The sequence below is a fragment of the Cavia porcellus genome, unplaced genomic scaffold (assembly GCF_034190915.1).
Source record: "Cavia porcellus strain 051 isolate PalLab524CR breed Dunkin Hartley unplaced genomic scaffold, mCavPor4.1 scaffold_9, whole genome shotgun sequence".
Classification (NCBI taxonomy): domain Eukaryota; kingdom Metazoa; phylum Chordata; class Mammalia; order Rodentia; family Caviidae; genus Cavia; species Cavia porcellus.
This window is the reverse complement of record NW_026947492.1, coordinates 37,748,574-37,820,662: the sequence shown is the minus strand read 5'-3', so window position 1 is coordinate 37,820,662 and position 72,089 is coordinate 37,748,574. Positions and strand designations below refer to the sequence as shown.

General features: G+C 36.7%; 1 protein-coding gene and 1 pseudogene across 1 annotated transcript; one reads left to right on the top strand and one right to left on the bottom strand.

Annotated features, from left to right (window-relative positions):
• Positions 1-34,266: 34,266 nt before the first annotated feature.
• Positions 34,267-34,357, bottom strand: LOC111757694 (U6 spliceosomal RNA; annotated as a pseudogene).
• Positions 34,358-54,243: 19,886 nt separating this feature from the next.
• Positions 54,244-57,389, top strand: LOC134477493 (uncharacterized; the record flags this gene model as incomplete). Its single annotated transcript, XM_063255603.1, is given in 4 exon segments — positions 54,244-54,867; positions 54,869-55,117; positions 55,119-56,620; positions 56,678-57,389. Coding segments are annotated over 4 exon segments (3,087 nt in total), but the record flags the coding sequence as incomplete, so codon positions are not given.
• Between the last annotated feature and the right edge of the window lie 14,700 nt (positions 57,390-72,089).

Here is a 72,089-nt window from a genome sequence, read left to right as displayed (position 1 = left end):
GAACCTGCTTAGCTCCTTTATCGAAGATAAGGTGGTTGAGTGTATTTATAGTTGTGTTTGTATCTTCTAATCTATTCCATTGATCCTCTGCTCTGTTTTGATTCCAGTACCGTGTTGATTTTACTACTGTTGCTTTGTAGTATAGCTTCAAGTCAGGGATTGTGATGCCTCCTGCCTTGCCTTTGTTGCTTAAAATTGCCTGTGATATTCTAGCTCTCTTCTGGTTCCAGATGAACCTTAGGAGTGATTTCTCTAGGTCTATAAGATTTATGGAATCTTGTTAATACAGTATTACTTTATGTGAGCCTAGTAACTAACATTTAGCTAATAATTGGACAAAACAATAATAACATTGGAAGTATAAAATACAATCACTAAAATTCTACAGGTAATGAATGGGCTAGCTGAGAGAACTGAGTGAGACAAGTTAATAGGAAATTGGCACAGTCGTCCCTGACACAAAGTCCCTGTTACATACCAATGTTTAAGCACGTTACTCATTAACTTATTTAATCATTATAACAGATCTGTATTATTTGCTTTTTGAAGCTAATACTATAAAATTAAAATAAAATAAATCTATATTCTGACTAAGTTATTCTGGATCCAGAGTCCACATGCTTAACCATAAGTCTGTATTTTCTGCTTTACATTTACAAGGCTATTATCAAAAAGTCAAAGGAATACAATAGGAGGAATTTTATTTTCACATAGCACAAATTCATGGAGTACTGGCAGTGTGTCAACTGCTGGTCTAGGCATTTGGAATACATGGGAGGGGGGATGTACTTCTTATGAAATATATAGTTTTAATCCAAATATAGTGAAATACAAAAAGACAAGAATTAAATAATTTTTCAATAAGAAATCAGATCTCTACCAAGGGTCTAATGTATTTAGAAAAAGCAAAGAGAATGATGGAGAAGCAAAATTCAAAATTATATGGACTGAAAATGTTCTAAAATTGAAGAAAAACTATAAAATGGTAATTTGCTAATAATAAAATCATGAAAATTTCAGGGTTTATTATCATTTTATACTTTTCTCACTAAAGTTCTTGTGAATATTTTAATAACAAATCAAAGCTAATTGACATCTATCACCTCTCCAATTTACTGTCTCCCTTACCAAGGTACCAATAATTTATTTCCTGTACCTATAACTCCAAGTCAGAACTCAGGGGCATAAATTAAAATTATTTGCCTTAAATATGATGTACTTTTCTTAAATATATTATGAAAAATTTACATATAGTGATTTGCATCAATTTTAATGGAGAAATATGAACTTGGAAAATGTTTAAAGCCATTTCAGTTGAAATAATTTCCTTCACAAAGAACTTCACTTTACAGGAAATTCAACCAATTTACTTACATGAAGAAAGCGAGAACACAAGTTTAAAAGAAAAGCAAAGGACACAACCTCTAAAGTGAAGTTATCTATAATGAACAAATAACTCTCAAAACTTAAGAATAACAAAGTGAACAATCGTATTGAGAAACAGACAAAAATCTGAACACATAACTCCCCACAGATATATACAATTGGTCCATAAACATGTTGTTCAATATCATTTGATCGTAGTGAATTGCAAATTATAACAATTAGTTCTAATACTTATGAAAATGGATAAAATCAAATACATTTTACTGCTATTTACTGGCGAGAAAGAAGAGCAACACAATGTCTCATTGCTTATGAAAATGTAATATGTCATAGTCACTTTGGAAAACAATGTGAAGGTTTTTAGAAACTAAAGACAGTCTTACCGTATGACACTAAAATTGTACTACATAGTATTTACTCAAATGATTTGCAAAGGGAAGTTTTATATATAACTGGTAAAATTTGGAAACAATAAGAAACACATCTCTGAGTGAGTAGCCCACAGATTATGATGCATCCATATGATGTAATATTATTTATAATTATATATATGAACTATGTATGAGAAAAAAATGAATGAAATTTAAATGAATATTGTCAAAAGAAGGCAGTCAAAAGTGCTGTGTACTATATTATGATCCAAATTATATGGTACTTTGGAAACAGCAAACTAAAACAAACACTACAAAGCTGGGTTGGTTCCAAGGTTTCAAAGGAACATAGGAGGATTACAAGGTAAATCAACTGACATATTTTTAGGGGAGTAAAACTATTTTTATGACATTGTAATGGTGACTACATGATTATGTAATAAAATTTGCAGGACTTTATATACAAAGGATTAATCTGAATGTATATTTGGAAAGAAAAAATGATGTAGTTGACAGAAGGATCCTAGAATTTAATGACAACTGTAATGGCAACAACATCGGTAACAAAAAAGGTAATTGTACTATGAATAATGAAACAGTTTCTCTGAAGATGATGCAGAAGTACTAACCTCAGTAACTTTGGAAATGAGTGAGGACTGTAAGAATAAGTACAGAATACAAGAATATAAAAAACATCTACTACTATTGCTCCCCACACATATGTAATTAAAGCTTAATAATTCTTGTACTATTTTGTTTTATACTAAAGTTAATCAAGTAACAGCAAATGATGGAAGCCAGCCTTCTCTATAATGGAGGTAGGGAGTTTACAGATAAGTGAGAGAATACTGGGGCCTGGGTTTAGCTCAGCAGTGTGAGTGCCTACTCGGCAAACACAAGGTCATGAATTCAATCCCTGGTACAAAAGAGAGAGAGAGAGAGACAGAGAGATAGAGAAAGAGAAAGAATTATGGAAAACCAAATAATCCATATAATAATGCAATATACTCAGATACACAGATATAGTGTAGACACAAATGGTCACATATAAGAATGTAGATAGGTATATATATATATATATATATATATACACACAAATATTATTAGTATACATACGCCTATTTTATTATTCTGTCAGATGAGCAAATTTCAAAGCAATAACATAGTACTAACGAATACACACATGACATAGATTTTGATATCCACAGCTATTCTTCAACAAAAGAACAATAATTTCTTGATCTATAACAGGTGTAAAACAATTATAGGAGATACATTTTTTATTAATACATGTTTTCATTATATAATGTTTACATTCTTGTGAGAAGTTGTAATATGTATATCTTACTTCCTTTTTTTGCAGCATGTCATACCAGCAGAAAGTAATGAAGTTACTGAAACCTTAACAAGCAGTTTATTAGAGGTATGGCACATGGATAAAGGAATTAACCAAAAGAACACCGATTGCCTACAACTAGAAGAATGTGGCCAACAAAATAAATTATTGTTATAAACCAAAATTAAAAATAAATATGAGTCTGATTGTGATAAGTAAATAAATAAAGAGTCATATATTTCAGGCAGAGTGATTCCAAACCACAGGTGTAGATCCTCTGTGCTCACGGAGGGCAAGCAGAACTCTACACTCCTTAAGTTCATCTGTACTAGTGACTATATTTAAACAGTGAACAGAAACAGGGAAAAGAGGATTGCAGTGGGGAAATCTACCACCACTGGTGCCGGGTGCTTAACTTTCACATCAACAGCTTAGAGCACATCATAATGCATGCTTTTGATATTATGTGGAAAAAAATACAGTTTATCTCTGGTATTACTTTTAAAAACAAGTAGTGTCATTTTAATCTTGAGGAAAACAGACACATTAAAAAAGAGAAACACTACTAATTACCTGATTTGTGCGAATAAGGAAATTTTAAAACTGTCACATTCAAGATGAATTCAATGTGAAATGATGTCAAACACAATGTGCTTTCCTAGATGTACTCCAGAAAAAGTAAAGTAGATATATAACTAGTCATATGCATGCCTATTAACTTTAAGAATTATTCTGTGCTACCATAAAATATTAATAGGTGGCTGAACAAACACAGCATATTAACAAGAGCAATCTATATTGAACAAGAACAATCTTTATTAACTTTTGATTTTTCTATATATTATACATTACTACAAAAGTATATTTTAAATATTGTAATTGTTATCATTATACAAGCATTAAAATAATTTAAATGCATATGACACTGGTTATATGCAATTAATATTAGATTTTTTGGATACCTTTGTATATGCCTATTGTGATTGTTTTTTTAATATTTGAAAAAAATCATAACAAAGAAATGAGAGGTATATATCAACTAAGATAATCTCCATACAAGTACACCTAGTTAAACAACTATTTATGAACCAAACTACCTCTGTCAGAGGTAAAGAAGCCAGGAAATAGTCCCTAATGTGTGTCTTTAATAGAGAATGAGAAAAGTTACATTGAAAACAACATGAAGGGAACACTTGCCAATATCACGTCTCCTTAAATCAAAGTACCTAGCAAAGACATGCTTACCAACTAGAGGAAGGAATGAAATAGAAGCCTTAAGTTTGAATCTTAGTATAAGGCCTTTCATGTGGGAAAATCAAACACAGCCCCATGACACCTGTACCTGCTTATTCCTGCCAATTATGCCCTATTACTTTATTAACCTAGCAATGTGGACCTTAGTACTATTCCATTCTGAGTTGTTCGTGTGCTGTGGTCTTGATGTGATCCAATGTTGTGGAGGGCTAGTCCCTCCACAATGACTCTACCTAGAACTGAGCAAAATTTGAGTGACCAACAATAAGTCAGTAACATTAGGTGAATCATTGAGACTACATTCAACTCAGGAAGAGGGTTTCAGGCACGCACTATACACTTTAGTTATTCTTCTTTGTCATTCTGAATAACATACCAACTGTAAATTTGGGCTGGGCCTATGCTATTATAGACCACTACCACTGAAACACAGAAAAGACACCAATAGAAAACTTGAGCAAACTTGGATTTAAGGCACCTATTTTCTATTTGCTAGCAATATCAAAAGTAGCTATAGTCTTAAAGAAAATAAATAACGTTTTAAAATATCTAAAGAAATATATGTAAACTAAATTCGACCATGAAGACTCAAAGAAATATCTAACCCCTTGATGTGCAAGTGAAGTAAGAAGTCGTCGTGTCCTTTCAGGGAACTATGAATCCATGTAGTGGTCACAATAAAGCATTAAAGATTGCCCCTATATTAACCAGCAGGAGTGGACATTTGGATGGATAAAGTAAACCACCAGATACATAGTGATCTTAAAAAGGAACAGATAAATGATTCAATAATTAACAGAAAAAATTAATAAGGAGGGTTTAGAAATTTAAAAATTCAAACTGAAGTCCTTGAACATTTAAATTCACTAAGCAAAATTAAAAATACAGGTGGATCACCATCAGAGAATTATTGATTTAAAAGACAATATATTTGATAATACATAATAAGTAGAGAAAACAAGAGAAATAAAGAAAGCTCTTGGGAATTTTGGGACACCATTATCATAGTAAATAATTTGGTTGTCAAAGTTAAGAAGGTCATGGAAAAGGCTTAGCAAATAGATTAAAATAATACAGATTCAAAATGATAGAAGCTTGTTCAAAGAAATTATAACCTTATAGCAGAAAAATAATCATCCAGGTACGTGAAGGTCAAAAGTCATCAATGAGATTTAATTCACACAGTCTACCCAAATAAATTGTGTAATAAAGCTTAAAGGCGATTGATAAATGGAAGATTTTCAAGGCTACAAGAGGAAAGATAGACATAACATGGGAATGTGTACCAAATATCCTGATAGCAGACATATCAGTAGAAATTTTACAAGCCAAGATAGAGTACCAGAAATTTCTAAAGAGGGTAAGGAACTTCTAACCAAGAGCACTATACTCAGACAGAATAGCAATCTTTCATACATAAAGGAGAGACAAAGTCACTTCTAGAAATGGGACAGCTGAGAGAATATAAAGCCACCAGACCTGGGTTACAAGGAATGTTAATGAGAACTTTTCAAACTGAAAAGAGAAGGACATTAATTAGAATGCATAAAAGATATAAAACCCACTGAGAAAAGTAACTACATAAAAAATTTCATGAAGTTCTATTATTATACAAATATTGGATAACAACTTCAGATTTTTGGTGTGAAGACTTAAAATAATAGCCACATTAATAAGTTAATCAATAAGCAAAATTGAAAAACATAAAAAATTAGAAATGTAGGAATGTGTAAAGTGTTGGCTTTTCTTAGTATATTTCTTCTCTCTCTTTTCTCTCGTTTATGATAAAATTATGCTGTTATCATGTCGGTATATCTTGAAATAATCAAAAGATGTTATTATAAAGGTATAACAAATACAAAACTGTACAAGAAATAAAAAACAACTAGTAAAAAATAAAAAATACCACTAGAATAACAACAAAAGAACACTAACCAAAGAAAACAACAACAACAAAAAGTGACTGAAATGAAACTGGAAAGGAAATTGGAAAATGGCAGCAGTAAGAACTTACCTCTTAAATGTAATGCAACAAAACCTTCCTATTAAAAAAGTTTGGCTAAAAATAAAACGATGACTTACTTATATGCTGCTTGCAAGAAATCCATTTCACTTCTAAGGACATAAGTAGGATGAAAATAAAGAGAGAAAATAAGACTCTCCATGGAAACAGAATCCTAAAATTCAAAAGAGAGCATGAGTTCCTGTACTTAAGTAATTCTTTTAAATCTAAAATGTTTTAATAGGGGGAAAGGAAAGTCATTAATTCAGTAAGAGGCAGTAACAATTTTACATGCATACACTTGAGACCCAAATGTATAAGACAAATATTAATAGACATAAGATAAAATTAAAAGAATACTAGGGGTTTTTTAAGACCTCAGTTTCAACAATAGACAGATCATCAGTAGAACTTCTTAAACTAATTGAAAATATTGAGAAAAGAATTCAATCAAAATAATTCTACAAGAATGACAAGGCAAGGGAAAAAAAAAGACACCTCAATTGGAAAAGTCGATGTGAAATTGTCACTGCTGGCAGATGATGTGTTCCTATATATGGGAACCCCAAGAAATCTGTGCAAATATTATGAGAACTAATAAAATTATTAAAGTTGCAGGTTACAAATTAAACATAGAAAATCTGCAATGTTTTTAAAATTCAGAAATAGTGAATAGATACAATGAAACTCCTCATGAAATGACTTTTTTCAAAGGACTAGAGAAATAACTATTATAAAATTTCTAGGAAACCACAAAAATCTTGATAATAGCTAAACAAGCCCACTATTAACAGGAAGCATTACCCTGTATGTCTTTAATATATATAGTAAAGCTCAACAAAATGATATAGCATTGGCATAAATACAGACACACACACCAGTTATTTATAGTCAGCTGGTAAGAACACATGCTGCAGAAATGATACTCTTTCAATAAAGTGCTAGGAAAATTGTATATCCACATAAGGAAGAATGAAATAGCAACCAATTGCTTGCAAGTAATGAAAAAGCTGCATAAACTAAATACTTAACTTTGAGGAATGAAAATATGTGATTTCTTTTTCTTAATTTTATTTAAGAGAAAAAACATAAAAAGAGTAGAAATGATACAGTAAGAAATCACTAATTGATAAATTACATATTGTCCTCTTAGAAATAGTTGTTCAATTTATAAAAGTAAAGCACACAAAGTGGGCAAACAGTGAGACTGCAAACAGTCCAACAAAAACCTAGTAATATGGTTATCAGTCCTACAATTCATACAGTTATATCTTTTAGAGCACTTTCTTTTCCTCCTTATTTTACAATACCAATTGGATTTTGTTACTTCTAGAGTTCTTACTACTTTTTACACTAGAGACACAATGTGGTACTTATAAATATGATTGTTATTTATTTCACCAATGAGGATAGTCTCAAGTTCTCTCCGTTTACCTATGAAGGCTTCAAAGATCATCCCTTTTTATAGCTGAGTAACATTCCATTGTATTAAAATACCACATCTTTTTCATCCACTCTGTGGTTGATAGGCATCTTGGTTGTTTCCAAGATTTATCTATTACAAATTGTGCTGCTATGAACATGGGTGCACATGTATCACTATGACATGACCTTTTCAGCTTCTGGGAAAATACCTAGGATGGGAAGAGCTGGGTTGAATGGAACTTCCAATTCTAATCTTCTGAGAATTCTCCATACTGATTTCCATAGTGGTTGCACCAGTTTACACTCCCACCAACAGTGGAGCAGTGTTTCTTTTTCCTCACAGCCTTGCCAACATTTATTATCAGTTGATTTCTTGATGGCAACTGTTCTTTCCAGAGTGAGATGAAATCTCAATTCTGTTTTAATTTGCATTTCTTGATTGACCAATGATGGTGAACATTCCTTCATGTATTTATTTGCTATTTGTGTATTTTCATCTGAGAACTGTGTGTTAATCTCTGATGCCCATTTTTGAAGAGGGTCTTTGAATTTGGGAGACTTGATGTTTTTCAATTGTTTATATTTTATTGATATAAGTCTTTTGTCTGAGGGTTTCTTAGTTACTTTTTACTTGTCGTTGAGACAAAGTACCTGAGACCCAAAGTCGGGACAGGAAAGGTTTATTTCTTACAGATTTTTGGAGGTTTCAGTCCATACTCAGTTGGCTCCAAGGCAGGATGGCATGGCAGGGCCACAGTTCATGGCAGCTGCAAACAGCAAGGCAGAAACTGGCAAAAGAGGAAGAAACAGCTTCTTCCTGCCATTACATCACATCCTGGTCCCCCCCCCCCATGTAGGTGTAGCACTGACTCCATCAATCCAAGAATTATACAATAAACCAATCACAGATGCATAATGTAAATGCATGAGGCCTGGGGGCCACCTACATAAACCAGGACAGAGGGGTTGCTGGATAAAATTCTTTCCCATTCTGTGGGTTTCATTTTCACTCTGTTGGTAATTTCTTTTGAAGTGCAGAAACTTTTCAGTAATATGAGATCCTAGTTGTTGATTATTTGAAGTGTTTCCCATACAGTTTGCATTTTATTCATGAATTTTCTGTTTACCCTTATGTCTCTAAGGCTTCTGTCTACCTTGTCTTCTAGTAGATTTAGTGTTTCTGTTTTAATATTAGATCTTTGATCTATTTAGAATTTAATTTTGTGCATGGTGATAGGCATAGATCTAGTTTCAGTCTTTGGCATGTGGAGAGCCAATTTTTCAAACACCATGTATTAAACAGGCTGTTAGTCTTCCAGTGAACATGTTTAGCCCCTTTGTCAAACATCAGGTGGCTGAGTGTCTTTGTAGTTGTGTTTGCATCTTCTAGACTGTTCCATTGATCCTCAATTACCAGGCTGATTTTATCACTGTGGCTTTGTAGTATAGTTTCAAGTCAGGAATTGAGATGCCTCCTGCCTTGTCTTTGTTGCCCAGAATTGTCTTTGCTATTCTAGATTTCTTCTGTTTCCAAATGAATTTTAGGAGTGTTTTCTCTAGATCTGCGAGGTATGTTAATAGTATTTTGACTGGGATTGCATTAAATCTGTGAAAATATATAATTTCTAGAACAAAACTTTAGGAAAATGTTCCATAGCATTGTGATAGGCAAGATTATTTTGGACAAGTTTCTAAAAGTATGGACAACAAAAGTAAAAAAAAAAAATAGAAATAAGATTATATTAAACTACAAAGTTTCTGTACAGAAAGGGAAATGATAAATGGAAGTCCTTCCACAAAAAGAAGCAGAAAAGCAAAGGAAACACATATAAACAGAATAAAATATTCACAAACTGCAAGTTTTATCAATAGGTTAATATTCAAAATTCACATGAAACTCAAAAATTCAGTTGCAAAAATAATTCAGTTAATCATTGGGCAATAGAAGCAGTAATCCCAGAATTTGAGATCACTGTGAGTTCAAGACCAGGCGTGTTACATAGTGAGTTCAAGGCTAGCCTAGGTTACATATTATAACTGTATCTCACTTCCTCCATGCCCTCCCAATATTGAGCAATAGATGCAAATAAGTCTTCTTAAAAAGAGCACTAAAGAACATCAACAGATGCTAGAAAACATGCTTTGTATCAGTATAATTGGGGAGATACAAATCGAACCCACACTGATAAATCACCCTACTCCAACAAGAGTGGAAATTTAAAAAAAAATTGAAGAGTTTGGGGGCTGAAAACAAGTAGTGATAAGTACTGTAATGAACTCTCAAAACACTTTCTGGGAAGGTAAATTAATACAGCTATTCTGAAACAGTATGGGATACTGAAAAAATTAAAAATGGAGCTACATATCATTTTATAACACTAATATTTGATATATACCCAAATGAAGGGAAATAAGTATGTCAAAGTGATATCTGCACTCTGATGTTCATTGTAGATTTATTCACAATAGGAAGGAAAGGCAAAAAAACTCAACTGTTGATCAACTAATGAATATATTTGAAAATATGGTACCGATATACTTCATGGAATATGACTCAACCATAAAAAAGAAAATAATGAAGTCAATTGTGGCAAAGTAGTTGGAAGAAAAGATCATTCTGTTATATAAAACACCCCAGGACAGAAAGAAAAATACCACATAATCTCTTTCCTATTTGGAATTTAAAAGAGAATACTCATGTAGAACATGAAAGAATGGTAGTTATGAGAAGCTGAGGAAGGAAGTGGAGAAGATGGGATAGACAGATTGGTCAAAGGTGCAATGAATTGTCATTAGGAAGGAGTATGAACCTCTGGTGTACTGCTGAATGTCAGTGTCAGCATGACTACTAAAGTAATAGTTATGTATTTTATATTTAATAAAGCTAGATTTAGCATGATAAATCAGTGATAGTAATGTGCAAAATGCTAGGTTAGATTTGCTTGATGTTTCTAGTCCTAAGTTAGATTCCTTGGATTGCAAGGAAAACAAAGGTGTTGAACTGGTTTCATGGTAAGGGATAAAAGTTTGAAGAGACAGATATGTTTAATCTGACCTTAGCATTATGAAATGTACATATATAACAAAATATCACTTGGTCCCCTATAATGAGTATTATTTTATGCTTTTTATAGATTTGTTAAGGAAAACAAATGAAAAATAAAAATTTGTTCTAATCAGTGAAAAGTAGATATTTAAAGCAAACCAAATTATGCATGAGTATGTGTATAATTATGATATTTGCATACAAAATATATAATTGAATTTTGTATAACATGTATGTATATAATTATGCATGTCTATACACGTATATATGTATAGTGGCTTTCATTTGTTTAATGCTATGGTATATCATTCCTATTATCATAATCAATCAGATATTAATTACTTCACATTTTATACAGGAAAACATTGAAAATATCCCAAACAATATATTCATATTGAAGAAATTAAACATGATTTTCAATATTTAACAGATGAATAATAAATTAATATTTAAATTAATATTCATATATAGTCTAATAAGCTTGTATTTATCCCTTATACTTTCTCTTATTATGTGTTATAGTGACTAATTATACAATTGCATGTTTTATAATTTTTACAAAACTATTTCCATTTTCAATTCCAAATTTTAACTTATTTATCTTAGAACTAAATTCAAAATGCAGAATTTAAACTTTTGGACACATTTTAACCAAAATCATTTTGTTTCTATATTTTCAGTCCTATTAATTTTTAAAATAAAAATATACTTATAGATTCTTCTGAGTTTCTGAAATATTACTTTATTGCTACATACAAAATTAAGCATTTTATTCTAGCTATTTTAATAAAGGTAATTTAATAAAAATATGTATTTCTCCAATAAAATTTTATTATGTAGTAAAACAACATTAGGAACTGAACCTCAAAAGGTATTTATTTTATTACTACATTAAAGGAACCTAAATTTTTGCTTCACTAGAAATCAGAATTTGGACTCTGGGACTGCATCCATGCTAGTTGCATGGAGGATCTGAGCTCTGCCCAGCCCAGCACCACAGAGCAACCCAGTGACTGATATGTGTTTCCATCAAGGAAACACTTAGCTAGCCTCACAAGCCACAGAGCAAAAGTCTCCAGTGACACAGAAAGGGATGTGCTCCAAGTAGCCACATGGATGTCAAAGGACTGAAGCTCTGCTCAGTGCAGTGTTCCAGTGCAATAAATCGGGAAGGTGCTTGGCCAGCCACATAGATCCCAGAGGAAAATGACAAATGAAAGAGCAAGATGCTGTCTCAGTCCTCCAGCCCTCAAAGAACAAACCCAAGAGATACTGAAATGGAAGACACTGAAAATCACACAACTGAACTTCCTGAAATGACAGCGACTGAAGTAAAGAAACAACTCCATCAAGCTATAAAGGAATTCAGATCAGAAATAATCTCACAGGTACAAAATGAAATGACAAATATTATGAAAGAAATCTTGTGTGGATCTAAAAAAATTTCCATAAAAATAGAAAAACATAAGAAAATGATGGAAACTTTGAATGAACAATATAAGTCAGAATAGAATGCATGAAACAGATTCAAAGGAATATTTAGAAATTAAAATTTCCATTAAAAAACAGGCAAAACCACCTGAATGAAACTGAAGATCGACTCTCAGGCCTTGAAGATAGGATGGAAGGTTACAATCATAACAGAAAACATCTCTTCAAAATAACAAGGAATCAGGAAACAACCATTCAACAGCCACAAGATGATGAAAAGAAAAATATTATAAGATGCATAGGTATCAGTGAAAAAGCAGGAGCGATATATGAAGGCTATTTACAGAAATAATAGCAGAAAATTTTCAGACATGGAAAAAGCATCTGATATACATGTAAGTAATGCATACAAACCTGAACTAACCATAACCAAAATAAATCTTAACCCAGACCTATAATAACTAGAACATCAGAAGTTTAACATAAGATCAGAATACTAAAAACTGTCAGAGAAAAGAAACAGATCAACTGTGAAAGAAAGCCTATCAGAATTACAGTAGATTTCTCAACACAAATTTTCAAGTCAAGAAGAGCTTGGAGTGAACTATTTCTGATCCTGAAGGAAAACAAATTTCAACCCAGGTTGATGTACCCTGCAAAACTCTGAAAATTGACAGAGAAATAGGATACTTCCATGAAAACGAACAACTGAAGAAATTCATGGCCACGAAACCAACATTGCCAAGAAAACTGAAATACACTCTAGAAAAAGACAAAGATAACTACAATTCCAACATCAACAATAGAAGGAAACCACTAAGTATCGCAAACAATTACAGAAAAAGTAGAAAACCAACAACACAAAGGTGACATGACAGCTATAAGTCAGTACACATCAGTTACATACATCAATGTACATGGTCTCCACTCACCAGTAATAAAAAGAAGCAGACTGGCGGCGTGAATTAAGAAAAAAAATATCCATCAATATGCTCTACAAGAAACACATTTAACTCAAAAGGAAATTGATAGACTAAAAGTCAAAGGATCTAAAAAAATAATCCATGCAACAAGAACCCCCCCCAAAAAAGCATATGTAGTTACTCTGTTTGCAGACAATAAAGAATGATCAAAAGACATAAAGAAGGGGAAAACTTGAACAAGAAGAGAACAAATTGACCTAGTAGGTGGGTACTAAGTGTTCCAACCAAAATCATCAGGATTTACAATCTTCTCAGCTGCACATGGGTCATTCTCTAAAATAGGTCTATACTAGCCCATAGAACATTCATAAGCAAAGGAGTTCAAACAATGTCACACATATTACTGGATCAAAGTGCAATAAAATTGGAAATTAATGACAAAACTCATAAGAACCTCATAAAAATATGAAAATTAAATAACACTTTCCTAAACAGCCAATAGGTCACAGAAGAAATTAGACAATATTTACAATCGAATGAAAATGCAAATACAAACTATCAGAACCTGTGAAACACAATGAAAGCAGTCTTTAGAGCACTAAACTTCCACATCACAAAAATGAAATAAGTACAAATAGGCAATCTAATGCTGTGCCTCGAACTTCTAGAAAAAGAAGAGCAAGTAAAGCTCAAAGTCAAAAGAAGGAATTAAATTATTAAGTTCAGAGCAGAAATTAATGCAATTGAAACTAAGAAAACAATACAAAGAATTAATAAATCAAAGAGTTGGTTCTTTAAAAGAAAAAATGAAATTGGTAAACTCTTAGCCAGCCTTATCAAAAAGAAAGAAGCAAAAATTCAAATCCATGCCTTAAGAAATGAAATGGGTGAAATCATTACAGACCATGTGGAAATACAGAATATCATCAATACCTACTTGGGAAAGTTTAACTTTCATAGGTTCAGTAACACAGAAGAAATGGACAGATTTCTAGAAATTTATAAATTACCAAGGCTGAATAAGAAGATGTAAACCTTCTGAATAACCCAATTTCAATTAATGAAATTGAAAATATAATTAGAACCTTATCAGCAAAGGGAAGCCCAAGTCCTGATGCTTTCACTGCTGAATTTTACATGATATTTAGGAAAGACAATGCCAAAACTTCTCAAAGTCTTCAATGAAATAGAAAAGGAAGCAATTCTCCTTAGTTCATTCCTGGAAGCACGCATTACCCTAATACCAACACCAGAGAAAGACCCAACCAAAAAAGAAAGTAATAGGTCAATCTCCCTAATGAATATAGTTGCAAAATTCCTCAACAAAATACTGACAAATAGAATCCAACAAGTCGTCAAGAAGATTATGCACCATGATCAAGAGGGAGTCATTGTACTTGCCTGTATCTCAAGAATGCAAGCATGGCTCACCATATGCAAATCAATAAAGGTAATACACCATATCAACAGAACAAAGGAAAAGAATCACATGATCATCTCAATTTGATGTAGAAAAAGCTTTTGGTAAAATCCAACACTCATTCATGATTAAAAGAAATCCTATAGAAAATCATAATAAGTGGGCTTTACCTCAATCTAATAAAGGCCATCTATGACAAATCAACAGCCAACATATTACAAAATGAACAAAATTTGAAAAATTTCAACCTAAAATTGGGAACAAAACAAGGATGCCCATTGTCACCATTCCTGTTTAATATAGTTCTGGAAACATGAGCCAGAGCAATTAGACAAGAAACAGAAATAAAAGGAATAAGAATAGGAAAGTAAGAAGTTAAATTATCATTTGCAGATGATATGATACACTACATAAAGACTCCCAAAACTCCATCAAAAGATTTCTAGGTATAATAACTAGATTTAGTAATGTATCAGGATACAAGGTCAACACTTAAAAATCAATAACATTTTTTGTACACAATCAACAAATTCAATGAGAGATAAATAAGGAAAACCATATCCTTCACTATAGATAGTGTTATGGATTAAGATCTGGTGGTCAACTTAATGCCAGCTGGATTACATCAGCATGGCATTGAGCAAAGATGCTCCACCTGAGGAAAGTTGCCAGGATAAATAGGTGGAGAAGGAGGGAGGTGTTGAGGGTTGAGGTGTTAATGCATTGTTGTGTGAAGGCATTGTGGGTTCTCCTACAAATTGCTGTTTGAGCCGTTGGTTCTCCTGGAGAAGCTTTGGTCCTCACATTGAGCTTTGCTTCCTGGCTCTGGAGGGGAAGACTTGTGCTACTTGGTTTCCAGGATGAACTCATCACGCTGCTTCCTGGCACGTACGGGACTGTGCTTGTCATCGGAGGAGCTCGGGGTCTCCGTGTCGCTGAGGATGGCTGTGGTGCCTTTCGGGATAGCCTTGATCATTGAGTGTTATTTCTTGGCTCCAGAGTGGAGCCCTCATTCCACTACACAGCTCCTTCATCCTGCTGGCATAGACTTTCTGGCTTCCACCTTGGGTCTTCCCAGCACGGATCCGTAAAAGAGACTTGCGTGAGTCTTTTTTGTGGGCTCTGCGCCTCCAGTTGGACTCATGGGAGGCATTGTCCTGAGCTCTGGGTTTTTATCTGGACTCATTGGGACATGTGCTGTGGGGTTTATAATCTATGTCTTTGGTGTGGTGGATAGATTTCCTGCATTTTCCTGTGTTAACTCCTGGTGACCATTATAAAAATATTATAAACTCCATGTCCAGAATCTAATTGTTCTCTGTGTTCAACCCCGGACTACAACAGATAGCATCCCCCCCCCAAAAAACAAACAAACAAACAAAAAAAAAAAACAGTCTAACAAAGGAAATAAAAGATTGATACACTGAAAATTATATTACTCTCAAAAAGGAAATTGAAGAGGATTTCAAAAAATGGAAAGACATTCCCTGTTCATGGTTAGGAAGAACAAACACTGTGAAAACAGCCATTCTACTAAAATTATTATACAGATAAAATGCAATTGCAATCAAAATACCATTTACAAACCTCACAGGTCTAGAAAAATCATCTCTAAAGTTCATCTAAAACCAGAAGAGAGCTAGGATAGCAAATGAAATTCTGGGCCACAAAGGCAAGGCAAGAGGCAGCACAATATCTGACTTGAAATTATATTACAAGACTACTGTAATAAAATCAGCATGGTACTGTGAAAAACATAATTGAAGATCAGTAGTATAGGTTAGAAGATACAGATACAACTACAAACATACCCACTTCATCTTTGACAAAGGAGCCAAACATGTACCCTAAGAAAGATAACCTTTATAATAAGTGGTGCTAGAATAAATGGCTTTTCATATTCTCAAAAATACAACTAGATCTATGTCTATCCCATGCACTAAATTCAAAATAGACCAAAAATTTAAACATTAAAACAGAAACTCTCAAAGTACGTAGAAATCTTGATGACATAGGAGTAGACAGTAGACAGAGAATTAATGAATAAAAATCAAACTTCATGGGAAATACTTCACAGAACCAACAGCTGGGTTTCATCTAATTAAGAAAGTTTTTGCTTGTCAAAATAAATCTCCAACTGAGTTAAAAGAAAACTCACAAATTGGGAAAATAGCTTAGCCATGTCGCTTAGACAAAGGACCTCTATCTAGAACATATACAGAATTTTAAAAAATTAGGCCCCCAAATTTCAAGAACCCAATCCAAAAATGGGCATCTGAAATGAATATATACTTTTCAGATGAAGAAATATAAGTGGCAAATAAATATATGAAAAAACATTCAGCATTAATGGTCATTCAAGAAAAGCAAATTAAAAGAACACTGAGATTCCATGTCACCCCAGAAAGAATGGCCAAAATAAAAAACTCACCCAATAACAAATACTTGAGGGATTTGTGAAAAAAGGAACTCTTTTCCACCGTTGGTGGCAGTAGAGGCTGGTACAGCCACTATGGAAATCTGTCTAGAGACTCCTTAAAAAGCTAGGATTAGAGATTACACTGGACCCAGCTATCCTGCTTCTGGAAATTTTTGCAGAAGAATTGAAAACATCATAGCACAGTAATATATGTGCACCCATGTATAGAGCAGCACTTGTTTGTAATAGCAAAATTGTGGAAATAACCCAAGTGCCCATCAATCAAGAAATGGATAAAAAATATGTGGTATTTTTATACAATGGAGTACTACCCAGCTAGAAAGAAAGATTGCATTGAAACTTTTCTAAGTAAATGGATGCAACTTGACACTATCCTCATAAGTGAAATCAATCAAACTCACATATGTAAATACTGTATCGTCTCCCTAGTGTAAGAAACTGGAAAAATATATGCAGTCCAAAATCTACAATAAATACTGTGTCAGGTTAAGAGATGAGAATTTGTTAGTATCAATAATTATTTCCTATTTTTGTGTATGTATAGCATATATAACCCATTTTACTAAATAATTTATAAGTGGAAGTAAGAACTCAAAACTATATACTAAACATTCAATAAATAGATCTGTAGTGGTTATCTGGTTGATGATTGCCCACTTGAATGGGGATACAAAGCTGCATTGAGTCAGCATGGTTCTGGATATGGAAGACTTACTTTGAGTATTGCTGTCCAAATGTTATAACAGGAGAACAGGAAGAAAGGACCATATCTGAAGGAGAAACATTGGCTTGGACTGTTTTCTTCAAAGGAGCTCCTGTCTTTGCCTTTGCCTTAGTGTTTACTCCTGGGCTTTCCCTTCACATTCTTCAGCTTCCAGCGCTGACCTTTTGTCCTTCCTGTGGGACTTTTTAGCTTCTAGTGCACATCCTTTGACCTCCCAGGGCCAACTCCTCAGCCTTCCATAGGGGATCCATAAGCCTTCTGAGGTGAACTGAAGCATGACAATTCCCTGGGCTCCAGGCTTCAGTTGGATCTTTCGATCCCTAGTGGATCCAAAGAGATCTTTTGCACACTTCTATATTTGACTCTATAGGTAGCCACAGTAGACCAACCTTAAAAATTTCTCTGTTCTGCATTAAATTTTATCCAAAGCCTGTGCAATTTTTTGAGGAGCCTTCCACAAGCCCTGAAAGCTCTTATAGGTATTTATTAATAACAACTCACATTTAAATTTTGAGTTTTTATCACATTATTTAACACAAAGATTTCTCAATATGTAAAATATTTACTGTGTTCAATGACCTTTATAATTTATAGTTATGATAAGTATTGTAACAATTTTGTAGGAAAATCATGGATGATGAGGTCACTTGTTGAAGAATGTTTGGGAACATCATTATTCTGCAGATGAAATAAATATTTTATTTCTCTATTAGGGTAAGCCATTTCTTTAATACTAGAATTTTCTTGATCATTAACACAAATAAATTTATATTTATAGTACCATAAATGATTATAAATTTTCCTCTTGCCTTAGATTTAAGGGATTGTTTCCTTACAAAAATTAACTAAACTATTAGGTTAAATAGTTGCATATATATATATATATATATATATATATATATATATATATATTCATGTACACATATAGGTGTATATATATATATTTGAAGATGCATATGTACACATTTTTATTTGTATATTTATTGTACATTTATATTTTTTACTTCTGATTATACTCCAAGGATCTAAAATTAAAGTCGGTTATCTTCCTAAAGATGTCTGTATTTAACTTTCTTATACCTAAATATAAATGAGATGATATATAAAATAATATTACCATTTGAACAGTCTTTGTGAAGCACATTCACTTTAAAGCCTATGTGGATTTTTTTTTTTTTGCTATTCTATTATTGTTTTGATGTAACATCATATATAAGTATCATGCCATATTTATGTCTACATATATATGACCATTATATCAAAATAGAAGTTTAAGTGTGTTATAAAAATTAAATCATGAGTGTCATATTACAATTTGTCATGGTTTATGTCGGTGAACCCCAGGCCTCATGCATTTGCATTGTGCATTTGTGATTGGTTCGATGTCTTGCACTTGGATTGATGGTGTCAGTGCAGCCAGCACACAATGTAATGGCAAGAAGAAAGTGTGTTCCTCCCTCTTACCAGTTTCCTCCTGCCTTTTGCAGCCACCATGAACTGTGGCCCCACCATGCCACCCTGCCTTTGAGCCAACTAAGTATGGACCGAAATCTCCAAAAACTGTAAGAGATACACCTTTAATTTCCTAACTTTGGGCATCAGGTATTTTGTCTCAGCAACGAGTAAAAAATAACTAAGCCAAATATTATGTTTGGTTTTGATTTCTAATTTTCTCTGTAAAATATGTAACTGTTATCTGTTAACATTCTATGGGGATTCAAATGTTAAAACATCATGGTTACTGGGAAATAATTTGTTTTATTTTATATAATATTAAGCTCACTGTTCCCAATACAATAAAATGTCATTAATATTCTCTGAATGTTTAACAGTTGATGTTCGGAGAACAAAAGCTAAAAACCTAGATGAGCTAGGAAGACAGGCAATATTTTGGTCCCAGCCCTCTGAGGACATTGAAGACCACAACATAAAAAAACCTGCTGAGACATCCTGTAACTCAGTGAGTCCCTGGTTTTCTAAGCAAGGAAATTGCAAAACCACAAAGAAATGTGGGATCAATGGTGTATAATGTGTGTAACAAGAGTAACCAAGGAAAAAAAATCTCCCAAGCATTCACAGAAAGCAACTTGGTCAAACAATTGCTGAGACTCATTCAGATAGCAGACACTGACAGAAGTACTAAGAGGTACTGTGCATGGTTCCAAAGTAATCCCTGAGGACACTTAGGTAACCGTGATAGACAGAAAGAGATTAATTATAATTAATATGTCTTAGTTTAACTTCATCTTAAACATCCTACAGGGGCTGGGGATTTAGCTCAGTGGCATAAGCGCCTGCCTTGCAAGCAGGCAGTCGTGAGTTTGATCCCTGGTACCGATAAAAACGAAAAAGACAAAAAAAAAAAAAATCCTACAAAAAAATATAAGAGGTATAAAACACTGCCCCAGTATAATGATAGCTCAAAAAAAAAAAAAAAAAACACCCAAAAATTAATCACTAACACATTTTGGCAGCTTCCAGCTACACTAGTAACTGACTACTGTTATGCATTAACAGACATTATAGATTTAAATTGTTAAATGGAGGGATTTGAAATTCTTAGACTAAAAATCTTTAGCCAAAATGATTAAGTTCACTCAAAATAAAAGGCATTTAAAAATGAAAAGGTGTCCTGCAGAATTCTCCAAACACAGCTCCTTCAACTTCAACTGACCACTCATCACTTGTAACTACAAAATAAAAAATGGAGAGCTGTGGGGAGTGGCTAAAGCTGGAGATTGATCACACTTGTGGGCTTGAGCAAGGCCAGTCTCAAAAACAGAGTGCCCAAGAAGAACCACATACAAAAGCTGCTTTAGCCCAAAAAACACCAAACCCTTAGACTATCATATAGGTAGGTAGTTAGACAAAGATGTGTCACATGACATCAACCTGCTAAATGTATAAATAAACACGCTGTGATGGTTAAGCAATTCCTTTCTCTCCATACGGAGAGAGGGTTCAACCTGATTCCAGCTTATTGTATCTTATCCTCATTTCTTCACCGTCTGTGTGCCTTTCATGGTCCTCACTCCAGAAAATTTGAGAATTGCACAGGCCACAGAATTAGAGTTCTGCTTGGTTGAAACCTGGGAAGATTATATTCAGTTTCTCCAAATATTCTATATTATTTAATGTTGATATTAGTCTCCAATCTGGTTTTCCAAAATGTTACTATATGATTTCTTTTCTTACAAAATGTAATAGTAATTGATAATTTATCATGTTGATGTTTGTGTAAATCAAACTTTTTTTTAGTATCTAGGCTAATATCACACCTTCTGTTTCTCTTCTGGTACCTCCTTGTTTTTTGGAAAGACACGATACACTTTATCTGAATGATATCCTAATAGATTTCTTTTGATCTGTGAGTACTACTATGTAGTATCATTTTTGTTTTATGTCCAATGAGTTAGACATATATGGTAGGTTGTCTGAGCAGTGTTTATGATAAAATTTTTGTTCTTACCATTTTCTGTTACTCTGCAATTTTCTGTTGATTATTTCATTTTGTCATTCAATAATTGCCATCTAAAAATATAGTCTTATTCCTGTTTTAGTTGTCTCAATGTTCTGCTTTATTGAAAATGTTATTTGCTCCATCAGGATATATTTTGGGGAATTGCCTTTAAATCTCCTTCAATGTATAAATCACTGCCTAACTCAGCCATCTCTAGTTAAATATGTCTTTTAAGCTATGCTTTCATAACATGGCTATGGCAATATTAAAGGCGATACTAGTTAAAAATAAGCATGACTACTTGTTGGGGACCATGGATTCACAATGTCTAATTTTGCATACTTCTCTAAGGCATGAAATGGAGGCTTGGGATAGCAGTTCCACACATTTGAGATCTCCCCTTGACCCTTTAGGCATAAAACATCCACTCCCACCTACTAAGACTAAAACTGAAATCACTAAGGCAAGCTCCTTCTTAGCATAAAATCATCTCTGCCCTCTTGAGTCGACCTAGGATTATTCTCGCCCATTGAATCATAAACCTCTGAGTCTTCATATTTCTCTAGCCCCCTCTACCACTGTGAACACCCAATAAACAATGGCCTTGGAGTGTTGGGGCTTGGCCTATCTGAGACACTGACTTCCTAGCCATTCATGTATTAATAAACACATCTTTTATTTTATCTGTTTGCCATACTCTTAACATAAAAAATCAGAGCTTTTATCAGATCCCTGATAATTACTGGCAGTGAGGGTTCAGACTGAGTAATCGATTTGAATAATAAGTAAGCACATTTCCACATAAAAACATTAAAACTAAACAATACAAATAAAACCTTACAAGAGGAACAAAGAATATATTATGACCAAAGCAACAATAGTGGTTCTAACAGCAGATTTCTCACCAGACTCATATAACCCACAGTCTTCATACTCACCTGTACTCCCACCTATTTTTAATTTTTTTAAAAAAAATTTTGTGGTCGTCCTACTGGGCAAAAGATTTGAGTATATATCCAACATGTGGAGGGCACATAACTCAATCTAAATGTGTACAACTACCAACAGGTAATTTCAGTCTGTTTTTTGTTTTTTGTTTTTTTTTGTTTTTTTTTTTTGCGGGGGGGAGCGGTCCCAGAGATGGAACTCCGAACCTTGTGCTTGCCAGTCAGGTTCTATGCCAATAAGCTGTATCTCCAGCTAGAAGGTAATTCAAGAATGAAGGTAAAATGATGTGTTCAAATACAGAAAAAGTGAGAACCTTAATCATGGCTCATTATTTCAGAAAATACAAAAGCAATATACCACAACACAGAAATTAAATTTATTTTTTTAAATTTCATTTTAATGAGAGTAAAATTAAACAGAACGAAACAGATCAGAAGAAAACAATGTAAGAGACACAGATTTCAAAGCAAGACAGAAGGACGTCTACCATATTGCCTCTTATTTTATTCTAAATAGTTGTCCATATTTTCACACACAATGAATTCATACAGGGCAAAATAGTATTAGACTGATCAGAACAGGACAATGAAGGCATTTTAGGTCTTCAAAACCAGAAAATAGGGAAGTCAACAATGGCTGCTATAATGTTTCATAATGCCAAAATAGCTGTCATTTGTGTTGAAATTAAACAATACAAAACAGATTAAAATCACTCTGAACAAAGAATATTAATATTGCTGGATTTCACAGCATGATGCTACGGAATCAGACTTTAGTGTCTCTTTTTCTTCAAAGTAGCTGTTCATCTAATCATGTATTATATAATCGATTCTCACAGACTGTTTAGGAGACATTCTGTGCATGTGTGAGTCTCTACATGTATACCCATGCTTTTTGTATTAGAGGGAAAAACAAAACAAAATAAATTCCTAGAAAAACACAAAACAAAATAGTCAAATAAATAACAATAGCAAAGAGTCCAGAACCCTGACAATATAGGCCTTCAAAACAAGGTGGTATGAGCATAACTAGGGTTGTTATTTTGCATAATGATCTTCAAGAGCAGAAATTAAATTTAAAAGGAAAATTAAATAATTATCTGTAAGAAACTGGCACACATGGCAATTGGCTAAATCAGTTGATTACAATAACTATAATTATATTGAGATGAGTAGTTTAAGTAAAAACAAGAAGTTTCAAAGTTTTTATTGATATTTTCAATAGTCTTCATGTAACTACTTGGTATTAAAACAGAGCAAGCTCTTGAGTGTGAGGGCAAAAATACCCCCACCTTCTTTTCCTGAAATGGTGATGGTTTCACTGTTAAACCATAAGTGAAAGTGCTGTGAATACTATGGAACTTCGTGATACCTTGTTTCAAATAAATGTAGAATGTGCTCAATATCTTGCAAAAAAGAGAGCAAGTGAGGCTAGGGATATAGCTTAGCAGCACAGATCCTGCTATGCAACTGCAAGATCCTGAGTTCAATTCTTGATACAAAAAATAAAAAAAAAAAATCATGAGAACCTTAGTCTTCATTTACAATGAAATAAAACCTGTAATACAGATAAAATGGTTGTTACAGTTTATAAAATAATAGAAAAATTATATTTCATATTTTTCTGGATGTAGGTGCATGTAATCCATAAAGAATTTGCGAATTGTCACTTCTCAAATTACCTAGCCTTTCATGTATTCTGTAAAATGACTAAGTATTTTTGCATTCTTGATAAGTCTTCATTAAAACTATTATCACTCTCCCCACTTTACCTCCAATCCTGATTTCAGAATATATTTAAATCTATATTACGTGTTATAGCAAATATATTTGACTAGTTTTACAATCAATTACATTCTGCCAATAGAATATTTTGTGAGTTCAAATTAAGTGTCTAGTTTTCCCAGTTTACATTAAAGAGAATTACAGTGACAAAGAAAAATCACACAGACACTCCAATGTAAAATGTATCTTGTAAATATTTTGCTGCAGCTTTCACTCTAAAATGTCTGGTATTTTATTTGTCACTTTCAATATTTTTCAGAGTAAAAACTGTTGTATTTTATACTGGCATTAAGTCAAAGTGTGTCTTCCCTTGAGTTTCTGTCTGCCAATCTTTCATACTTAATTGAAAATGATCTAATGTCAGATTCTTGAGTGTTTGTTGTCAGCAAAACAAATAATGCAATGCACCATGGGGAAAAATATGAATGTGTGGGCAAGGTTAAGTTTCAATAACATCAGCCAGTATTTACAGAAAAATATTTATTGCCACCTGCTATGTGCATGCAATTAATTGTGATTGAAAGCACATGCAGGTATAATTATTTCCTTTTTGCAAAAATTTAAGAATATTTTGGCATTTTATTTGCAGGAAGTGTGGGTGATGATCAGTCAGCTCAGTTAAATGAGAAAAATGAATTTTCAACATAAACATAATTATTGTGGAGAAACCTAGATTTTTTTTCTTTGTATTATATTCACTAACAGAGTGAGACTAACAATGGCACCTTTTCACATTTGAGTACCAGGAAAAACTTAACAAATAGAGAGATTCATTATTTCATAAGCATTTGATAATATTTTGACTCTGAGTACCTAGCATACCAAATCCAGAAGACACGATATCTCAAAAAAAGAAAGAGACTTAAGTAATGGTTACATGATTAGAATTTCTTGCAATGAATGATGTAAATGCCACAATTTTTTCAGTGTTTATATCTCTAATTATTTAACAAGATTGTGTGACATTTTTTTTCTTTTGAAAATTAAGAATGTTTTTCTTTCCAAACTTTTTACAAATACTCTTTGAAGAGTCCAATTTATGGCTATTTTGAAATGGTGACATTCTAAAATCATAGAATTTTATTTTTCTAGGGCTAGATATTATCCTCTAAATAACATAATTCCAGTGAGCTGGAACAATCTTCTGCAGTTAATCTTTTATCACACAGACTTTTTTCTTGGAATTTCATCCAACTGTCAAAGAGATCCACAGAGATTATGTCTACTATTCTCTATTGTCTGATTTCAGGTAGAAGAGCAGTGTCCTCAACCCTAATATCTTCTGTTTGTTTACTGGATATCCTTGCCCTGGCTGGAAAAATATGAATTCAATAATGAGCAATTTAATACGAGTGTAGCATGCCATCCAAAAGGATATTTTAATTGAAGTATATGAGTCAGCAATTTGTGTTACATATCAATGTGCCAATGATCCTCTCTCTGAAGATACTGCACTGCTTAAGTCTAAAGATATTTAATCAAAAACTAGGTGACTGTTAAAGAGATGCTGTATCTGCCATGAATTTGATTTATAACTGGGCAAATTTTAAGTGTTTTAAACCCCAATAAATTACCTATATTTAAATATGTAGATGAGAAAGAGATAGAGACAGAGACAGAGTCAGACAGACAGAGAGAGGGATCAGGAATTTTTCCTTACTGTGTGTAACCAGTATCTCTGGTAAACAAAATTGATTTCAAACTCAACTTCATGGTTAATTAACTCATATAAATAGAGGGTTCATAAACATACAATACAAGGCTACTTAAATTCTTTCTTGAAATCTGGGGAAAGCAATTTCAATATTACTACTGTAAAAGGGATTGTTAGTTGAATGAAAGAGAGCTATAATACATGAGAAAAAGCCAAAGCAACCAGAGGAAAATGTTTTGAAAAGACAGAAAAGAAACAGAGACTTTGGCTGGAGGTGGTAAAGTAAGGTAGAGGTCCTCATGCAATAGAATAAAAGACAAGTCTTTCCCCCTAATTTCCTTTTCCAACAATTTATGGAGTGTGCCCTCTTTTTTTATTATTTTTTTTTAATTACGAGGACATGTATGATGTAACAGGAGGGCCTCCATATGTTTCCAGAGTGAGAAAGTTTGTAATTCATCATCCTTCAAGGAATTCCCTAAAATATGAGCTAAAGTTAAAAAAAAAAAAAATAGCCATGACTTAGTGGGAAATCACGACTCTAATTCACCCCAACATCACCTTAAAAGCTAGATCATTCTTTTGTTGGCTATGCCAGTCTTTTCTCTGTGGGAGCTGCTCCTCTTTCCCTCAGGCTGGAGTTTATTCCCCAATTTGTCTTCTTTTGCAGTTAAAGCTTTGCCTATAAATTAATACTGTTGCCCCAATTTTAATTTCATTATCACTAAGGGAGGTTTCCAGGAGTAGTCTGTGTTGTGGGAGCAGGAATACGGATGTCAATTCTAAAGGAAAATGAGGTATCAAGGTTAATGCTCTCACAGATAGCCCATTGTTCACTTGACTTTGAAAGAATAAGAAATGCAATGTGATGAAAACATAAAGTTTCTAAAGTAGACACATGTGTATGTGAACAATGCCTCTTCTTTGTAACTTTCTCATTCTAGGAACGGTTCTATATTTCATGTTTAGTAAGAATTAAATACCAATGTTAAGAGGTCTGTTGTGGAGGTCAGAAAATATTTGGATGTCTCTTTGAAAAAAAAGGTTCAGCAAAACTTGTTATTTAAAAAAGTACTATTAATAATATTTTCAGTGTTATGTTGATGCTTGATTTTAGGTAGTCCAGAAAATTTGATATTGGAAGCACAGTTTGCTGCCCCTTTGTTGTAAGGAACTTTCAGTAATTAGTTCATTTCTGCAAATCTGAAATCATTTTCCTACATCCCTGTATGTGTAAATATCATATTATAATGTTTTCCAGGATTCCATTTCAATCCTTGCCATTATAAGAATTGCCTGTCACAAGGGAGAAGCAATTTCCATTCCTTGATATGAACATTGTAGGAAAATGGGAGACTGTCTTAGGCCTTCAATAGCATGAATAAATTTGGAAAACTAAATCCTCGTATCCACCTGTTGTTCAATGATTTGCTCTGGAAAATACAAGTCTGCTTTTCAAAATGCACATATGTAATGTACCACTAGAGGCCATGAGACACCTCAGTAAAAACAGCTGCATACCAAACTGCATATGAATCACGACCTTAATTGATGAGGAAAAGTTTGTAATCTGAGCTGAAACCAATGAATTTTTCAGTGAGTTTCAAATTTGAATGAAGAGAAATAATAAGTAATGTTATATATTGTTTTTGACACTTAAGAGTTTCTATAGAAACATCTCTATTATCTGTTAGCAAAGTGAAAAAACTTCAGATTTTGACTTTTGTGAAATGTTAATGAAGAATGCCCCTATATTCAGTCTTCGATTACTAGTCCACGGCACAAACAAGAGTTCATATAAGTATAGAAAGTACTTATGGGTAAAAAAATAAATAAATAAATAAATAAATAAATAAATAAATAAATAAAATAAAACAAATTTCTTCATATTTGAAACTTTGCTACTTAGTCGGTTATATAATTTTCAGTGGAATGAAGATATGTGTAAATGTAATACTTATGAAGAGTCAAGAGTTTAATTATAGATCTTTTAAACATTTTAGTTTCAAATTCTAATTTATCTCAAGATTTTTATCTGTTTTGTGAAATTCAAGGTAAGTACTTGCATGCATCATACTGAGTATAACTCAGAATGGTTTTGTGTTCATTGTAAAATCCTCATAAAAGAGAAAAACTTGTAAAATAAATGTATTAAATTGCCTTTATTCAGGGAATATCCAATGTGGAAGTAGTATATCAGAAACAGGCTGGGGAAGGACAGTTGAGTGTTTGTGTTTCTAGACACAAATGACTTAAGGCAGGTATTTTTCAGTAAGGAACTTAGAGAAAACGCAAATAGTTAATGCCATAATTGTTTTGGAGAAAGTGCTAAAACTATACTTCTGAAAAACTTACTACGAAATCAAAATTTTGAAATTCTTTTTCAGAAAGAATTAAATAATTCCATAGATTACAGAATTATGTAGGATTAGATTATAGAATTAAATAATTTATCTGTTTTATTGTTTTATTTCTCTAAATGTTCTGAGAGTAATATGTCCTCTAGGACTCTCCCATATGTGCTAAATTCATCCTGACATTTTTATTTCATTTTTTATCATTTTCTTTTTTTAATAATTGTTTTCTTGGTTATTTTTTAAAATTTTATTTAAAGAAAAACTAAACAAAACAGAAAATGAGTAGAACTAATACATACTTTCAAAGAAAAAATAAACAGTAAGAAATCACTAGTTGATGTTTGCATACTGTCCTCTTACAGTTGTTCAAGATACAAAAGTGGAACACATAAAGTGAGAATGCAAACAGTGAGACTGCTAATAGTTCTGTTCAGCTATCCAACAAAAACTTAGTAATATGGTTATCAGTCCTATACACTTAAACATACATGCAGTTATCCGTATCTTCATTTATGTTGAGATTAAACAAACTAAAGCAGGTTAAAATCATTCTGAACAAAGAATAATTGTATTGCTGGATTTCACATCATGACACTCCTGGACCAGCACTGAGTACTGTAGTCTTTTTTAAAATTTTATTTAAAGAAAGACTAAACAAAACAGAAAACAGGTAGAAATAATACATACTTGCAAAGAAAAATGTAAACAGTAAAAAATCACTAGCTGATGATTACAGATTGTCCTCTTACAAATAGTTATTCAAGATACTAAAGTGGGGCATATAATGTGGGGATTCAAACAGTGAGATTGCAACCAGTTCTGTTCAACTATCCAACAAAAACTTAGAAATATGTTAATCAATCATATACACTTAAATATACATGCAGTTATCCATATCTTTAATTATGTTGAAATTGAACAAACCCAAGCAGGCTAATATCACTCTGAACAAAGAGTAATACTATTGTTGGGTGTCACATTATGACACTTTGGGATCAGCACTGTGTACTTTAGTGTCTTTTTTTCTTCAAAGTATTTGTTCATTTCATCATGTATCGTAAGATGAGTTCTCATAAACTGTTTATAGGTTCTACACATGCATGAGTCTTAACGTGTATTTCTATCCTTTCTATATTAGAGGGAGAAACAAACAAAGCAAGACAAAACAAAATATATTGCTATGAACACCTAAAACAAAAAAGACATATAAGACGTTTGTACAGGGGTTCTACCATAGTTCCTGTGTTGTCTTTTGTTATCTTCAATAGAACTGGCTATATCATTAGACATAGTATAATTGAATATATCAGTACGTAACAGTATTAATAAAAACACAACTTGTATATAGTATAAAACTTCAAAATCAGGTACTTATCAAACCAGAATGTGCATTGCAGAGGCTTCTTATCTTCAGTGTAGTTGCCTATACTCTCAGACTTGATACTATCAATGATATCAGTTTTGAATAAAATCTCTGCTTCATTTCTGTTATGTTCTTTTTTTTGCCATCAGTTGTCTGCTTGTCTTCTTCATTCTGTTTTCTGCTCAATTTATTGAGGTCTTTCTGCCACTGTTCCTGGAATCCTAGTAATTTTCTCTCTCTCTAGAATGCCCTGCAGTATTCTCTGTAGAGTTGGATTGGTGGTCACGAATTTCCCAAATTCCTCTGTGTCTTGGAAGCATTAATTTCCAGAGACAGTTTTTCAGGAATATCAATCTGGGGTGGGGGTTATTTTCTTTTAGGGCTTGGAATATATCACTCCAGGCTCTTCTTGACTTGATGGATTGTGTCAAAAAGTCTGCCGTTATTCTGATGGGTTTTTCTTTACATGTTATCTGTTTCTTGTCTCTTAACAGCTTTTAGAATTCTGTTCTTATATTAAATTTCTGGGATCTTGATTATTATATGCCTGGGTATAGCTCTATTTTGGTTGTAGGTGGCTAGAATTCTGTATGCCTCATAGATCTGAATATCATTTCCTTTTCCTATGTTTGGGAAGTTTTCCTTAATTATTTCTGTGAATAGTCTTTATAGTTTCTTTGTTTGTACCCCTACTTCTTCATTCACTGTCTTTATTCTCAAGTTATGGATCCTCTTGTTGTCTTCTAGTCTTTGTATTGTTACTGCTTGTTTCCTTGTTATTTTAAAAAAGTTTTTCCTTTCATAATCCCACATTGCAAACCTGTCCTCCAGTTCATATAATCTATCCTTAGTTTCTTTCAAGCAGTTTTGCCATCTTTCCATAGAGTTTTTAATTTCCTGTAATCTCTTTGAATCTGCTTCATGTATTCTATATTTTCTTTATATTCTTCATCAAATGGTTCTCTCCTTTGAGTTCCTCCATTCTTCCATCTGTGTCTTCTTGAGTGGTGGTTTGGATCTCTTATATTAATCTTCTTATATTTTGCTTTACTTGGCTAAATATTTCACTTTTGAACTCTTCTGTGACATCCCGAAGATATCTCTTCATGTCCACTGGTGCTGTGTCCAATACTGCATGTTTGCTGTCCTCATTCTCCTTTGTATTTACCTGTTCTAGGTCAATTCTCAGGTTTGGGACCTGGGGACTTTTTGTTGTTGCTTCCTCTTCCCATATTTTTTGTTTCTTCCAGGAGGCCCCAGTTTCTTTCTTTGTTGGTTACAATTCTTCTGAAGCATGATGGCTAAGGGACCCTTCCCACTGCAGTGTGCTAGTGAGTTACAAACAGGGGCCACATACTTTGGCCCCTCCGCTCTAGATCAGGCAACATGCTGAGGCCTTCACTCTATTAGTGTGCTCTGCCTCCCCTCTGGGTCAGTCAACCTGCTGAGGCCTTCACTGCATTAGTGTGTGTTGCTGCCATAGGGAATTGATTTCAGATAACCTATTGAGTCTCTGCCAGGTCACATGACCCAGGCCAAACTCACTCCACCAATCCCACTCAGGAAGGGAACAACTGACTGAAGTCACTGCTGCTCCTTGTTCTTGTCAGTCCTGCCTGGTCCCAGAATGTCATCTGTTGGAGCCCCTTCCTCTGTGGAAGGGTTTTACTCCCATCACTCATCACAAGTTGATGCAGGTTTCCCACTAGCTCAGCTCTCCATTGGGCTCGCCGATCCCCAACCTCAGTGTGACTGTGATTGCATTTCCAGTGAGTTGAAGTGGTGGGATTTTGGATGGCTTGGTAAGTCACCACTGCGCCAGTTCGGCCACTGCAGTGGGAGCATTGAACCTTTAGCTGTTTCAATAGTAGCCCTGGGACTGTATGTTTAACTGATTCTTCTCACCTTAGTTTCTTCTTAGGATGAGAGAATTCATCTCCCTCTGTTTGGGACTCCCCACACTGTATTATGTTAAATTCTAAGTTGACTATCTCAGGGAGCCTCTGTAGCCTGCTGTTATCTATCCAGCATGTTTGCTCAAGTCCTCTTGATTAATTTTTGAGGATCCTTTGTGTATAGCAATTTATGTTTCATTTTTGGGGTAATTATACTTAATTATTTGGGGTAATTATACTTAAGTTCATATAAGTTTCTCCATTTTTCTTTATATGAAGTGAGTGCTATCTCTATATTGTATTTAAATTATATCTATCATCCAAGTTTCAAATCTAATAAAGCTTCCATTACTTCAATTTTTCTATAATCCATACTGTTTATTTTTATTTTTTTAAATGTTCTTTATTTTTTAAATTTGCATTATGGGAAAAAAATAAAACAAAAACAAAGATCTCACTCATTCACATTCTTAGACAGATTTGCTGGATCTGTAATTCTAGACCCTCTGTGTATGTATACAGCATGCCAACTTGTGTGACTGAGATTTCCATATCATGAGTATTCAGTAATTCAAAATTCCAAAACTAAAATACTTCCTAGTTTTGAATTTTTGTAGTTCCTAGTGGTCATCAAAGGGTAACAGATATTTCCTTCATCTGGTAAAATATGTGAATTTTGACATTCCACATAGCCTTTCTCATCTGATTAACCTTCCTCTCAGATGTGTTGTGTAACAGAGCTTGAAAACTAAACTCCACATTTACCAGTCTTTTTTGAAACTAGCACTATAATAATTAGTTGTTGTTCATTTTAGAATTGGTTTGATTTTTGAGAAGACAAAGGAAAATATTTGATGATTTGATTTTTAACACAAAGGAAAAGACTGGTGATTTTTAATTTTAATAATTTTCTTATTTTTTATCTTTTGAGTCATAACAAGTTCCTTTGGAGAATTTTATTCTGTTTTATATTTAAAACTATTATCTAATTTATTTCTTTAATCCTCCCCAAAAGGTAAACTAATGGTTAATATTTTCTAAAATTAAAAGTCACTTCTAAGACTAAATATTTTAAGTTTTATCTAATTTTCTAACTGAGCTCAGTAATAAGTTTCTATAATTCTAAACTTGTACTGGAATTTTTCAATTAGGAAACTTCATTGTTTTTCTTAATAAATTTAGCCATTATATTACCATTATACAAATGTGAAAGAATAGCTTAAATTCTCTAATTCGCTGTACATTTGCTCTCATATAAAAATGATAATATTTTTTTCAAAGTGTTTACCTTATAAGGCTTAGCAGGAAAATGTGGTATGAAAGTAACCAAAGACAATTTGAAGACACAGAAACATTTATTTGTTACAACTACTAAATAAGTGTTTCCTATTCAAGATAATAAAGGGACAATGAGCAACTGTTTTCTGTCTTCGCACCCTGCCAAAAATAAGTAAGTAAGTAAATAAATAAATAAGAAAGAAAAAAGAGGCAACCCTTCCAGTCTTATTCCTTCCCAGATAGGGTAAAGCTCTTTGAACACTGGGCTAAAATAATCATGCTAATTATACTATTGTTTCCCCTGAGGCATTTTAATAACACTCAGAGAGCTCTTAGACTACAGACAAAATGTACAGAATACATAACCAACAAAAATGAAATCATAGGAAAAACAAGGAATGATAACTTGAATAAGAAAATCAACTGACCATGATACTACCATAAATCCATAATAAAATTATCTTACAAGGATTTTGAGGCAATCATCACAAAATATCTTTAATTTATTTATTTTTATTTTATTTCTTTATTTTATATTATTAGCACAATTTGAAATACATAATGACTACATTTATCATGTTTATTGTTATTTTAGAGTGCATTTTTTTTTTTTGTCTTTTTGATACAGGGGTTCACTATGCAGTTGAGGTTGGCCTTGCTGGTCTCAAACTAACAATGATCCTCCTGCCTCACCCTCCCAAGTGCTGGGATTACAGATATGAGCCACTACACCTGACTGTTACATATCTAATTTGTGTTTTAAAGAAGATAAAACAAAACATAACAAAGCAGAACAAAGTAGATGAGAAGAAAACAACTTAAGTGACTCAGATTTCAAGCCAAGATAATAGGAAATGAACAGTGGCTACCATAATGTCTCTTGTTTTCTCCTAAATAGTTGTCTATATTTTCATACACAATGAATTCACTCAAAACAAAATAGAACGAAACGGGTAAAAATAGAATAATGAAGATATTACAGGCCTTCACAATACAAAAATCAACAGTAGCTACCATAATATTTCTTGTTTTCTTCAAAATAGTTTTCCACACTTTCATGTATGTTCAAATTAAATAATGCAAAACTAATTAAAACTACTCTAAACAAAGATTTCACAAGATTGACAACAGGAAATCAGCAATGAATACCACAATGACTCTTTTTCTGCAAAGTAGGTGTTCATTTCATTATGCATAATACAATTGTTTCTTGTAAACTGTTTGAGTAGTTCAAGGCATATATAAGCCTCTACATGTACATCTACCCTTTCTGCATTAGAGAGAAAAACAAAATAAAACAAATTATTAGAAAAACAAGAAACAAATAGGGCAAATAAATAACAATGTCAATAACAGATAATAATGACCATATAGGCCTTCAAAACAAGGTGGTAGGGACATAGCTAAGGTTGTTATTTTACACAGTGATCTTTAAGAGTTCCTCAGATTACCAGACACAAACATGCAAAATTGATCCAATTCTATGAATGTTAACTGTTTTATTCCAAGAACTATAGAATTTGTAGCACAATCATCTTAGCTATCTTAAATGTGTTCATTCAAATTTAGATATTTTTTCCTTTCCCTTCTTTTTTTCTATTTTTCCCTGAGCTATTATTTTTCCTCTTTGAGCAGATTGTTACCCTTTCACAGTGTTTATTGAGGATTTTGTACTTTATATACTCTTACCATTTCTGACACTAGGAAGAAAATGTATTTATACACGTGAGTGGTTTATTTCACTTAAGAGTATGGTTTCAATTTGCATTAAAAATATGGAGCACTTCATGAATCTGCATGTCATTCTTGTACAGGGGCCATGCTAATCCTTCAATATTAGTATATGTGTTTCCAAAGCAATATGCAATATATGTAATTTAAAAACAAAAAAAATTCAGCAAAGAAATATCAGCTATTAGCAATAACATAATATTATTTAACAGAACAGTATAATATTATACAGTAAAATTCTGTTACATTGTCTCAAAATTTGAGTGATGATAGAGTGAATGGATTAATATTATTTTAAAAATTCAAATAAGAGAGAAAAGAAGACTACAAAGGTAAGCACAGTGTCAGGAAACTGTAGCACTAAGACAAAGGGAAAATATTTATAGGATCAGAATTCAGAGTAAAAGGAAGTATTCAAATAGGTACTAAAAATGTTTTCAATTTGTAAACGAAAACTACAGATTCAGGAACCTAGCACATCTCAACCAAGAAGAATAATTAAGAAATGATAAACAGATAAATCACAACTAGATTTCTGAAAAAGCAAAAAAGGAAAAAAAAAGTCAGAGAAGCAGAAAGAAAAGTGACACATTATCTGATTTAGCAGCTCAAACCACCAGACCAGAATATAAAGATGTGAACATTTTCAAGTGCTGGGAAAAATAACTCTCCTAGAATTTACATCAAGGAAATTCATCTTTCATTAATGAAAATGACATAAGGATATCTATAGATTAAAGAAACCCAATGAAATTTTCTAAAATTGTCAACCTTAATGATTAGGTAATGAAATCTCTAAGAAAAGAAAAAAAAATACTTCTAAAGAAAACTAAACTTAGACTTCTACTGTAAGGTAGAACTTGAAAGTAATTTAGAAGTGGTTACACTATTCTAATAACAAGTAAAATTTCTGTCAAATTAACATAAAAACTTTGTAGATCCATCAGAGAATGGAACTCAAAGGGTAAATATTTGACCAAAAGTTAAAAATAGACAAGAAGATGGAGTGATTCATAACTTACAGGAGAAGAAACCTTGTGATAACCCTGTGGAATAGGAGAATCTGAATTGCAGTTGCTAGATTCTCTTATAGAAACATCTGAGAGTTAAAACTCTGGACCAGTTTGGTCAATGATAATCCTGTCATTTATGAATTTTATCTCTATTACTTCTACCAGGTTCACCACTGAATATCAGAGAGAAATTCCCTCTGGTTCAAGGGAGAGAGAGTAGAAAACTGACAATTTTCAAATATTCTACAGCATTGTATTCTTAACAGGGCTATTCTCAGGGGTAACTATTCTAACAAATTGTTCTGGAAGGAAAATAGCCAAATCAACTGGCTCTAATAATAGGAGAAAGTGAAATACCTTCAGGAATCCTGTATTATTAAAAGGAAAATAATTTTTAAAACCCGAGAACCACAAATACGTTATCCAAGTACACAGGTACACCAAAAGACTGAGGCCTTGTCATACCACTGCAGAACATTCCTCTACCTCCTTACCTACACCTTAGCACAATATTATGAAAGGCCCAGTTACCATGACTCCTCCTTTATCCAGGATATTGACATATATCCCTTTTTACTGTAACTTAGCAAACATCCAAAAAAGCAGAAAGCAATTCTTGAAGAGACGGAACAAAAATCAGATCCATAGTTACATATGTCAGGTTCTTTGGACTAATCCCATCAGGAAAGATTTTACATAATTTTCTTAATAGGAAATACAGACAGCCTACAAAAATAGATGGTGTAAGTAAAGCGATGCAAATTCTAAGTATCAAAGGAAAATGCTGGAAAACAAAATATTGTAACAGAAATGAATAATGGCTTTTGTAGGCTCATTTATAGACTAGACATAGCTGAAGAAAGAAGATTTTTGGGGAGAACATGGCAGACAGATAGCAGCAGCTACGGAGGCTCTCTGAGATACCAAGCTTAGAACCCAGGAATGGTGTGGAGTGGGGGATCCTAAGCAGGGGGAGATATACCCTGCTGACCCAAGAACGAACTGGGCTGAGAGAAACCAACTGGGAATGCAATCCTGGTGCTATAACAGGAACAGATAAAGCCTCAGCGTGGAAGCTGGAACCTGCGCCACTGGAAGCCGTGATTTGGGTTTCATGCCGCCGCTGCTGCATCTGAATTGGGACAGCAAGGAGAGAAGTATGAACGCTCTGAGAGTGGGATTTGGTAAAAGGAGTTAAGAGCGGGATGGGCAGGGAGCCCTGCATCGACCTGCAGTGAGTGAGGGAAACAGGGACTCTTCCATAGACTAGGAGGCTCCAACAGAGGACATTCTGGGACCAGGCAGACTAGCCAGAACAGGATGCTGCAGTGACTTTAGTTGAATGTTCCCCTCTCAAGCAGGATTGGTGGGGAGCACTTGGCCTGGGTGACACCATGGACTGGGACCCAGTGGGCTAGCCCAAGCCAGGTCCCAGCGCCTGGCGGTGCACCGTATCAGTGAAGCATTCAGTAGGTTGACTGACTGGAGTGGTGGGCCCAACAGAGGCTGCCCAGGTCTGTGTCTCCCTAGTACACTGCAGTGGGTGGGAACATCTAGCCGGTGGATTCAAACAAACAGTAACTGACAAAGAAAAACAAAACAAAACAAAACAAAAAACTGGGCCTCCTATTTATACTTGTGTGGAAGAAATAAAAAATACGGGAAGAGGAAGCAACAAGAAAGGGTCCTCGGCCCCCAATCCTGACAACACTGGTTCAGGAAAGGTAAATACAAAGGATAATGAGGACAGAAAACATGCAATATCAGGCACAGCACCAATAGACATAAAGTGGTATCTCCGTGGCCCCATAGATGAGTTTAAAAGTGAAGTATTTAATGAAATAAAGCAAGATATAAATAGAATATTTAGAGAAATGCTAAGCTCTGCCCAAGAAAAAACAGATGGTAGAATATAAGAACAGAGAAAAAGGGGAGAATTGTTTGATGGAGAAAATAGAGAAAACATAGAATACGTGAAGCAGATTCAAAGAGATTACTAGGAAACTAAAAACTCTATTGAAAGCTGGCATAACAGCTTGAAAGAAACTAAGGATAGATTATCTGAACTGGAGGACAGATTAGTAATGTAGGAGCATGAAATGAAAAACTTCTTAAAAATAAGAAAGAAACAAACAGCAATAATACAAAGGCTAGAAGATGATAAGAGGATCTATAACTTAAGAATTAAGAACATAAAAGAAGAGGTAGGGAAACAAACAAATGAACTACAAAAGCTATTCACAGAAATAATCCAGGAGAATTTCCCTAATTTAGCAAAAGATAAAGATACTCAGATGTATGAGGCATACAGGACCCCATCTACCTACAACCCAAACAGAGCTACACCCAGGCTTATAATAATCAAAATTCTAGAAATACAATATAAGAACAGAATGCTAAAAGCCGTCAGGGACAAGAAACAGATCACTTACAAAAGAACACCCGTTAGAATTACAGCAGACTTCTTGGCACAAACCATTAAATCACGAAGAGCATGGGGGGAAATAATTCAAGCTTTGAAAGATACTAACCTCCAGCCAAGATTGATATATCCTGCACAACTACCCCTAGAAATTGATGGAAAAACAAGTTGTTTCCAGGATAAAGAGGAACTAGGGGAATTTGTAACCACCAGTTTAACTCTACAGAGAATACTGCAGGACATTCTAAAAAACAAAAATACCAATATTCCAGAAATAGTGGCAGAGAGGCCACAATGAATGAAGCAGAAATTGAAATGAAGAAGACAAACTGATCACTAATGACAGAAAAAGAGCTCACCAGAAACGAGGCAGAGAAGGTTACATGGTTAGGAATAGCTATTTTGGAGAAAACAAGGCATCATAATATCTAGTGCTGACTTAATATCATCTTGTTTTGAAATCCCATCAAGCTTTTGTTCTTCTGTCTCCAGAGGTCTTAACATGTTGTATCTTATTGGATTTTATTATATGTGATAATATAAACAAAAAATTTTATAGACAAGGGGATTATACAGAAACCATTGTTCATTTTCTGTTAGTTGATTCTAAATACCCTGTAATAATGTCATTCCCTTGAATGGTTTTACATTGTTTTGATATGTTTGATGCTACAGTATACGAAGTTATACTCAAAGATTTCAAGGAGAGAGACAATATGTTAACTACTTTTATGTCAGGATTATCTTGTGGTGAAACACTATTTTGCTTAAATGGTTATGTTTTGACTTGCGCTGTTTTGTTGTTATGCCCTCTTTTATCTCAATCTCCATTTTATTATTTCCTTTTCAGATTTTTATCCTTTTAATTAAGGGAAAAATAAATTTAAAAATAGCAGGATATATTATAGTAACCCACTTTGATTTCCTATCAACTTGATTTGAAACCCTGTATTGCTCTCACCATCTTGTTTTGACTAATTTTCCTCTATTCTGTTTTGCTTGATAGTACCAAGTTCGAAAGTACAGGCAACAGCTGTGAAGATAATAAGATTCATTATGACGCCCATTCTGGTTAACTATTATCTTCTTTTGAAGACCTGCGATGTCTCCAAAGTTTTGGTTTTATTGGTTTTGTTCTTTACCATTTTGTTCAATTTTATTATAACTGATGATATAGGCAATTCTTTTTAAGATAGCAAGAAGCATTATGGTAACCATTGTTGATCACCTTGTATTATGTTTTTACATTATCTATTATGTCCACCCTTTTGATTTGACTGACTCTGTTCTGTTATGTCACATTTGGTTTTACTCTCTTCAAAAAAAGTAATAATTGTGGGAGTAATAAAACCCAAAATGTGTAACTGTCATTGTACAAAAAAGAGGAGAAGAAAGTGCTCTAAAGGACATAACTGCATGTATATTTAAGTGTATAAGATAGATAACGATATTACTGAGTTTTGTTGGATCATTGAACAGAACTGTTTGCAGTCTCATTGTTTGAATGTCCACTTTATATGCTTTAATTTTGTAACTTGAACAAATATTTCTAAGATGACAATATGTAATCTATTAACTAGTGATTTCCTACTGTTTATTTTTTTCTGAAATTCTGTGTAACTTGTATCCTTTTCCTGCTTTTTTTTTCTTTTTCTCCTTAAATAAAATAAAAAAGAAAGAAGATTGTTAACTTGAAAATATGACAATAGTTAATTCAAAACATTAAAACAAAAGCAAAAAACCAGAAAAAAAAAAAAAAAAAGAAAAGAAAAAAAAAAAAAAAAACCCAGAACATTTAACAACTGTGTGACAAACACAAAATATTTAGATATGCATGGTGGGTGGTGGGTATAACAGGAGAAGAAAGAATGACAGCTACAGAATTGTTTGGTCAATTATATTTGACTTCCCCCCAAATAATGTTTGAATTCAGAGAAGAAAACCAGAAATTCCAAGAAATACTAAGGAAGTTAAATAACAAAAATAAAACACCCTCCCCCAAAATACAAAAACCATACCTATTCAAATTCAAAATATCAAAGATAAAGAAAAAAATCTTGAAAAACATTGAGGAAAATAAAACTTTACATATTGGATCCTGACCTAGATCCTCAGTCTCCCAAATGAGTTTATGGTGGAGCTTTAAATTAATTGAGACAAGTTATATGATTTTAGGGCTCCAGGAGGGTCAAAGCTCTTTAGTTGAGCTTGAGACTCTGAGGGTTAAGACAAAGACTTCTCTGGATTGCCCACTTTTATTAGGACCAAGGATAAAAGGCAGGGAAACTGAGGAAAGCACAGGAAATGAGCAGGACCTTGGAAGTCATTTCAAAGACTTCTCCAAGTAGTAAATTATGCCAATTTGGGAGAACTGTTCTATCTCCAAGATGACATTTATGGTAGGAGTGCGACTGCAGGAGTGAAATTCCTTCAGCTGCAGTTTCTATTTACTTAATTAGTGTTGGAGCCAAGGTGTCTTCAGCTGTGGCCTTATCTTGCCCTTTGAGGTATCTCTGGCCTCACAGGCCACTGCAGGCCTCAGCCAGGACCAGTGATTCATAGAGGTTCACTTACTATGAATCAGCGCCCGTTGCCAGGCAAGGGGCTGAGGTGTAGGACAGACTCACAAATAAACATAGAAAGCCAATCAGTAAAGTTTAAATCCTGCTCAGAGCTGCTTTGTAGTGGTATTCAACATTTACATACAGATGAAGAAAAATAAGAAGTATATGAGAATTTTTAGAAATCATGAAAACAGAGGATAAGAAACCCATTTAGATTTAAACAAAAACAAACAAGAATCTACCAACTTAGAACTGGATACCCTGCAACACTATCTTTCAAAAGTGAAAGAAAAGTAAAACTTTCTCAGATAAAAATTGAGAAAATGTATTGCCTGCCTTGCAATCAGCCTTCCTTGCAAGAAATGTTAAAACAAGATCTTCAGAAAAACAAAATATTATACAGGTCAAAAAATCAGATCCACCTGAAGGACAAGGAACAATGCTGAATGGACAAAGTCAAAGCAAAACAGAATAAATTTTTTATTTTACTTACATGATGCAACCAACATTAGGCTCAAAATAATAGTAATAGAAACTACTCAATCATGCTAAATGGTTTTGTTATTTTTGTGGTGTCACGTTTCATGAAGGTTTTGGGTGTGTGCTTTGTGTGTCTGGTGTGTTTATGCACAGTATGAGATGCCTCCTTGTCTTCCAGTTTCGGTTTTTTTTGTATTTTTTTTTGTTTTTTTTTTTTGTTTGTTTGTTTTTTTTTTTTTTTTTGTCTTTTTCATTTTTATCGGTACCGGGGATCGAACTCACGACCGCCTGCTTGCAAGGCAGGTGCTTATGCCGCTGAGCTAAACCCCCAGCCCCTTGTCTTCCAGTTTCAATCAAAGAGGAAGACTGGAAGAATGGAGAGTGGACATATTTCAGGCTATTTTTTTTTTAAATATATGCTCTTGCTTCATTCCTTCTGTTTCTTCTTCAGAGGGAAATATTAGGATTTCATGTTTTCTATCAGAGGCTAGGCTGTGTCAGAGATGTTCAATTAATTGTCTCTAGCACAGCACTTTCAAGTGTTCAAGTTTGGCTTCTCCCAAATAGCAGTACAGTACTGGTTGTGTGTATGTGTGCATGACATTGAGTCTTGTGTACTGTTTACACAGTGTCTGCTATGTTCAGGGTATTGACAATACGTGGAATGGTGGGGACTTGTGTAAGTAGTTGTAAAGGTCCCGGGTGATCAACCAGCAGGATTAGGGCAGTGAGTTTAGTGTAATCTTCAGGTGGCATTGTCCTTGAGTTCTGTATTCTAGTTGCTGTGCATCCTCTCTTCTCCAAACACACCCACACCCCACCACTTGACCAGGTATCCTGATTATTCCAGTATGCCATCCACTCGATACTGTTTGTAAGGAGCAAAGAATGATCTTTTTGCCAGATCAAGGAAACCCGGTAGGTAGTATACAAACTGTTTCCTACACAATCACTTCAGGTAAGACATAAATGCTAGGCTGAGAGCATTTCTCTTGACATTGATTCATGCCATCCCATGAAAAACACTGACCTTCGTAATAGGAAATATTTTGCTATTCAGTTCAGCGCATATATTTTAGGTTTTTCTGCTAAAATAGGACACTAGGAATTTCCTAGTGGACTCTCACTCTCCAAACAATGGAACAATCATTTTATTTCTTCTACAAGAAGTTAATGTTGGTGACTGGAATGAGTCTGTAATCTCAGTATTTGGCAGTCTGAGGCAGTAATATTACTGCAAGTGTTAGGCCACCCTAGGCTACACAGTGAGTTCCATGCAACCCTGAACTTCACAAAAAATCCTGCCTTTAAAAAAGTTGGGGGAGTAGGCTAAATATACTTTTTTTGCACCTTGCTGACATAGTCTTTAATATTTTCACAATAGTTTTCAAATGTTCTTGAAACATTCAACAAGACAGTCCAAAATCTTGAAAATAAAATGAAACTATACCCAAAAATAATTGAAATCATAAAATAATCTTAACAGAATTGAATGAAACTAGACATAAATAACTTTAGAAAAGAGGAAAGTCCTAAAATTGTCATCTGATTTTCTAAACTGAGATAAGAACCAGTAAAGAAAGGCAAAATGAAGGAAATGAGAAGAATAATAGTAAATGATAAAAGCAGGGAAAAACTAAAACAAAAGTTCTATTTAGTAAAATAATAAACTTCTTGTAGTATTGGCAAAGGTAAAGAAGATGCAATTAGCAATAGAATGAAATAGAGGGCACCACTACAGATTCTGTAATCATTTGAAGTAAATGAGTAAAACACCTTCTGCTTCTACAGTCAACAATTTAGGAAAAATAAGACAACATCTCAAAAAAAAAGCACAGGACTAAAACTAAAGCAAGAGGAAATACATAATCAGAACTATCTTATAAAAATTAAAGTAACTGCATTTATCATTAAAACACCACTGAAAAATAAATTTCCAAAAACAGATGATTTCACTAGAGAACTCTATGAACATTTTAAGAATTAAATTTAGCTTTGCAAAATCTTCCAGTAAAAAGGAAAAGTGAGCACTTCTTGACTACCTTCATGAGAAAAGAATGTCCCTAATCCCTACTTAGATACAGATAATGTAAAAATATAAAACTATAGATGAATTTTTATAAATTTACGAATAAAATCATTAGACGTGCACAAAACCCAACAAACTACTAGAAAAAACAATATTTTAACATACCATCACATAGTAATTAAGCAAGAATAACCACATTAAAGTGTAAACTGAGAAAAAATTGATATCTGTAGTTACAAACAAGTTATTTAGTATGGTCAAAATAAAAGGCAATTGTTTGAACTTGATAATAGGTAATGAAAGGTGACATCATTTTGTGAACACTTAAATACAGATTGCTTCCCCTACATTCATTTGCATAACTCTTATTCAATATTGTAATGGACATTCTAGCCCCTACAGTAAGACAGAGAAAAGACATACATAATACTAATAAAATTTTTCCTTATGTAGATGTCATGATAATTTGTGAATAAAATCTGTAGAAATCCTGATTCAAGAAACATTCTTATGAATAATATTGCACACACACAGTGAACATTCAGAAACAAAAATTTAAAGTACAATGCAAATTACAGTAATTCCAAAGGAAATAGAGATTAAAACACTATGTAGTATATGCTTAAAAACACATATGTATGACCTGTACACTACTTTTTACAGAATTTTGATCGAAGAACTCAAACAATAAAAAAGAAAAAGTATATATAAAGTATCCTCCTAAAGGAAAACACAGCATAAGAAATATGTCAATTCTGTCCTAATTTATAGGACTCATGCAATTCCTATTACAATTCTAGCAGGATTTGTGTTGACAAGTGTTGACATGTGTCAAGCGTGACAAGGACTACCTGGATGACTCTCCTTGAAAGAAGAGCAATTATCTCCATTTTGGCTAAACCTGACCCTATTTCCATGTATTCATATGTACAGAGCTGATTAGAACTTTTCCTTATTCCCTCAGCTGGCTTTATACAATGCAAATGGGTCTACCAAAGGTACTGATGTGTAGTCTTTGAGGCAAGGCAACAGGCAGTGTTCCTCTACTGCTTGGCTCCCAAAAAGCATGAGTAAGGTGACAGGAAAGAGAGCCATGCTCCCCGCATTGGCTGGATGAAGGCTGGGACAAAAGGCTATGGCTTCCCAGGGCATACAAGATAATAGCGCCAAAATATTATATACTACCTCAAATTGTATTATGCAGATTACTTTTCTGCGTATCCTTTTCTTTGCATATTGCAGGGGTGATCTCAAGCCTCTTATCTATACCAATTCATGGAAATCATGTACATCCCCCACAACTAGTCACTTATCCCTGAGCTGCCTCTTCATGAATTAAAACCTTGGTTTAGCCCTGGGTCAAGGCTTTTGTTCCAGTTAGTCATCACCTTAGTTGGATTCCCCCAAATTACAAATATGCCTTAGTGTCTTTATTCTCTACCTGGGTTGCACTGGAAATGGTAGATAGGAATTAACTCACTATAATTCTAGTATCTTTTCCATGGATTTACAAATGTAATTTTCCAGACCACAACAAGGACCAGGAAGGGCTCTTAATATTGACATAATCTTTTAAAATTTATATAAAATAACCTAAGACCTAAGACAGAAAAATAAAAATTGCGAAGAGAATGAATCTTGACAAAAAGAAATAAACTGAGATGACCCCTGCTACTCATTTTCCATGCTTGCTGAACACCTATAGGAACCATGAATGTGTAAACTGTGCAGAATGATCATTGCATAGGTTAATAAAACCAGAGATTCCTAGTAACATATTGCACACTACCCTTCTAACAGCATAGCTGTTGTTAAAGAATGGAACAATTACCAGAAACAAAAATGCAAGATAGAGATAAAATTGTGATCTTAACTAAGTGGTGCTGAGCAAATTTTCAAAATTCTGTAATATATGAGTTTTAGGAGCCACAAAAGTGAAAAAAGTGAAAGGGTAAACAACAAAAACACAGAGAAAACAGAATGTTAACATAAAACCACCAACCACAAATACATTTGCCATCATTACAACAATGGCTTTAAATACATACATCTCAAAAAAAGGAAAGAAGAAACTTAGTTTGTGAACTTTTGTCTGGGGTAGTTAGATGTATCTTCTAAGAATTTCTAAATGTAAATTTTTCTTTCCATTTGGAGTTAAATGTGTTCTTCCAATATGATACTGGAAATCTCAGCTATCAGTATCTTAATTAAGTTAAAGTTTTTCTGATTTGGCACAGTTCCACAAGAGAAAGCCTCTTTCTAAATATAATAATGTCTAAGAATAATAACCATGAAAACATCAGAGACACTATTAAATATAATCAAAAGAAAATCCACTACAAACAGTATTAAGACAAAATAAACTTTAGAACAGTATTGAGAAAAGCTGGAAGACAATCCAATAATATTTAGAAAGTGCTGAGGAAAAAAAATCACAATTTTATAAAAAGAAAATATACTTTTCTATAGTCTCATACCAAATTCTGGTTAACTTCACTAACAAAGTTGTTGCTGTCAAATTAAAATAGTACATTATAAATTCTGTATCAGAGATTTCCTAAAACTGGTAATATCAAGACTTTAAAAAAACTAATATAAAGCACTGAAGATGGGCCAGCGATACAGTTCAGCAGCACAACACCCGCTTGGCAAGTGTGAGATCCTGAGTTTGATTTCCAGTATGCAAGAAAGAAGAAAAGAAAGAAAGAAAGAAAGAAAGAAAGAAAGAAAGAAAGAAAGAAAGAAAGAAAGAAAGAAATTCACAAAACAACATGACAATATTTAGTAAAGATGATTATTTCAATACCAGTAACTAGTAATTTGCTTCCTAGTTGTTTAACCTACAAAACATCTCATATATGTAGAAAGTATACCTAACCATATTCCAACAGTTTTTTAAAATACTGAGAAATTTTAAATACTTCTGTGTAAAACTTTGACATTTGTATAATTTTCAAAAGACTAGGTTATGTTTAGTCTGAAAAATTTATGCAGTATTAAAAATAGACATCTGATGCTACCACTGAGAAGGACAGAGAGAATGCTACAATATAGAGAAAACCTTTTCCTTATGAGAAATATTTCTTTCAATAAGTTTGTCTTTCATACATATTAAATATTTGATACTATTTTAAATTTTTTCCGCATATGTTCAGCTTGGTTTTACTTGAATAAATCAATAAACAACTCCTATAATACCATCACTAGGTGTGTATCAGAAACTGTATTTATGTAAATGTAAACATATAAATATAAGGTAAAATTTATTATTGCTAGAATGTATTAAATAGCTGGGAAAATGATTTATATTTATATATATCTTTCCAAGTGAACACTTTCATTTTATTGTTTACTTTCTACCAAACCATAAAACTTCAGAAAATTTAGTAATAAATACTCACATTATGAGAATGACCCTTATAATTTTTAAACAATTTCCTCAAAATTCTTCCATCAATCAAAATGCATTACATGTCTTATGACATATCAATAATAATTCAGTGGATAGTGAATGAGTTTGTTTTTGTTTTTCTTGAAAGCTGAAACTTCTTTAGTGATTTTAGTATTTAAGATTCCAGGCACAAAACAAATTATATAGTTTGTAAGATTGCTATTTGTAAGAAGCCTTTATTTCAATTAAACGATACAGTGTTTTCTATTAGGAGTTCAAGAATTTTACTAGAATGTTCTAGATCTAATCTTTTTAAAAGATTAATTTTACCTTCTTGTGATCAAGTTTTTTTCAGTATATTTAGTTAATGGAAAATTTTGATATTTTTAATTACTTTAACATAAATAATGTGACTCTCTGAAATAGGATATATGATTTAAAGCATAACTATGAAAAATTTCATTTCAAGGTCCTAAGTGTAGCCAGTATTAATATGTTATTATCATGTTAACAAGTGTTAACTTTTTTCATGTTTTAGGTGCTTCCTTTCAAATATGTTATATGTTATTGCTATAACCAATCATGAAGAGATATACAAAATAAACTGTTAACTAGTTTACAGTGTGGAATATGACTCATTGATATTAAATATCAATTTAAATATAGATAACACCTTATAGGCCACAGCTAATCTTAGCCCTTCTGCACTGGGTGAATTGTTAGAATTTATAGCTAATGTCATTCCAAAGCTGTGTGTGTTCATAGATGGAGCCTTGGAAGTTTATTGGGTCATGCTAATCATTAGCAGATTATTCTACTGATGAATTTATAGCTAAATGATGTCTGTTGGGAGATGCATTCAGGACTGAGGAGGCAGGCAAAAGCCTGGAAGGATATGAAATATCTCATGCTCCTGGTTTTTGTCTGACATGAGTGAGTAGCCCTGTCCTGACGTTCCCATTGGGCAGGTTGTCCTACCATAGAGCTAGGTGACTAAAGATTGAAACCTTTCTAAACTGTGATCCCCCAAAAAGCTTCTCTTTCATAAAATGTGGGTGTTGAGTATTTTGTTCCTTCAACAAGGAAAATGACTAAGAGACTGAATGTTAGTTTTATGTGTCCTTTATACGTCCTCATCAAGCCTTTGTGACCTGCTTTTGTCCTTTCAAAAGGTTGTCATTTCTACAATATATGTTTTCTTTCTTAGTTTGAATAAGAAACTACATGTAAATGTCAAAATATATAAATGTGAATTATTTCCCCTTAAGATTTCTATCTCCCTGAGACATGGCATTAACTTTTAAAATAAAAGTGTAACTTATGTCTTCCTGGAGTAATTATAGAAAAAACTTAATGTATATTAGACAGTATTAATACTGATCATGGTATCGAATTATTTTTTTATACTACTTACAACTGATTGTTCTAAAGTTCTAGAAAGGAATGCTAGTGTATTCCAGCTACAGGTCTTGTAAATAAAACTGAAGACAAGAAAGCTGAAAGGGCGTTCAATTATTTAAATCATAACATGGTTTAGATATAAATAGAAAATACATACATTTATTGTAACAAAAATGTCTGTGTTGAGTCATTGAGAGATTAATTAAACTGTGTATTTTTGTTTTAAAAATTGACCCAGTAGATGTGAAAGGAAATATGTGCAATAATTTTATATCAGTTTACATATAAAATTTTTAGTTCAGATCTGGGGAAGATAAGGAGAATGTTCACATATACAGTATTTATGCTTCTGAATTCTATTTTGAGTCAAAGGATTATTAGTCACTGCTGAGTGGGTTACAAACCATTACATATTAAAGTAAGATTTAACATACTTATGTGGATATTATAAGTTGTTATTATCACCCAAATAAATGACAGTAAGCACAGAAAAACATACTAAGCTAATATTTTAAAGTCTCAAGCCAGTTTAGAAAGCTCAGGCAATTGAAGCATTTCTTCATATCTTGATAAAGACCAACGCATGACATTATTGAGCATAACATTAATATTTCCCATTCTGTGGGAACCTTGGACAACTGAGTAGCATTTTGAAAATGTTCAGGTAAAAAAAATCTCTGGACACAGTTTAGGCTTAGTAACATACATGGACTATCGGACTTAAACCTCTCTAAATAGAAAGAATGTACTAATATAAACCTATTTCTTCCCACTAAGTGTTAGTGCAAGTAGTCTCCAAACACTGTTTATTGAAGTTGATTGTAGTATGATTTCTATCTTATTAAAGAGTAGTCTTCATAATTATCGTGTCAGTGAAATTTAGCTCAAAAAAACTGTATGTTGAAATTGTATTGTGGACAAAACAATATACCAAACACCTTCCTGACACAATTATGTGTGACATAATTTCTGAATTTGAGGGATGTAATCTAGTCAATAATGTAGACATTTAAATACATGTCATCGCAGACTGTCTTGACAATAACAATAGGGGTATAAAAAATAATGATCTAAAAGGATTCTTAGTGATCATAGGCACTATGTAAGTATAAATAGACAGCATAACTTCAATGGACGTATAACAACAAAATACAGGGAAAAATAATGGTCATTAAAGACCTTGACTCAGGTGAATTAAGGGTGTCAAAACTGGGGTAGGAGCAATAGAAACTATTACAGAGGTACAGGGAATAGTTAATATGAAATGCTTTGTAGATCCTCCAATGAACTTGGAAATCTAGTATCTTTAGAATCTATTTATAATTTGAAAAATAAATAGCAGAAAGGAAGTAATTTGCGGAGATATTACTATGATCATGATAAATCCAAGATAGGAAAAAAATATATAAAGAGATATCATTTTAGGTAGACAGTGGCAATTGGTCTGTAAACATGGGTCAGTTTGAACCAACCCTTATGTTCACTTTACCATATCCAGCTATCTTGAGGAAACTTAATCACACAGCTTTCAAACTGGCATTGTATCTTTTTCCAGTTTACACAACTGAATTCAGATGACAAAGTGGTACTTACAAAGTTAAACACATAATGTATGCATGTGCCTATAATGTATACACTTATTAATTTTAAAGTTTTGGTCCTAAAAACGTTTTCTTGGGCCCTAAATATACTACCTCAAAACACAACTGTTGGTGTGGCTTGTATCTAAATGGACCCCCAAAGCCTCATTCACATATCAGGAGGGCTTTGGGTAGGTGGATGAATCATGGATGTGTGACATTTGATTAGCCCAATGATTAGTGCAGCATAGTCCTCAGTGTAAACTGTAGATTTTCTGAAGAGAGAAGGCCTGCTCTGGCAGTAGGTGGCACTAACCCATGAGTTTGTAGCCTGCATGGAATAAAAAGGGAAAGAAGAAAGGCTGCCATCGCCTGCTTGTCATACAGTAAATTTTTTCTATGCCACGGTCTCCCTTGTAGCCAGCCAATTACACATGGAAACCTCTACAAACTGAGCTAACATACATTTTTCCTCCTTTAACTTCTGGTATTTCTTCCAAGTATGGAAGTAATTAAGATAACTGTAGACCACAATATGCTACCCTAAATATTCCTCTTTGGAAATTGCATTGTTTTGTGTAGTTATTTTTTTTTAAACGGCAGAGAGAAAAATAACTTGAAATAACTTTTCTTTATAAAAGAAATTTATATCTATAAAGGAGATTTTTTGCTAGTAAAATTATTCGTCAGAAAGAGTGCTGTTAGACATAGCTTTATCACCTGACTCTTTTCTGCATTACAAAGAAACTTTTATTATCAGTATGTTTCAACCATCATCCTTTCATTTTGGCTGTTGTATTTCTTCTCCAAAAGGTGCCAGGCCCTTCTTGCTTTCTGAAGGTTAAAATGTTACATAAGCTTCAATCATTTGGCTTTACTTTCAGTCTTAATATTTTTGTGTAAACCTTATGCACATAAATAATTAAATGTTTTCTTACTGTTAATTTGTTTTAAGTTAATTTAATTTGTATCCTAGGCAAGGAGCCTGAAAAAGGTGAGGTGAGGTTGTTACTGGTTTTGAAGTCTAAAAGTGAAACTTTCAAAGTTCTTAGTGTCCTGTACAAGAATCAGATAAGATATACAAAAAAGGATAAGGATTATTTATTAAAGGTGGAAAACAAATACGCATTTCAGAGTGAGAGAGACCCCATGAATAGAATCACAATGGACAGGAGGAATAACAGCAGGGCTCTTTCTTGTATGGAATTCCTAGATTTCTTCTCCTGCATGCAAATGAGGCATTTGTAATGGTACAACATCAGATTTAAGCTTCCCTGTCAAAGGCACACTTTATTTCACATTAGATGTAATTGAAAAGTGAAAATGAGACTTTGCTAATTTGTCCAAGTTTGTTTGAGAACACTGCAGTCATTCTGCATTCCATATTCTGTTTCTGTGCCCTTGATCTCTATAGGTTTCTCAAAGAATTGGTTTGCCTTACCTTATTCTGTTACCCCAAAGTGGGATAGAAGACAATAGATACAAAGGAGACAACAAAACTCTTAATTTTAAAATTGTGCTTTTAAGAAATATACTTTAGGATCTCATACAGTGACAGAAGGAAGCCATTTTCACTCAAGACATTCAACAGATTATGTTTACACTATAATTTCATTTAAATTATCACTACTGTGGTCTCACTTTAGAAATTTTGATTATTTGTTATGTTAATGATATAGAGGAATGAAGCTACCAACATATTAGATGTCCAGTATGAGTTCATATTCTCTAAAATTGAAGAATGAATTTTAGGAACAAGTGAGTTTAAGAGCAGAATATATTTATTGAAAGAAAGAAAGTTTCTGTCTGAGAGAGAGACAGAAGGGGTCCCAAATGGTTGCTAAGACTCTGTCTTTTCTAGGAACTTTTTCTTTTATTTAAAGAAAAAAAAGATTAAAACAGAAAAAAGGGTAGAAATAGTATAGAATTTCAAAAAAATTAACACTAAGAAATCACTAGTTGATAAATTACATATCGTCATATTAGAAATAGTTGTCCAAGTCACAAAATTAAAGCATAAAAAGTGGAAAATTGAACAATATGAGGTGAGATAGGTCCAAGTTCTGGAAAACATTGGAACTTGCAAGGTGTGCAAAAGATGGGACAGAACTGTGGTCAATCAATAAGGTAAAATTGACCAAATCAGGGACAAAGGAGGAGGTGAGTCATGTAGCAAGTGGGCATGATTTAACAGCAGTGACTCTTCCTATAGCAGTTTGGGATGGTGACTCTTGGCTTCTTCAAGGTCATCCATATCTGTTTAGAATATCAGTCCCTGATGTTTATACTTAAGGGTGTGGTTGTATTTGTTTTGTTTTTTTGCATTGAGAACTGGCCCACAATAGGAGGTGTCTGTCTCCTCCAAATCTATATATTGTATCTGGCTTTCTGTGCTAGTTCATTTGAGTGCCCAGCCCTGTCTGACTGCCTATAATATATCTAACCAACTCAGCTGCTTATTAAATTATTATGAATATGTTTACCAGCTGTCTGGGATGCTCCACATTCTATGCTTATCAAAGTGAAATGCAACCTCTCTACAAACATTGCTTCTTTACTTTAAAAGCGACAGTGTTACAGGCAGCTGAGGAAGTTAGAAATATTATAGCTAGTCAGATAGGGCTGGGCCCTTGAAGAAGCCAGCACAGAGGAGCAAATATTTTGTGACCTTGGAGGAGACACACACATCTGGCTGTGGTCAGATCTCAAAACAGAAGGCAAAACAAATACAACCACACCCTTAAGGATAAACTTTAGGAATCAGGTATGGATTTCCTTAAAAATTCAGGAGTCACCATCCGAGCCCCCTATAGGAAGAGTAACTGACTCATAAAAAATTCTCATTGGTTATGTGACTTACTTCCTCATTTGTCCCTAATTTGGTTAACTTTACCTAAACAATTAAACTTATTGGTTAACCATAGCTCTGTCCCACTTCATGTCCATCCACCTTGGGAATTCCCAGTTTTCCCCACTTCAGATCCACCTTACCACATTGTTTTACTCTATAAAAATCCCTAGAAAATATAGACTCTTCACAGCCCACTCAGGACCCATGCTGTCTCTCTCATACAGGAGCTTTCTTTCTCTCAATATGTTTCTGCTCTTACCCTCCATTGTTCCTAAAATTCATTCTTTGATTTTAGAGAACACAAACTCATACCAGATATATAGTAGGTCAGGAATTTCATTGCTGATATCAATAGTATTTCATATTATTAATTAACTATTATACATAACATCAAATACAATCTTTGTTTAAAATTTTTTGAAATAAACTATAAATTCAATCTCCCAGTGAATAGCTAAGCTACAGTAATACCTTTGGACACATAAGAAATAGAGAAATAAGTGGTCCATTTTCATTTAATGTTAAGCTTGGACACAAATTTACTGATGGTTTAGGCAGTTAAAGCAGATGGGTACTGCCTTAACCATCAGTAAATTTTGATCTAGATGACTGGACCAAAAAAAAAAAAAAATGACAACCATCAGAAAGTTCCAGAACAAAATATTAAGACTAGATAATAGATAAGTAAGCAACATTCCACAGTCAAAGAAATGCACAGATGAGAGGGAGTTTTCTAAGACTAAGGATAACTTAAATTGTTATGGCAGATATTGTACCTCACAGATCTTAGCCTAATGGGGCTGGGGATAGGGTTAAGGGAAGGGACTTTGCAGGTGGAGGTGTAAATGTCACTTCTTGTTGAGCTGGGTGCGCCCATCACCTGACAGACACTCATTTCTGCAGAATCATCAATGAAATCTCATCCCCCTGTGCTTCACATCTCAGAATGCATATATTTAGGATCAGAAGAGTGAGCCTAATTCACAGTCATTTCTGTATTTTAACTTAGAGTAGTAATACACTTGGAAATTTTGTTATTTCCATTTCCAAGAAATTTCCATAGGCCCAAATCACCAAATGCTTGATACAATTTTACAAAATATGCTGTTTCAAAAGATAATTACAGTTATGCCTTACACTGAATTCAGAAGTCGTCATTCCTATTCTCACAACAACAAAAAAAGTTGACTGAGTGAAAAATCAATCAACAATTTTCTTAGACTCACCAAAGAGATGAGTTCTCAAGCAAACTGTGTCACTCTGGATATCAAGTCCATACAATGAGTCTGAGTAATGGTATTGCCCAGAGAAAAAGCTGTTAAAGTTCTTAACTAGGAGGAATACCTGAAATTTCAGAGTTTGAGGATTGGAGTAAAAGAGTTAGAAACTCTAAGGGCCATAGTTTTCAGGGTAGCCTCCATATTTTTTCTGGGTATTACTGAAAGAGTTAACTTTACAGCTGCCCCCCCACCCTGAGCTATCTGTACAAAACAAGAAGGGACTTTCCGTTGGTAAAAACAAAAACAAAAACAAAAAAAAAAGATAAACAACTGTTCCGGGAACACAGTGACCGGGCTATGACCCCCGGACACTAAAGTTACCCAACCCTGAGCCCCTCCAATCAGCTCCTGCCAAGCCCTGTGCCGTTCAAAACTAACCAATGCGATCTGCTTCTGTAACATCGCCTGCTTTGCGGTTTATGCCTTTAAAAACCCTGTGTAACTTCCCTTCGGGGTCCTCCGCACTCGTTTGCTGGACGGACCCCATGCGCATGGAAATAAAGCTTTCACCCTTAAAGACGTGAGTCCTTGGGGTCTTCTTCCCTGCGACGCCGACCTTACATTTGGAGGCCCCAGCGAGATCGTACGTCTCACGGGAGACGATCTCAATGGCTCAGCGTCCCTCTTCAGGTGAGTACGACCGGTCATATTTTTACTTTCATTTTGGATCGATCCACCGTTTCTCTTCGCCCCAGGCCGAACTCCAGCTCTACTTCAGGGGCGATTTCTGTTCCTTGGTGATCGGGGAACGCCCCACACGGTTTTCCGTGACTCACCGCCTGCGATAGGGTTTTCCTATTGGTCTGGGGAATTTCATTCCCAATCTGTGGTCCATCCGGGCCAATCTGGAGGCACCCCCTAAGGTGGCTCATTTGGTGTGAGGCTAATGCGTGAGAGTGAGGTGGCCAGCCTGTTTGTCCTGTGTGTTGTGGCTGTTGTGATCAGTTATTTGTTGTGTCGCGCGTACGCTAACCACTCTTTGTCTTCAGAACACCAGGGGACAAACGACATCGTCCCCATTGTCCCTCACCCTCGACCATTGGTCGGAGGTTCGAGAGAGGGCTCACAATCTCTCCTTACAGGTTAAAAAAGGTAAATGGCAGACTTTCTGCTCATCTGAGTGGCCCACATTCTCTGTGGGTTGGCCACCAGAGGGGACTTTCCACCTTCCCCTCATCTTAGCAGTTAAGAACATCATCTTCCACCCCAGACGAGAGGGCCACCCCGACCAGGTCGCCTACATCTTGGTATGGCAGGACCTCAGGGAGGAGCCCCCACCGTGGGTAAAACCCTTCCTTCCTCCGCCCGACTCCTCCATACCCAAACTTTTGGCTCTGAAAGGGCCCCCTGCCCCGGTCCTGCCTGACTCCCAACCTGACCTCCCTCTGCTCGATTGTGATCACCCTCCTCCTTGACCTGCCTTGCCTCCTCCTTATGCACTTCCACCAACCGTCTCCCCGCCGGAGTCGGAGGCCTCCCTTCCCTCAGCTCCAACTCTCTCTCCGTACTCCCCACCCCCCTCTGCGGCCTGCTCCAAGGCCAGTCCCCCTGGGCCTGAGGGCCCAGCCCGGAACACCCACAGTAGACAGCGGCCGGAGGACCCGGTCGTCACTCTCCCTCTCCTGTCCCTATGGGCCCACTCTAAGTGATGGGACAGCAGAGGGAGAAATGCCGGCCCTTCAGTACTGGCCATTCTCATCCTCAGACTTATACAACTGGAAAAATAATAACCCCTCTTTCTCTGATGACCCCTCTAAGTTAACAGGCCTAATGGACTCGCTTATGTTCTCTCACCAACCCACATGGGATGACTGCCAACAACTATTGGGGGTCCTGTTCACCACCGAGGAAAGAGATCGAATCCTTCTCGAGGCCCGAAAAAAATGTTCCAGGAGATGATGGCAGACCCACCCAGAGACCCGATCAAATTGACGATCTTTTCCCGCTGAAATGCCCCGACTGGGATCCCAATTCTGACGGTAGGCAGCATCTTTCCATCTATCGCCAGACTCTAATGGTGGGTTTCCGGGTGGCCGCAAGGCGCCCTACCAATTTGGCCAAGGTAAGAGAAATAACTCAAGGGCCCACTGAGACTCCCTCAGTTTTTCTAGAACGCCTGATGGAGGCTTACCGATGGTACACGCCTTTTGACCCTGAAGATGAAGGCCGACAGGGCTCAATTGCCATGGCCTTCATAGGGCAATCGGCTCCTGATATAAGACATAAGCTCCAAAGGCTAGATGGTCTACAAGACCTAACTCTGAGGGATCTCGTTAAGGAAGCTGAAAAAGTCTACTATAAACGAGAGACAGAAGAGGAAAAGGAGTTAGCTAGAGACAAAAGATGAAACAAGGAATTGGCAAAAGTGTTGGCCACAGTTATTCAGGGTAAGCCTGAGACAGGAAAGGGAAAGCCCAATCGCCCCCCATTAGACCCTGACCAATGTGCATATTGCAAGGAGAAAGGACACCTAATCAAAGACTGTGAAAAACTTAAAAGGAAGCGAGCCAAAGAGGAACGAGAAAAGCAGTCCTCACAGCGGCAGCGAACCCCCATGCTCGCCTTAGATGAGGAAGATTAGGGACTTCGGGGCTCGGTTCCCCTCCCCGAACTCAGGGTAACATTTAAGGTGGAGGGGACTCCCGTGGAATTTGAGGTCGACACGGGAGCTGTTTACTCGGCCCTTCAGGCCCCCTTGGGAGCCCTTTCAACCAAGAAATCACTAGTTCAAGGGGCTAACGGAAGCAAATACCGCTCATGGACCACCGAGCGCACAGTCGACCTGGGAAAAGGAAAAGGAAAACATTCCTTCCTGGTCATCCCAGAATGCCCTGCTCCCCTGTTAGGAAGAGACCTGTTAACTAAATTAGGGGCAAAGATTTCCTTTGAGCCCCAGGGACCTCAGGTGACATTCCGCAACCCGAAGGTTGAACAGCCCATAGTCACAATATTGACTCTGAAGTTGGAAGATGAATATAGGCTCTATAATGATCAGAGTCTTCAGCCTGTTCCTCCTGCTTGGTTAGCTGATTTCAAAGACTCCTGGGCTGAAACGGCTGGATTGGGACTAGCCAACCAACAACCACCTGTGGTGATCACTCTAAAGGCCACTGCCTCCCCCGTCCGAGTTAGACAATACCCCATTGGCAGAGAGGCCTACCAAGGAATTAAGGTACATATACAGAGACTTTTAGATCAGGGGGTATTAACCCCTTGTCGATCTGCATGGAATACACCACTACTCCCTGTTAAAAAGCCAGGAACCAATGATTATAGGCCAGTACAGGACTTGAGAGAGGTCAACAAAAGGGTGGAAGACATCCACCCCACCGTGCCAAATCCCTATAATCTCCTCAGTGGCTTAAACCCATCCAAAACCTGGTAAACTGTCCTAGATTTGAAAGATGCCTTTTTCTGCTTACCCCTTCATAATGACAGCCAACCTCTATTTGCGTTTGAATGGACAGACCCAGACTCCAAAATAAATGGACAGTTGACGTGGACGCGCCTCTCCCAGGGATTCAAGAATAGCCCAACTATCTTTGATGAGGCTCTCCACAAAGATCTAGCTCCATTCCAGGCTCAACACCCGGACCTCACTCTACTTCAATATGTGGATGACTTGCTGCTGGCAGCAGATTCAGAGAAGGACTGCAACAACCGGACCCAACATCTCCTACGTGAGTTGGCCACTCTGGGGTACAGAGCATCAGCAAAAAAGGCTCAGATCTGCAAACGAGAGGTAATCTTCCTGGGTTACACCCTAAGGGAAGGAAAAAGATGGCTCACTGAGGCTAGAAAACAGACTGTGGTCCAGATTCCTCCCCCCAAAAGCCAAAAACAGCTTCGAGAATTTCTGGGTACGGCGGGGTTTTGCTGGCTGTGGATCCCAGGATTCGCATCCTTGGCAGCTCCCCTTTACCCATTGCTTAAGGGAGGATCACCCTTTGTCTGGGGGAAGGATCACCAACAGGCCTTCGATGCCATCAAGCGAGCCCTCCTATCTGCCCCGGCCCTAGCTCTACCTGATAACGCAGACCTTTGGGCCATGGAAACGGCCGGTGGCTTACCTCTCAAAGAGACTAGATACTGTGGCAAACGGATGGCCACCATGCCTAAAGGCCCTTGCAGCAGCAGCCCTGCTCACTAAGGACGCTGACAAACTGACTTTGGGACAAAAATTAACAATTATTGCCCCACACACGCTAGAAAGTGTCATCTGCCAACCTCCCGAGAGGTGGCTCTCAAACGCCCGGATTACACATTACCAAAGCCTCTTACTCAATAAAGACAAAATAACCTTTGGGCCCCCGGTGACCTCCTTGTCTGACAGGCTCATCGCCCTTGACCACCTACAAAAGGATTTGTGGACCCAGCTAGCCTCAGCCTACGCTCCCAACAAACCTCCCATACCGCATCCATAGCAGGTGGGAGACTTTGTGCTCATCCGGCGTCATCAACAAGAGACCCTACAATCTTGCTGGAAAGGACCATACCAGATCCTACTGACCATTCCCACAGCGGTAAAGGTCGACGGCATCACCTCTTGGATCCACGCGTCACATCTGAAACCAGCTTCAGCGCCAGAGGACGATCACTGGGAACTTAAATGGTCTGATAACCCCCTAAAGCTAAAGCTGTGCTGAAAGACCCCCTAAAACTGTTCCATACACCTCCCTTGTGTGTTCCTACAAGATGACCCCCTGCCCGTACAAGACCTTTAAGATTAAAGGTTATTCACAAGAAAAGGGGGGAATGAAAGAGTTAACTTTACAGCTGCCACCGCACCCCCCCCCCCCGAGCTATCTGTACAAAACAAGAAGGGACTTTCCGTTGGTAAAAACAAAAACAAAAAACAAAAAAAAAAAGATAAACAACTGTTCCGGGAACACAGTGACCGGGCTATGACCCCCGGACACTAAAGTTACCCAACCCTGAGCCCCTCCAATCAGCTCCTGCCAAGCCCTGCACCATTCAAAGCTAACCAATGCGATCTGCTTCTGTAACATCGCCTGCTTTGCAGTTTATGCCTTTAAAAACCCTGTGTAACTTCCCTTCGGGGTCCTCCACACTCGTTTGCTGGACGGACCCCATGCACATGGAAATAAAGCTTTCACCCTTAAAGACGTGAGCCCTTGGGGTCTTCTTCCCTGCAACGCCGACCTTACATTACTTTGAAGAATCACACCAAGTTTTCACAGTACTCACCCAGAAAAGATCCCCTCAAGGCCTTAACATAGTGTGACAAAAAAGCATTTTAAAATACTACCCACAGATTGTCAATAATGAAGACTTAGTCTCCAGGTGTGATAAGACTTTACCTTGAGGGTGAGTATTTATTCATCTATAGTCACTCCAGATATTTTGGTCTAGGACAAACAAACCTGTTGGGAGCTATTGAAGCTGGAAATTGAATATGATTTCAGGGCTGTGGCATGGTCTGGGCATGGACAACCTGAGAGCAAAGAAACATCTCAAGGGCAAGATAAGGCCACAGTTAAGGATACCTGGGTCCAACCCAAATTAACAAGATAAGATTGTATCTGCAGGCATTTCACTCCTGTAGAGAAAGTCAACCTGGAGATGTTCTTCTAAAATACTTCTCCTAAATTAACATAAAATAGTTTTCTTAAATTAACATAATCTGTTACTCAGAAAAGTTCTTGAACCACTGCCAAGGTCCTGTTCAGTGTCCTGTGTTTTCTGCTCTAATTTTCTTGTTTGAAAACAAAATAAATATGACCTACCCAGAGACATTCATTGTTTTAGCCCCAGAGTCTCAAACTCTTCTAGTGGGTTTTAATCCCCCTGGAGCCCTAGATCATAACACTTGTCTCAATTTTTTTTATTTAAAGGAAGAAAAAGTATAAGCGTAAAAGTGATACAGAATTTAAAAAAAGACAATAAGGAATCACTAGTTAACGGATCACATATTGTCATCTTACAAATAGTTATTTAAGCTACAGAATTAAAGCATACAAAGTGGACATTCAAACAGTGAGACTGCAAACAGTTGTGTTCAATGATCCAACAAAAACTTAGTACTATGATCATCTATCCTAACACACCTAAACAAACTTGCAGTTGTATCCTTCAGAGCACCTCATTTTTTCCTCTCTTTTTACAACAACACTTACATATTTTGGGTTGATTACTCCCATAGTTCTTATTACTTTTTTTGGAAGAGAATAAAACCAAATATGACAAAACAAAGCAGTCAGTCAAAACAAAGGATGGACATAGCACATGATGTAAAAACAGAATACAAGGTAATTAACAATGGTTACCATAATGCCTCTTGTTACCTTAAAAAGAATTGCATATATCATTAAATATAATAAAATTGAACAAAACACAGAACAAGACCAATAAAACCTAAACATTTGAGACATTACAGGACTTCAAAAGAGGAAAACGGTCAAACCAGAAAGGGCATCATAGTGAATCTTATTGCGTTCAAAGTAATTGCCTATACTCTCAAACTTGATACTATAAAACAGAACAGAACAGAGTAAAATGTGTCAAAACAAGATGGTGGGAGCAATACAGGGCTTCAAATCAAGTTAATAGGAAATCAAAAAAGTTAGTATAATATATCCTGCTAATTTTTTTTATTTTTTCCCTTAATTAAAAACAATAATAAAAATAAATAAATAAATTTTTTCATGAATAAAGGGTGAGATTGAGATAAAAGAGGACATAACAACATAATACAGGTCAAAGCATATCAATTTCAGCAACCTAGTGCTTCACCACAAGGTTACTAGACTTAATAGTAGTTACCATAGTGTCTCTTTCCTTGAAATATTTGAGTATAACTTTATCGTATACTATGGCTTCAAACATATCAAGGCAGTGTGAAACCTTTCAAGAGAATGAAAGTATTACAGTGTATTTAGAACCAGCTAATAGAAAATGAAAAATGGTTTCTATATTACCTCTTTGCCTATAAAAATTTCTGTTTATACTATCACATATAATAAAATACAGCATGATAAAACCAATGGATACAGAAGAACAACAGTTTGGTGGAACTTCAAAACAGGATGATATTAAATCAGAACTAGCTATTATGATATCTTGTTTTCTTCAAAATAGCTGTTCATATCATCACAAGCAGTAATAACAAACAGCCCAGAATAAAGCCATTCCAATTAATGAGTGAAAACTTTATAAGGCTTCAAAGCCACATAATGGGGAATCACGATTGCCACATACTTTTATATATTTGAATCATTTCTTACAATAGGGAAATTATTCGGTATTCATACATGTGAGTTTGATTTATTTCGCTTATGAATATGGTCTTGAATTGTGTCCATTTATTTATAAATATTTCAATGTGACCATTATTAATAGTCAAGTAGTACTCCACTGTATAAAAATACCACAATTTTTTTTTAATCCATTACTCAGTTGATGGACACTTAGGTTGTTTCCAAGATCTGGCAATTACAAATTGTGCTGCTATAAACATGGGTGCACATATATCACTGCAGTATGATGCTTTCAGTTCTTCTGGGAATATGCCTAGAAGTGGGATAGCTGGAACAAATGGGACTTCCAATCCAGGTTTTTGAGAAATTTCCAGACTGACCTCCACAGTGTTTGCACCAGTCTACACTCCTAACAACAGTACAGGAGAGTTCCTTTTTCCCAACAACCTCTGCAGCATTTGTTATTGGTAGTTTTCTTGATCCTGGCCATTCTTTCAGGAGTCAGATGGAATCTCAGCGTGGTTTTAACTTGCATTTCTCTAATGACTAATGATGATGAACATTTTCTCATGTATTTATTTGCCATTTGTATTTCTTCATCTGAGAAGTGTGTATTCATCTCAGATGCCCATTTTTGGATTGGATCTTTGAATTTTGGGGGGTTTGATTTTTTTTTAATTCTCTACATGTTTAAGATAGAAGTCCTTTGTCTGAGGGAGAGTTCACTAAGATTTTTTCCTAGTTTGTGAGTTTTCGTTTCACTATGCTGGAGATTTCTTTTGACATACAGAAACATTTTAATAAGAGGTGGTCCCAGTTACTGATTCTGGGAAGTATTTACTGTGTGGTTCGAGTCATGTTCATGAATACTTTACCTACCCCTATGTCTTCAAGATTTCTACCCAATTTGTCTTCCAATAGATTTAGTGTTTCTGTTTTAATATTCAGAATTTTGATCCATTTAGATTTTAATTTAGCGTATGGTGATAGGCATGGGTCTAGTTTTAGTTTTGGCGTATGGAGACCAGTTTTTCCAAACCATTTATTAAAGAGACTGTTGTTCTTCCAGTGAAACTGTTTGGCGCCTTTATCAAAGATAAGGTGGTTGAGTGTGTTTGTAGTTGTGGTTATATCTTCTAATATAGTCCATTGATCTTTAGCTCTGTTTTGCTTCCAGTACCATGTTGATTTTACTTCAGTTGCTTTGTAGTATAACTTCAAGTCAAGGATTGTGATACCTCCTGCCTTGCCTTTGTTGCATAGAACTGTCTTTGCTATTCTAGGTCTCTTCTCGCTCTCAATGAATTTTAGGAGTGACTTCTCTAGATTTATGAGGTATGTTGATGGTATTTTTATTTGAATTGCATTGAATCTGTATGAGAGTTTTGGGAGAATGGCCTTCACAATATTTATTCTTCCTATCCATGACCAAGGGATGTCTTTCCATTTTTTGAGATCATCTTCAATTTTTTTTTCATTGTATTATAATTTTCCCTCTATAGGTCTTTCACTTCTTTCATAAGAGTAATTCATAAATATTTCATTTTTCTGGTTGTTAGTGTGAAGGGTGTGGCTTCTCTTATTTTTCTCTCTGTGATTTTGTTGTTAGTGTATAGGAATGCTATTGGTTTTTGAGTATTGATTTTGCATCCAGCTACATTACTGAATTTATTTATTCTATCTAGGAGTCTTTCAATGGAGTTTAGGGGGTCTTCTGTGTAGAGTATTATGCCATCCTCAAACAATGATAATTTAACTTCTTCTTTTCCTATCTTTACCCCTTTTATTTCTCTCTCTTTTCTAATTGCTCTGGCTAGTATTTCCAGTACTATATTAAATAGGATTGGTGATAAAGGACATCCTTGTCTTGTCCTGTTTTTAAAGTAAAGGCCTTTAATTTTTGGCCATTTTGTATGATACCGTGTTGGGAGGCGTGGCACTGCCAAGTCATCAGACGCGGTGATCGCGAGGCCTGTAGGGAGGTACAAAAGCCTGAGCTAGATTACCCCTCCCACCGAGCCCGCCAAGATGGTGCCTGTTTCCTGCTTCCTGATCCCTATCACCCCACTAAGTTCCCGCCTCGCAGGGTAGTCTGCCTAGCTACTAATGTTGCTAGCCAATCAGCTTACGTGACCCGCCTTGATTTGATTGGAGGCCACAATCCTATATATAGCCAGTACCTCCACCCCTGGAAGGAGAAGCACGGAAGGAGCCGCGGGGAGCGGACCAACAGAGGCTTCGGCCGGGACGAGTCCCGGGGTAGACTGTGAAGGAGGAGAGAAATAAAATAGAACACTTCGCCACCGCCAGATTTTGTCTTGTGTTCTTCCTGCCGGGCAGGAGCGACACCGACATCTGGTGGCCCGAACGGGGACCTGATCAGCCCTGAGACGAGGCGGTGGATAAAGTCCTTTGACACAGAGCTACAGGACAGGTGAGTAGGGGATTAGCCTGGGCCCTGGGTGGCGCGCACCTACAGGGTTTGTAGACTCCTCTCAGGCTCACGCGTAAGTGGTGGACCCTTAGACCTCACGCGGTGAGCAACATATTAAAAATGGGAAATGTACCGAGTAGGGACACTCAGCCCCTGGTGCAGGTCCTCCGGAAGCTCTTAAAGTCAAGAGATCTTAAGGTAGGGCGCAAGACTCTGGAAAATTTTTTAGAAGAGATTGTCAGCTTTGCCCCCTGGTTCTTGCCTATGGGGCATCTAAACCTACCCTCATGGGAAAAGCTGGGTAGGGACCTTTCTCTAGTGGAGAGGGAGGGCAGAGCATCGGTTTCTGCTCGGCCTCTGTGGGAAATGATATATGCGTGCCTGAGGGTCGAGTGCGGAAGTGGGGAAAGCTCTCAAGAACTTACCGAGGCACGCAGGGTTTTTGAACAGACTCAGTCAGGGAGCTCCCGAGAAGGATCCATCAAGGGGAATAGAGAGACAAGGGGGGAGGGTAGGACTCAGGCCCCGGAGTCGTCCGACTCTGAGGACGAGGAGGACCTGAATGGAGGCGAGACAGAAGGGTCTGGATGCCAGGAGGATAGGCCACCTGACAAAGAATCGTGGGGGTCCTTCGCCACACTGCGCAGCGAGCTGCGCTCCGCCCAAATTGGTCTATGGAAGAGCAGGGAGCTCCTGAGCGCCCCCTGGCTGGAGAAGGAAGTTAAGCCCTCTGCCCCGCCTTGGGGGCCGCCCCCCGAGGCAGTCCCCCGCCACGAGGCGGCCGCGTGGGAGCTCCCCCTTCTTCCATCAGAACAGGAAGTGATACATGGGCCGCCATCTTACGACGCTCTGCCATCTGCTGGACGGTACTTTCATAGGCAGCTTTGGCAGGGGGGGTGTCTGCCCCTCGGGGACCATCTGCTGCCTGGGATAGACAGTGGCCCCTATGGGATATTCCCCGTGCAAATAGCTATGGGCCAGGGACATAATGCATGGGAGCCTTTTGAGATAAAGCAGATTAGAGAACTCAAGAATGCAGTCACAACCTTTGGGCCGACGGCGCCATATACCATCGCTATGCTAGAGAACCTGTCTGCGGGACCCCTCACCCCCACGGACTGGATTCAGCTGGCAAAGGCCTGTCTGCCCTCGGGTAGTTACCTGGATTGGCGGGCCTGGTACGCCGAGTTCGCTGCCGAACAGGCGGAAAGAAACGCTAACCGAGGGAACCGGGGGTGGAATAGAGACATGCTTATGGGGGAAGGCCAACACGCTGATGATCAGACTCAGTTCCCTGGTGCAGTTTATGAGCAGATCAATACCATTGGGCTTCGCGCCTGGAAGCAGGTGAGTGGTGCCGGAGCGGCATCCTTGTGCCTCTCTAAGATAGTCCAGGGCACAACAGAGCCATTCGTTGATTTTGTGGCTCCGATGCAAGATGCCGCCGATAAGATCTTTTCCGATAGGGAAGTGGCTCAACCGCTGGTTAGACAGTTGATTTTTGAGCAATGCACAAAGGAATGTAAAGCAGCAATAGTCCCCCATAAGAACAAGGATCTTAACAACTGGATCAGAATATGCAGAGAGATCGGGGGGCCGCTCTCCAATTCGGGAGTTGCCGCTCTCCTGGCAGCAGCTGTACAGCAGAAGGGACCCCGCGGATCAGGAGAGGAACGTAAGGCCAAAGGGTGTTTTGCCTGCGGGGAGCCAGGACACATTAAACGTCACTGCCCAAACAATGCAGATGCTAGGCCCCGTCCTAGGAATGAAGAGCCATATGTTTGTGGGCGATGCAAGAAGGGACCACACAAAGCTGAGGAGTGTAGGTCGGTCTTTGATGCTTAGGGCAACCGTATTTGTGGACGAAATGCTAGAGAGCCAAAAAACGGCCAGAGGGGGCCCTCCTCACAGGCGGGCCCCTGCCCCAGAGACAGGACAACACAGGATGGCAGCCTTCAACAAGGGCCACCCCTGGGTCAGCAGGTGTGGACCTCAGTGTCGCCTCCAGATTCATATTAGCGCCTGACATGGGTGTTCAGATAGTCGAGACCACCTTCCGGGGGCCACTTCCCGAGAATTCCGTGGGTCTGGTAATCGGAAGATCCTCCACCACCCTCCGGGGTCTTACGGTGATCCCTGGGGTCATTGACTCAGACTACACGGGAAATGTCAAAATTATGGTCCAGTCCCTTGCGGGTACGATGGTGATCAATAAGGGAGATAAGATAGTGCAGCTCTTGCTGCTTCCCAGTCTCCATGGGAGGTTCCCGGCAAAACAAAAGATTAGAGGAAAGCAACACTTTGGCTCCTCCGGGGAGGTCTTCGAGGGGCTGCACATGACACTTGATAAAAGACCCATGCTTTCACTCAAAGTCAATGGTAAGAGTATAACAGGCCTCTTAGATACAGGAGCTGATCGCTCCATTATCTTCAGAAAGGACTGGCCTTCTGGCTGGCCTACCAACACTGCAGACAACACGCTCCAAGGTCTGGGGATGGTGTCAGCCCCCCAGGTTAGCGCCTCAACCCTTCTCTGGTGCGATGAGGAGGGTCATCAGGGCCATTTCCAACCATTTGTGTTGCAGTTGCCAGTGTCTCTATGGGGAAGGGACATCCTCACTCAGATGGATGTCACACTTACGTCAAACTGCTCCCCCCAGGCTAAGGATATACTCAGGAACCAGGGATATACCCCCGGCAAAGGCTTGGGCAATGCCCTACAGGGTCGGACATCCCCAATATCAGTAGAGAACAGAAAAGGTAGGCAAGGGCTGGGTTTTTCTTAGGGGCCACTGAAGAAGCTCTCCTACCCACTTCGATCAAAATCACCTGGAAATCAAATGATCCGGTTTGGGTACCTCAGTGGCCCCTGCCTAAGGAGAAGCTATTAGCCTTGTCAGAAATAGTCAGTACACAACTTAGATTAGGACACATTAAGCCGTCGACCTCCCCATGGAACACCCCCATTTTTATAATTAAGAAAAAGTCTGGCAAGTGGAGGCTGCTCCATGATCTAAGGGCGGTCAACGCGCAGATGCAGTCCCTGGGGGCAGTCCAGAGGGGGCTGCCAGCTCTCTCAGCCATCCCTCAGTCTTGGCCGATTTATGTTATAGATCTTAGAGACTGTTTCTTCTCAATCCCCCTGCATCCAGAGGACACCCATAGGTTCGCCTTTACTTTACCCACCATTAACCAAGAAAGCCCTGATCTCAGATACGAGTGGATAACGCTGCCCCAAGGTATGGCCAACAGTCCCACTATGTGTCAGATTTACCTTGATTCCCTACTGGCCCCCCTACGGAAATCCTTTCCCAAGATAAGATATGTGCATTACATGGATGACCTTTTGCTCAGCGGCAGGGACCCAGACATGCTAAATAATATGCTCGGCCAGTTGGTCGAGGCCCTGAGACAAGCCAATCTGCATGTTGCCCCCGACAAGATTCAGGGAGGAGAAATGGTGACCTACTTAGGCACGAGAATCTCCCCTATGCTAGTCTCTCCGCAGAAGGTCACCATTAGGACGGATGGCGTTACGACCCTAAATGACATGCAAAAGCTATTGGGAGACATTAATTGGATTAGGCCATATTTACATATACCAAATTCAGATCTCAAACCCCTGTTCGACCTTCTGAAGGGAGACCCAGATATAGCCTCCCACAGGAGGCTCACTCCTGAGGCAAGAGCTGCCTTACAGAGAGTGGAGGAAGCCTTAGGTGGGGCTACCTTACACAGAATTGAACCAGGGCGACCCTTTGACGTCTGTTTGCTACAGACTAGTCTACATCCCACAGCGGTGATTTGGCAGAAAAGACCACTCCTGTGGATACACCCTAAGGTCTCACCTGCAAAAGTCATAGAACATTACCCGGAGGCAGTCGCTTCATTGGCCCTTGAAGCGCATGATAGAGCTGTCCAACATTTTGGCTCAGGACCACAAGCCATCCGAGTACCCTATACTGCCAGCCAGATCAAGACCCTGGCTGCCTGCATAGATACTTGGGCCATTTTGAGATGTGTTTTCCATGGGGATATAGACAATCAATACCCTAAAGACCCTATCTTGTCATTTGTTACTCAGCACCCTGTAATTTTTCCAAAGGTTACTGCCTCTGAGCCATTAGTCCCAGCAACTACAATATATACAGATGGCTCCAAAACGGGGATAGGCGCCTATGTGATCCTAGGCAAGCCCCCAGTTACCATACAATTTGAACCAGATCAGCCTCAGGTGGTGGAACTGCAGATCGTTAAAATGATTCTTGAAAGGTTCTCAGGAGCCATTAACATTGTCTCCGATTCTAGGTATGTGGTCAATGCTATGCAAGTGCTTGAGACTGCCGGTTTAATTAGATCCACTTCCACAGTGGCTGGGCTGTTCCTGTCTATCCAGACATTGCTTCAGAACAGACACCATAAGGTCTTCACCACCCACATAAGAGCACATACATCCCTGCCAGGGCCTATGGCACAGGGGAATGCGGCCGCTGATGGCGCCACTCGCCCGTTATGGATTTTCTCCTTTCAGACATCAATTGAGCGAGCCCGCGCCTTCCATGATAAGTTCCATATCAATGCCAGGACACTAGCAAGCCATTTCCAGATTCCCAGAGCAGAGGCAGGAGACATCGTGCGACTATGTGGCTCTTGCGCCACATATAAACCTGTCATACCGATGGGTGTAAACCCTCGGGGCTTGGTCCCTGGTGACATTTGGCAGATGGACATCACACATATCCAAGAGTTTGGGACTCTAAAATATGTCCATGTCTCCACAGACACCTGCTCTCATATCATATTTGCAACAGCAGAGGCAGGCGAAAGAGTGTCTCATGTAATCAATCATTGCCTGGCGGCTTGGGCCGCGTGGGGCAAACCCAAAACATTAAAGACCGATAATGGACCAGCTTACACGGGGAAAGCCTTCAATGAGTTCTGCGCAATGATGGAAGTCCAGTTAAGACATGGTATCCCATACAATCCTCAAGGTCAGGGAATTATCGAAAGGGCTCACAGAAGTCTCAAAGCAATTCTAGATAAACAAAAAGGGGGAGTAGGTCAAGGACTGCCTCCAAAGGCACGATTATCCATGGCACTATTTACACATAATTTTTTAAATTTAAATGGTGATAATTGCTCCCCAGCTATGGAGCACTGCAAGCCTTCACCCAACCATAGAGGCTGGGTTAAATGGAAGGACGTCCTGACAGGACAATGGATGGGCCCGGATCCGGTGATCAGCTGGAACCGAGGTGCGGTTTGTGTTTTCCCACAGGAACCGGGACGAGAACCATTGTGGGTACCAGAGAGACTGACACGAGCGACAAGCCCCTTGATCAGAGATCAGGCCTGCTCAGCTAAAGACCAACTACAGACCAGCGAGCAAGATGAAAAAATATAGGACCTCCTCCCTCCATGGAGCTGTCGTCCTACTCTTCCTCAGGATTGATATGGTACATGCTGGTTTTGGGGGCCCTATGTCTAGAGACGACCTAAGAGCCAGTATCCATGGGAACCCCTGTGATTGCAAAGGGGGTACCGCTACATCTCCCCCTCAGAGGTACACTTCATCAGTTGATTGTGCAGATGTCTGCTGGGAGGTGGAACCCCCCGTCCATAGGCAACTGAGGATATCTTGGCCCGCTATGCCCCTTGTTCCTGATCTTGCTTATAGGCCCATGCGTTTTTCGATGGGCCACCTCCTTCATCAACAATCGCCTCGCGGCGGCCCGACGCCAGGTCTGTCTGGTCGCCCATGCGGCTCTGGCGGCGGCTCGAAATGGGCAGGAGGACCCTCAGGCATATGCATGGCTCGCTCGCCTGGCCTACGACCGGGTTTGAGTGCAATGAGCTTCCCATATTCTTCCCCATAAGCACAGCATCGTTGGGTAGATGAGTCAAAGACGGGTAAGAGCGCATTTCCCCGGTGCGACTCAACCTAAGCCAGGCCCTACCCCGTTCCGCTCGAAAGCCGCTGGATTGTTAGATGCTGCCTAGGTCTAAATTTCTCTCCGAGGGGATTCGTGGAGAGAAATGAGTGCAAGCTTGTGTGCATCCAGGTTCCGTCCAGTTCGCGCCTGGCCCTAGAAAAAGGATGAGGGCCTCAAGGCCTTGGCCGACCATGGTATGGCCGACCGGGTTGACGCCAAGGACCTGTGGCGGGCCTGCATATAGGGCACAAGCCTCTACACCCAGTCCAGGACGGGCTTCGACGCGTATTTTCTTAGAAAATAAAGAAGGGGGAGATGTTGGGAGCCGTGGCACTGCCAAGTCATCAGACGCGGTGATCGCGAGGCCTGTAGGGAGGTACAAAAGCCTGAGCTAGATTACCCCCCCCACCGAGCCCGCCAAGATGGTGCCTGTTTCCTGCTTCCTGATCCCTATCACCCCACTAAGTTCCCGCCTCGCAGGGTAGTCTGCCTAGCTACTAATGTTGCTAGCCAATCAGCTTACGCGACCCGCCTTGATTTGATTGGAGGCCACAATCCTATATATAGCCAGTACCTCCACCCCTGGAAGGAGAAGCACGGAAGGAGCCGCGGGGAGCGGACCAACAGAGGCTTCGGCCGGGACGAGTCCCGGGGTAGACTGTGAAGGAGGAGAGAAATAAAATAGAACACTTCGCCACCACCAGATTTTGTCGTGTGTTCTTCCTGCCGGCCGGGAGCGACACCGACAATACTGGTTGTTGGTTTGTCATAGATGGCCTTTATTATATTGAGGTAAAGACCATCTATTCCAATTTTCTGTGAATTTCTTATCATGAATGAATGTTAGACCTTATGAAAAGCTTTTTCTGCATCTATAGAAATGATCATGTAATTCTTACTTTTGGCTTTATTGATATGGTGGATTACATTTATTGATTTACGTATATTGAACCATCCCTGCATGCCTGGGATGAATCCCACTTGGTCATGGTGTATAATCTTCTTGATGATTTGCTGCATCCTATTTGCTAATATTTTATTGAGGATTTTTGCATCTGTGTTCATTAGGGAGATTGGTGTCTAATTCTCTTTTTTAGTTGAGTCTTTTTCAGATTTTGGTACTAGAGTAATATTTCCTTCCAGGAATGACTTAGGACGGATTGCTTCCCTTTCAATTTCATTGAAGAATTTGAGGAGTGTCAGCATTAGGTCTTCTTTGTATTTCTTGTAGAATTCTGCAGTGAATTCGTCTGGGCCTGGGCTCTTCTTTGTAGGTTAGCACTTAATTGTATTTTCAATTTCATTAATAGAAATTGTGTTATTCAGCAGTTATACATCCTCTTGACCTAGCTTAGGTACTTCATATGTTTCTAGGAATCTGTCCATTTCTTCTATGTTATCAAACCTTTGAGAGTAGAGGCTTTTGAAATAGGTATTGATGATACTCTGTATTTCTTTAGAGTCCGTAGTGATTCTGATTTTTCTTTTCTTATTGCATGAATTTGAGCTTTTTCTTCCCTTTTTAAAATAAGCTTGGCTCGGGCCTTCTCAATTTTATATATTCTTTCAAAGAACCAATTCTTTAATTCATTGATTCTTTGGATTGTTTTCTTAATCTCTATTGCATTGATTTCTGCTCTGATTTTTATAATTTCCTCTCTTCTTTTGGCTTTGGGCTTGATTTGCTCTTCTTTTTCTAGATGTTTGAGGTGTAGCATCAGGTTATTTATTTGTATTTGCTCTGTTTTCCTGATGTGGGAACTCAGTGCATTAAATTTTTCTCTATTTCATTGCATCCCACAGATTCCAGTAAGTTGTATTTGTATTTTCATTTTCTTGTAGGTATTGTTTAATTTCTTCTTTAATTTCCCCTGTGACCCACTGATTAGTCAAGAGTATCTTATTCAAGTTCCATGTGTTTGTGGGATTTTTGCAGTATCTTTTATTATTAATTTCTGATTTCAAAGTGCTATGATCTGTTAACATGCAAGGGATAATTTGAACTCTTTTGTATTTACTTAAATATGTTTGGTGAGGTAATATATGGTCTATTTTAGAGAATGACCCATGTACTGCTGAAAAGAATGTGTATTCTGAGGTTGTTGGATGGAACACTCTGTATATCTCTATCAAGTCCATTTGTTCACATGTGTGATTCAGTTCTGTTATTTCTTTGCTTATTTTCTGTCTGGTTGTTCTGTCCCTTGGTGTCAATGGTATATTAAGGTCTCCTGTTACAATTGTGTTACTGATAATTTGATTTTCCATTTCTGCTAATACTTGTTTATATAACTGTGTGCTCTGGAATTGGTGCATAAATATTTAAGATAGTTATCTCTTCCTCTTGAAGTTTTCGCCTAACAAGAATGCAGTGACCTTCTTTGTCTCTTCTGATCAATATTGGTTTAAAGTTCACATTGTCTGCAAACAGAATGGCTATTCCTGGTTTTGTTTTTTTTTTTTTTTTTTTTTTTTCCTGTTGCGTGAACTATTGTTTTCTATCCTTTTACTTTCAGTCTGTGAGTATCCTTTTGGGTTAGATGGGTTTCTTGCAGACAGCATATAGTTAGATTTTGTTTCTCGATCCATTCTGCCATACTGTTTCTTTTAATTGGTGCTTTGAGACCATTTACATTAATGGTTATAACTCCTCTATGTTGGTTTATTGTTGACATGTTATCTTTCTGCTGTTGCGTCGTTATCGTTCTGTTCTGTTTAATTATCTGCTTTGATTAGTGGTTTTTTCCTAAGTGTATCTAAACTGTCTTCCAATATTTTTTTGCAGGGTTGGCTTAGTGATCATAAAATTCTTCATCTCTTCTTTGTCATGGAAGTGTCTTATTTCACCATCAATGTTGAAGGACAGTTTTCCAGGGTACATCAGTCTAGGTTGTAAATTATTTTCCTTTAGGATCTGAAATACTTTACTCCATGTTCTTCTTGACTTTATTGTTTGTGCTGAGAAGTCTGCTGTGATTCTGATAGGTTGTCCTTTATAAGTGATCTGTCTTTTCTCTCTGACAGCTTTTAATATTCTATTCTTATGTTGGATATCTGGGATGGTGATTATTATATGCCTGGGTGTAGTTTTATTTTGTTTATGGCTATTGGGAGTTCTGTATGCTTCACTGATCCTGATGTCAGCTTCCAATCTCATGTTTGGGAAAATTTCAGCTAGTACTTCTCTAAATATCCTCTTGATGTCCTTTATGTCATCCCCTTCTTTTTCGTTAATCCCTATCAATCTTATGTTGTTGTTTTGTGTG